This window comes from Pelobates fuscus, chromosome 4 (genome assembly GCF_036172605.1).
Source record: "Pelobates fuscus isolate aPelFus1 chromosome 4, aPelFus1.pri, whole genome shotgun sequence".
NCBI lineage: Eukaryota > Metazoa > Chordata > Amphibia > Anura > Pelobatidae > Pelobates > Pelobates fuscus.
This window is the reverse complement of record NC_086320.1, coordinates 62,756,688-62,828,776: the sequence shown is the minus strand read 5'-3', so window position 1 is coordinate 62,828,776 and position 72,089 is coordinate 62,756,688. Positions and strand designations below refer to the sequence as shown.

General features: G+C 41.6%; 1 protein-coding gene across 1 annotated transcript; it reads left to right on the top strand.

Annotated features, from left to right (window-relative positions):
- The first annotated feature begins 23,119 nt into the window (after positions 1 to 23,119).
- DPY19L4 (dpy-19 like 4) lies at positions 23,120 to 71,163 on the top strand. Its single transcript, XM_063450318.1, has 21 exons — positions 23,120 to 23,184; positions 24,007 to 24,218; positions 27,548 to 27,664; positions 29,398 to 29,522; positions 33,329 to 33,419; positions 34,913 to 35,034; positions 35,686 to 35,831; positions 36,595 to 36,718; positions 37,397 to 37,531; positions 38,127 to 38,258; positions 38,346 to 38,444; positions 38,828 to 38,901; positions 39,279 to 39,437; positions 40,475 to 40,594; positions 43,384 to 43,504; positions 47,192 to 47,248; positions 47,855 to 47,937; positions 50,306 to 50,438; positions 68,088 to 68,246; positions 69,974 to 70,312; positions 70,349 to 71,163. Exons 2-20 carry the CDS (start codon positions 24,206 to 24,208, stop codon positions 70,136 to 70,138), a joined length of 2,175 nt encoding a protein of 724 aa, XP_063306388.1. The 5' UTR covers positions 23,120 to 23,184; positions 24,007 to 24,205; the 3' UTR covers positions 70,139 to 70,312; positions 70,349 to 71,163.
- Positions 71,164 to 72,089: the final 926 nt, after the last annotated feature.

The window sequence follows — 72,089 nt, the reverse complement described above, 5'->3', positions numbered from 1 at the left end:
TGGATCTCTCTCGTACTGCTCTCTTTTCGGACACTCGCTTCTCCAATGCCCTTGTTCTCTGCAATACGCGCACTGATTCCTACTCAGGGGCTCCCTATTCCACCTACTATCGCCTCTATCTGGGCCCCGTCTATCTACGCCTGCGATCGCTACCGCTAGCATATCCGCCTTTTTACGCATCTTGCGCTCTTCCTCTTTCTTACTTTCTGATTCCCTATTCATGTATACTTTATTTGCTACCTCCATTAGTTGGGTGATAGACATTCCTGCAAACCCTTCTAACTTCTGTAGCTTGCGCTTAATATCTCCGTAAGCTTGGCTGACAAAGGCAGAGTTTACCATTCGGGAATTATCAGTGTCTTCCGGATTAAAGGGGGTATACAGGCGGTATGCCTCCAATAATCGGTCATAAAAGACACTGGGCGCTTCATCACATTTCTGAATCACCTCAACTGTCTTCGACATATTAATGGCTTTCTTCCCTCCGGCTTTCATGCCAGCAATTATAGCATCTCTATAGGCTTTTAGGTGACGCATATCTGCGCCATTAACGTTCCATTCGGGATCGGTATTTGGATAATGAGTTGCGGCCCATGCTGCTGGATTGGCTTGATTTAAAGTACGGGCTTCTTCCTCTAGCGCTTTAATGGCCGCTTGGTTAATCCTAGTCCTCTCCTCATTGTTAAATAATGTCATTAATAATTGCTGGCAATCTGCCCAGGTTGGATTATGCGTCTGGACTATCGAGGTGAACAGGTCGGTCATGGCTTGTGGTTTCTCAGTATATGAGGAATTGTGGGTCTTCCAATTCAAGAGATCGGTAGTTGTGAACGGGACATATACGAAGACTGGGTCAGCATACACCATTTGACCTGTGGCATCAAGATAGGCTGACCCAGGATTCAAACGAAGAGGCATCTGATAATGTTTGGGTCGTTGGGTACCGGTCAATTGTCGGGTTAGTATAGGGCTACGTGGAGGGGCGTCGGTTATGGGTTCCGGTCGGGGGGTAGTAAGACATGAGGATGTAGAAGCTTGATTTTGGGGAAGGTCGGTGAATAGAATATTCTGAGCCGGGCTAGAAGAAGCCTGACCGGAAACTAGAAATGGCGCCAAATCAGAATAGATGGACTTAACGGGGGCTGGTGTCGGAAGGGGAGGTTGACTACGGCGGGGGGTGGATTCTGAACTAGAGGAGGATGGGGACAACGGGCGAGTGGGTGTGGAACTTCCTGTACTTGTATCACTTCCCTCTACAGGGAAGTAAGGGGGCGGCATAGGGATCTCGGACTCAGGGGGCGTGTCCAAAATGGGCTTAACCGTGGTCCTAGTGGACAAACAAGTCCTGGCCACCATGAGGCGACATTGCTCCTCGTAGCATATCCGGATCCATCTTGGTGAGTCGTTTACGGCCTGCCTCCAACAATCAATGTATGGAAACTGTCCGTAAAGTTCAGGCCTACCTGATACAGCCACGTGTACACGCTGTACCAGATTTGGATCTAAACTGCCACGTGGCGGCCATGCCGCGACCAAAGTGGGCCACTCCCTAGTGCACAAAGTGACCAAACGTACAGAAGACATTTTAACCCCAAAATCACATTTTGTAAATCCCTTTTTAAAATTCTTCACCATACAACCTAAGGGATCCAAAATCGTCGACTCCGACGCGCCCATACTTATCAATGGAGCGTCATTGACAACGAATACTATACACACGCTCTATTCAACAGTCACACCCGTTCCTTCGGCAACAGCACCACGTGGTACAGTTACCAAGTGAAACGTACACAATAACACAATGAACACTCAGGGAATTCCCGTGCACACACAGCTGTTACACCAGTCACTAAGTAATCAATATTATGCCCTTTGGCGAAACTATACAGTCACCCACGCTATAATTCTCTATATATGAATTACCCGTCTATAACACACCCCAGTAACATCGTCTTTTACAAATAGTAGTTACAGTACGGTTAGCATAGGTCAAAGTACAATTTAAGGTCACAATACAATTATTAGTGGTTATGGTGTTAGACATGCATTAGACGACAATGATTAGTACTTATATAAAGTATCAGTAAATATACAGGGTTATGGTACTGTGCACTATAATACAGCAACACACTATTAACACTCTCGCTAGACGGCTGAGCTCACGCTATCTAACTGTCAGGGTACCTGTGGTCTCTACCTCCGAAAGAGGTAGAGACTTAGCTGTTCCTCCATCCAGACGGTCTGATGGCTCCCTTCCCCGCGGTCTATCCGGTCATGCTAGGCCGGCCGCGAGGGAGTGACTGCCTTTTACAGCATCTAGGCAGGAAGTAGTCATCAGGACACTCCCCCGGAACGACCTGTCAGTCAATTGCTGCAGGACCAATCAGGACACCTCAGAGGCGTGGTTACTGCTCTGAACAGGGTATTTAACAGAGCTTCTTTCATTAGCTCATTGCCCTGTCGTGGTTCTAGCTTGTTCTAGTCACTCAGTGCTTGTGTATTCTATTATCCCTTTTGGTTTTGACCCGGCTTGTTTACCTTACTCTGCTTATCTCTGTTACCCTTGATTCGGCTTGTCTCTCGCTTACCTGTCTTCTGTTACCCTCGACCTCGGCTTGTCTTTGACCATTCTATACTGTACTACTTACGTTAGTCCGGCCATTCTAAGGTCCGGTATACGTATCTGGCTACTGTTTGTACTCTGCGTGTTGGATCCCTGTCCCGATCCTGACATTACGACAGGGCCAATGGATCCTGCAAGTACAAACAGTAAGCTGGCTGCTCCTGATCCTAGGTTTGAAGCCATGGATCACAGAATGGATCAGATGGCGCTTGCGCTACAGGCTCTATTAGCTTGTGCCAATAACCCACCAGAGGAGATACGTAATACTCCTGTTTCTCCTGTCGGTTCAGGTCTAGAGGTAGCCACAGTGGGTGCTTCTTCTCACATTACCCCCCCAGTACGCTATGGTGGGGCTCCTGAGAAGTGTCGTGGTTTTTTAAACCAAATTAGTATCCACTTTGAATTGCAACCTCGCTCTTATCCTACAGATAGGGCAAAAGTAGGATTTATTATCACCCTACTCATTGAGAAAGCTCTGAGATGGGCCAACCCACTATGGGAGAACGATAACCCATTAGTTTATAACTATAACGCATTTGTAGCTGCTTTTAGAAGAACATTTGACCCTCCAGGTAGAAAGGTTAATGCAGCCAGATTACTGTTGCGCCTGAGACAGGAGAACCGAACACTGGTGGATTATGCACTAGAGTTCAGGTCTCTGGCGGCAGAAATCAAGTGGAATGAGCAGGCGTATATGGATGTATTTTTGAATGGCCTATCTGATGTAATCCTTGATGAGGTTGCTACCAGAGAACTCCCTGAGAATTTAGAGGATTTAATTTCGTTCATCTCTCGTATAGATGAACGTCTAAGAGAGAGACAGAACACTCGAGAGAGGAACCAGAGACCTTCTTTTAGGTTAGCTCCCGCTTTTCCAAGTCCTGACTCCACGATATCTTTGCTGACTGAACCTATGCAGATAGGGTATACCGGCCTCTCTGAGGAGGAAAGACAGCACAGGAGAAGAGAGGGTTTGTGTATGTATTGTGGAGCCAAGGGTCATTTACTCTCGAACTGTTCTAACCGCCCGGGAAACGCTCGCACCTAAGTCTCTCTAGAGGACAGGCCTTGGGTGTTTCTATTTTGTCCTCTACTCCTAATTATAAAGATCACAGGCTTCTGCTACCAGTTTCCTTAACTTGGGGGAAGGAAGTAGTAAGGGCTATGGCATTGATAGATTCCGGTGCTGCTGAGAATTTTATCGACCAAGCCTTTGCTAGTAAGAACAATTTCCCATCCCAGCTAACGGAGACACCTTTGGCCGTTGAGGCCATAGATGGTAGACCACTACTAGACCCTGTTATCTTTCGTGAGACCATACCCATTGATTTAAATGTTGGTATCCTACACGTGGAGAATTTATCTCTTATGCTCATTTCGTCTCCTTCCGTTCCCATAGTTCTGGGGTACCCATGGTTGAAAAAACATAACCCTATTATCGATTGGGAGTTAGGAGAGATACTCTCGTGGGGCCAGGGCTGCCAGGATCGGTGTTTGTGCAAGGTTTCTCCATTAGCTAATATTAACATACCGGAGAATCCTACTCAGTCCACAGAAAGACAAATACCAGACCTTTACCTAGACTTAAGGGCAGTGTTTGACAAGAAGAATGCAGATTCTTTGCCTCCACACAGGTCATTTGACTGTAAGATTAAGCTTCTACCCGGCACTATGCCTCCGAGGGGCCATGTATATCCTTTGTCTGTTCAGGAAAACTCGGTTCTAGAGGAGTATATTCAGGAGAATTTAGAAAAGGGATTCATCAGGAGGTCTTCTTCTCCGGCCGGGGCTGGGTTCTTTTTCATTAAGAAGAAGGATGGCACGCTGAGACCTTGTATCGATTACCGAGGCTTGAATAAAATAACTGTCAGAAATGCCTATCCTATCCCACTGATTACCGAGTTATTTGATCGTCTTAAGGGCTCCAAAATCTTCACCAAGTTAGATCTCAGAGGGGCTTACAATTTGGTGAGAATCCAGCAAGGTCACGAGTGGATGACGGCATTCAATACCCGGTATGGCCATTACGAATACACTGTTATGCCATTTGGACTATGCAATGCTCCTGCAGTATTTCAAGATTTGATTAATGAGGTACTTAGGGAGTTTCAGCATGATTGTGTTATTGTTTACCTGGACGACATACTAATACACTCTAAGGAGATTGAGACTCACCATAGACAGGTCAGAAAGGTATTACACAAGCTGCTGCAACATGGTCTATATTGCAAATTGGAGAAGTGCAGTTTTGATCAGTCTCAGGTAGACTTTCTTGGATACGTGATTTATGGGGAAGGTTTTAAAATGGATCCTGTAAAACTCCAATCTATTTTAGACTGGCCCTTGCCCAAAGGACTCAAGGCTATCCAAAGGTTTATTGGTTTTTCCAACTACTATAGGCGCTTCATTAAAGGATACTCCTCTATCATTGCGCCTATTACCAATATGACCAAACAAGGGGCTGATACTAAGTTCTGGTCTAAGGAAGCTCTTGGTGCTTTCAAGACTCTCAAGGAACTTTTTGCCTCGGCTCCCATTCTAGTCCATCCTGATACGACTCTGCCTTTCTTGCTTGAGGTCGATGCCTCTGAGACAGCAGTTGGGGCTGTTCTGTCTCAAAGGTTAGGGGTGGATAAACCGTTACACCCTTGTGGTTTCTTCTCTAAGAAATTTTCTGGGCCTGAGAGCAGATATGACATCGGGGAAAGGGAACTGTTAGCAGTCATTAAAACCTTAAAGGAGTGGAGACATTTGTTGGAGGGGACCCTACACCCTATTACGATTTTGACGATCCACAAAAACTTGTCCTATATTGGGGAGGCTAAGCGCTTATCCTCTAGACAAGCTCGTTGGTCCTTATTCCTGACTCACTTCAATTATGTACTGACTTACAGACCTGGTTCTAAAAACTCTAAAGCCGATGCATTATCTCGCCAATATGAACCTTCTACTGTACCTGAACCAGTTCTTTCTTCTATAGTTCCGAAATGCAATATCATTGCTAATACGAATCTCAGGATTCATTCTCCATTACTGGCCGAGATCATTAAGTTGCAACATCTAGCACCTAAACAGACTCCTGCGGGCCGTCATTTCGTTCCTCCTGCTCTTCAACTGGAACTTTTACAGTGTTTACATAATAGCAAGATGGCGGGACATCCTGGTATTCGCAAAACTTACGCGTTGATCTCTAAGGACTTCTGGTGGCCTGCTTTACGGAGGGATATTGAGGAGTTCATCGCTGCATGTGAAGTTTGTACTAAAACCAAACAACCCCATACGCTTCCATGTGGATTCCTGCACCCCTTGGAGGTTCCAGAAAAACCATGGTCCTGTTTGGCCATGGACTTTATTGTCGATCTACCTATCTCTAAAAGACAGACTGTTATCCTCACCGTGGTTGACAGGTTTACTAAGATGGCACACTTCATTCCCCTGCCTAAACTCCCGTCTTCTCCCGAATTGGCAGAGATATTCGCTAAGGAGATTTTTCGCCTACATGGGATACCCTCTCAAATTGTATCGGACAGAGGCTCCCAATTTGTTTCCCGCTTTTGGAGGTCCTTCTGCTCTCAACTTGGTATTAAATTAAACTTTTCTTCTGCCTATCATCCTCAGTCTAACGGAGCTGCTGAACGTACCAACCAGAAAATTGAACAATATTTACGATGCTTTGTTTCTGAACACCAGGATGATTGGGTCGGTTTGATTCCTTGGGCGGAGTTTGCACACAACAATCTCGTTTGCGATTCTACTCATTCAAGCCCCTTCTTCATGAATTATGGTTTTCATCCGTCTATTCTTCCTTCGGATTCTCCTTCCCAGGGGGTGCCGTCGGTTGATGTTCATGTTGCCAATTTGAGGAAGTTGTGGGATCAAACTCGACAAATCCTTGTGCACAACTCTATGTTGGTCAAGAAACACGCTGATAAACGTAGAAGGGCGGCTCCGGTCTTTGTTCCAGGTGATAGGGTACGGCTGAGCACGAGGAACATCCGTTTAAAAGTGCCCTCCATGAAGTTCGCTCCTCGTTATATTGGACCCTACAGGGTGCTGACCCGTATCAATCCAGTTGCGTATCGTTTAGCTCTTCCTAATACCTTACGCATCCCGAACTCGTTTCACGTTTCATTGCTGAAACCACTCATATGTAACAGATTTTCCTCCACAATAGCCCCTCCTCGCTCCGTTCAGGTGGAGGGTCAGGAGGAGTATGAGGTTAACTCTATTATTGATTCTCGAATCTCCCGGGGGAGAGTACAATATCTGGTTGATTGGAAGGGATATGGTCCTGAGGAGAGGAGTTGGGTACCTCAAGAGGATGTTCATGCTCCCCGTCTCCGCAGGGCGTATCACTCTCGCTTCCCATCTCGTCCCGGTTCATTCCGCCCGGTGGGCGTATCTGAGAGGGGGGGTACTGTCAGGGTACCTGTGGTCTCTACCTCCGAAAGAGGTAGAGACTTAGCTGTTCCTCCATCCAGACGGTCTGATGGCTCCCTTCCCCGCGGTCTATCCGGTCATGCTAGGCCGGCCGCGAGGGAGTGACTGCCTTTTACAGCATCTAGGCAGGAAGTAGTCATCAGGACACTCCCCCGGAACGACCTGTCAGTCAATTGCTGCAGGACCAATCAGGACGCCTCGGAGGCGTGGTTACTGCTCTGAACAGGGTATTTAACAGAGCTTCTTTCATTAGCTCATTGCCCTGTCGTGGTTCTAGCTTGTTCTAGTCACTCAGTGCTTGTGTATTCTATTATCCCTTTTGGTTTTGACCCGGCTTGTTTACCTTACTCTGCTTATCTCTGTTACCCTTGATTCGGCTTGTCTCTCGCTTACCTGTCTTCTGTTACCCTCGACCTCGGCTTGTCTTTTACCATTCTATACTGTACTACTTACGTTAGTCCGGCCATTCTAAGGTCCGGTATACGTATCTGGCTACTGTTTGTACTCTGCGTGTTGGATCCCTGTCCCGATCCTGACACTAACAAGATATACACTTTACTAACAATCTTTAACACATATACAATCCCAACTAAACTATTGGCCAGTACCTTGATGGACTACCTAAAACTATCTACATCCGTTTTGGTTAGCCACACTGCCCAAGCACCACATATAGCGAACTAGAGGGCGGAATTTACAACAGAACCCTTTTAGTCTTTCTACTCTATCAATAGTCTAGTGGGTTCCAAATTTACACGCCTTCCCACTTAGCCAAGATAGGTTGAGATCTAGCAGACCGAATTTACACAGACGCCGCTTAGTCTCCCGGTCCCTCCGACCTAGCGAACAAATTGTACACCCTAGAACGCTAGTCTAGACAAGACACCGGTGTCCGGCTTGGGCTATTTACACAGAACCCCGCCTGACTCCAAACCAAATCAAACGGTCTTACTAAAGAGCGTTCGATTGAGCGGTGCGCCTTCGCTCCTTCCCTCCGACAGAGGGGGCAGATTCCATACACAGATCGGTATACCCCTAGTGGGTCCGCCGTCTAAAACAGCGGTCGTCTTACCTCCTCGTTCCTGAACCTGAGTTCACACTCATCGACGGGGACACCCCTACACTTACTACGTAGAGGCCGATGATCTCCTGGACAACAGACCAGTGGCGCCGAGACGAAGGGAGGTCCACGCAGAAGTTCAGGGGTGCAGCCGTAGAGAACGTGGGCAAAGATAGACCGTCTCACGCCTCTGCTTCTCAGCTACCGTTGAACGATGAGCTTCCCGGCCAATGCACCAAATGATACCGGAGAAACTGACGGAAGCCAAGCACAGAGAGATGGACACAGGTTTCTTCAGGAAGGAAGAGATTCTTTATTGGATCACCGATCGGGACTCAGAGGGACTAATGTCACCAAAATACAGCAAGTTCTGAGCCCCGGACAATAGTGCAGGCTCCTTATATAGGCACATAACTCCTCCCATATTAAGCTCCACCCGCACATTCTCTTAACCAATCAATACAAATAAGAATTAACTTCCTGCTTGACCGCATGGCCTGTCCAGCACAATGGAGGAGGGGAATACTACATCCTGTATTCTCGCACATGCTCCGTACACTACTGATCGTATCTTGCCACGTGCAACTAACTGATCGATACGTCAGCATATGCACGTTCACATGCCACGTGGTAATCTCGGCCTACTAAATTTATTTTTACCGAGATTCCACCACAGTTCCAGTTCGGGAGTTGGAGTGCTATTTTGTATCCAGTTCGGGAGTTTGGTGTTCTGCAGTAGCTGTGCCTGTCTCTCAGAAAGGGGCATATCGCCTAAATGGATTTTAACCCCTTGTCTGCTGAAACGGTCCGTTACAGCTAGTAAAAGTGGTGGGTGGAATAAGGCAACAGTGGTAAGAGAAAAAGTGAGCTAGGCTATGGAGGATAGAGAACTGAGAAAGCATTTTGCCCAGGCATTTGATACAGTTTAACATAAGACTTTTTAAGCAAACTCAGTAATAGGTTATCAACTGCTGAACTGGTTTTAATCATACTTATTGGCAAGACACAATGTGTATCCATTGCTTGTAATGCCTCACACTTTCTCAGCTACATGTGTAGTACAATTCTCGTCTCCCTTCTTGTCCACTGCATGCAAAACATCAGATGCTCACATGTACATGCCTCACAACCGTCCAGATTTTGGTGGACAGTCCTAATTTCCAGGTCCTGTCCTGCTGTCCCACTTTAGTTCCCTGGTCTCCCAGTTTCATTCATAGCGCAAGCGCATCATTAGACAAGCTTGTGCTATATTTGGGACACTAGGTTCCTACAGGGAGCACTGAAACGGTGCTCCCTGGATGGTCAGCCCTTAGTGGTCCAGCTGACCTGCCTAGGCCCACTAGGCTAACCTGCCAGTAATGTGAGTGGACACGCACCCTTTACAGGCGGATTCTTTATGAAATGTTTACAAAGACTAGACCTGTGCAATTCATTTCGGTCCGAATGTTAATTCGGGTGAATTTCGGCAATTCGGACGCTTCCTAATTTCTGAACCACCGAGGTCCCAAACCAAACCAAAGTGCTGAATTCCCAAATTCCCGGAAGTGCCGAACTGAACCTGTTGCCCATGTGTCTGTCAGTGTGTTTATGCGTGTCTGTCAGTGTATGTACGCATGTGTCAATGTGTGTAAGTCAGTGAATGTGTATGTCTGTCAGTGTGTGTCTGTCAGCTAGTGTATGTGTGTCTTGTCAGTGAGTGTGTATGTGTCTGTCGGTGAATGCGTGTCTGTCAGTTAGTGTATATGTTTGTCTGTGAATGTGAGTGTGCGTGTAATTGTGAATGAGTGAATGTTTATGTCTGTAAATGTGTATGTTTCAGTGAAAGTGTGTGTGACAATGACTGTGTATCTGTAAGTTAGTGTATGTCAGTGCATGCATCAGTGAGGGCGTGTGTCTGTCAGAAAGATAAATTTGGAGGGGGGGTGGCAGGTTTTGTCATGCCTAGAGTAGCACAAAACCAGAATACACCACTGCACATTTTGCGTCCTTACATAACATGACTTTTCTTTCATTTGGGCCTGCATTGCACATGTTTATACAGACAGCTATAAATTCCTGGCAGTGTGTAAAATTTGCGTACCGCCAGAGGAAATAAATGGATTAATTACTGAAGGAATCATGATAGATTAATTGATAGACTTGTGCGTTTGGTTTCAAACAAATTGAAATTCACATATATTATACCCGATGAGCAGATTGTCTGAATTCCTTAACTACAAAGGGCTATATCTCAAAAAAGGACATATAAGGTCGAACAGGTGCGTTGGCTTTGTGATTTGGTGTTCTATGCATGGCACCCAAAAAAATAGTAAATTGGTGGTTAGGGGATAGTCGCTAAACCAAATAAATAAATTGAATAAAGAAATAAACCAGGGATCAGCTAGACCAATAGCTTCAAGTACTCCAAAGTAACTGAACACTCAAAATTGCAAATATTGATCCAATTTGGACTGAATTTGAATGATAATATTCATTGATTCAGATTGGAGTTTGCTTCACTGATATGCACATTTTATGTGCACTTCTGGGTAGGTTAAGTAGGTTTTCCCCAAATTGTTTGCACGGATGATATTCGGACCACCCGAACAGCCACATGTTTTTTGGAGCATGTAAGTTCTGCATACTACAGGCCAGCTATTTTCCTGTACCTTCCAACAGCATATGGAACTATTGTCAAGGGAAAACAAGTCTTAATTGATAAGTGTATATTGCAATATTGATTGCCAAAAATAATAATAATGAAGACAAAAATATTTGAACAGGGTACATAAAATTATTTGTTCTCTAAACAGTGAGCTGTAGAAAGCTGCAGAGACTCTAGGTCAATTTAGGTCAAAGTTTTAGAATTGGAAAAAAGTGAATTATATACAAACAAATCCCTCCCCCCCCCCTGTACTCCATGGGTTAAAAAAAAACTTGTAACACTTACCTGATTGCAACGACTATGTTCCTCTGGGTCGGCGCTCTGCCTCCTCCAACATCACCCGACAGGCGGAGGGCTAGTGTGCATGCGCAGAAAGCGCATTAGGCCCTCCCCATAGGATAGCATTGCTGCAATGCTTTGCTATAGGAATTTAACTAATGCTGGATGCCCTCATGCAGAGTGCGAGGACATCCAGCGTCAGTAAGGTGACCTAGAGTCACCTAGCAGGCAGGAAGTGCCTTTTGTGGCTCTCTTAGTCCTGCAAAGTAATTATTGCAATTTCTTAGAAAATGGAATGATTAACATTGCAGGGTTAAGGGGACAGGAACATTCAGTGAGTTGAAGTGGAATGGCGGCCTATAGTGTCCATTTAAGCTAACAGAGTCAGTGGTTTATTCACTAAGCTCTAACCAGAGGCGGCTCTAGACTTTATGAGGCCTTAGGCCAGGGATAGGCAACCTTCGGCTCTCCAGATGTTGTGGACTACATCCCCGATTATGCTCTTACACACATAATGCTGGCAAAGGGGGGGTGATTTTGAGAGGGGGGGGGGACTAAATACTTTTTTTTTTTTATTCCCTGGTGGTCCAATGTTGGCTCCCTGGTGATCCAGTGGCCATTATATCCGGTCTGCAGCATTATATACCTTAGAAGATCCGTCAGATCGTTGTCGTGGTAAACCGCGGCAACGCTCTGATTGGCCAGTTCTTGCGAGACACATGGTCTGCAGCTCTGCTCACTGCGTTGTCTGCGATTGCTGGCCGGGCAGACAGGAGGGGCCTCGCACCCTTCAGCATACTGAGCAAGCCGCCGGGCCCTCTCCTGGTGTCGGGTCCTCACTCACTGACCGAGGACCCAACACAGTCTGCCCTAAGGTGGTTTAGGCGGCCGCGAGGCCCCAGCCAGCGAGAGGCCTTAGGCGGCCACCTAAACAGAGAGCCACCTCTGGCTCTAACTGTGGTGGAATCTCGGTAAAAATAAATTTAGTAGGCCGAGATTACCACGTGGCATGTGTACGTGCATATGCTGACGTATCGATCAGTTGGTTGCACGAGGCAAGATACGATCAGTAGTGTACGGAGCATGTGCAAGAATACAGGATGTAGTATTCCCCCTCCTCCATTGTGCTGGACAAGCCATGCGGTCAAACAGGAAGTTAATTCTTATTTGTGTTGATTGGTCAAGAGAATGTGCGGGTGGAGCTTAATATGGGAGGAGTTATGTGCCTATATAAGGAGCCTGCACTATTGTCCGGGGCTCAGAACTTGTGGTATTTTGGTGACGCTAGTCCCTCTGAGTCCCGATCGGTGATCCAATAAAGAATCTCTTCCTTCCTGAAGAAACCTGTGTCCATCTCTCTGTGCTTGGCTTCCGTCAGTTTCTCCGGTATCATTTGGTGCATTGGCCGGGAAGCTCATCGTTCAACGGTAGCTGAGAGGCAGAGGCGTGAGACGGTCTATCTTTGCCCACGTTCTCTACGGCTGCACCCCTGAACTTCTGCGTGGACCTCCCTTCGTCTCGGCGCCACTGGTCTGTTGTCCAGGAGATCATCGGCCTCTACGTGAGAAGTGCTGGGGTGTCCCCGTCGATGAGTGTGAACTCAGGTTCAGGAACGAGGAGGTAAGACAACTGCTGTTTTAGACGGCAGGACCCACTAGGGGTATACCGATTGTGCGGTAGGCCCAAAGGGGTTTTGAATCTGTGTATCTGCCCCCTCTGTCGGAGGGAAGGAGCGAAGGCGCACCGCTCGATCGAACGCTCTTTAGTCAGACCGTTTGATTTTGTTAGTCAGGCGGGGCTCTGGTGTAAATAGCCCTAGCCGGACACCGGTGTCTTGTCTAGACTAGCGTTCTAGGGTGTATATTTTGTTCGCTAGGTCGGAGGGACCGGGAGACTAAGCGGCGTCTGTGTAAATTCGGTTCGCTAGCTCTCATCCTATCTGGGCTAAGTGGGAAGGCGTGTAAATTTGGAACCCACTAGACTTTTGATAGTGCTACTAAGAGGCGTCTGTGTAAATTATGTCCTCTAGCTCGCTATATATGTGGTGCTTGGGCAGTGTGGCTAACCAAAACGTATGTAGATTGTTTTTAGGTAGTCCATTCAAGGTACTGGCCAATAGTTTAGTTGGGAATTGTAAATGTGTTAAAGATTGTTTAGTAAAGTGTATATCTTGTTAGATAGCGCGAGCTCAGCCGTCTAGCGAGAGTGTTAATAGTGTGTTGCTGTATTATAGTGCACGGTACCATAACCCTGTATATTTACTGACACTGTATATAAGTACTAATCATTGTCGTCCATTGCATGTTTAACACCATAACCACTAATAATTGTATTGTGACCTTAACTTGTGCTTTGACCTATGCTAACCGTACTGTAACCGCTATTTGTAAAAGACGATGTTACTGGGGTGTGTTATAGACGGGTAATTCGTATATAGAGAATTATAGCGTGGGTGACTGTATAGTTACGCCAAAGGGCATAATATTGATTATATAGTGACTGGTGTAACAGCTGTGTGTGTACGGGAATTCCCTGAGTGTTTATTGTTATTGTGTACGTTTCACTTGGTAACCATACCACGTGGTGCTGTTGCCAGAGGAAACGGGTGTGACTGTTGAATAGTACGCGTGTATAGTATTCGTTGTCGACGACGTTCCATTGCTAAGTATGGGTGCGTCGCAGTCAACGATTCCGGATCCCTTAGGTTGTATGGTGAAGAATTTTAAAAAGGGATTCAAAACTTGTGATTTTGGGGTTAAAATGTCTCCTGTACGTTTGGTCACTTTGTGTACTAGGGAGTGGCCTACTTTGGTTGCGGCATGGCCGCCACGTGGCAGTTTGGATCCAACTCTGGTACAGCGCGTACACGTGGCTGTATCAGGTAGGCCTGAACTTTACGGCCAGTTTCCTTATATTGATTGTTGGAGACAGGCCGTAAATGACTCGCCAAAATGGCTCCAGACATGCCACGAGGAGCAGTGTCGCCTCATGGTAGCTAGGACTTGTTCGTCCACTAGGACTGGTGTTAGGCCCATTTTGGACACGCCCCCTGAGTCCGAGATCCCTTTGCCGCCCCCTTACTTTCCGTTAAGAGGAAGTGACGCAAATGCAGGAAGTCCTGCAGCCCTCCCCTCATTACCCCCATCCACTTCCGCTTCCTCCTCCAGTACAGGATCCACCCCCCCTCGTACTAAATCTCCCCTTCCGGAATCAGAACCAACCCCCATTAAAAACGAATATCCTGATTTGGCGCCACTTCAGACTTCCGGTCAAGCTTCATCTAGCTCGGCTCGAAGTGTTTTATTTACAACCTTTTCCCAAAACCAAGCTCCCATATCCCCATACCCTATTTCTCCCCGACTGGAACCTATGACTGACGCCCCTCCACGTAGCCCCATACAGACCCGACAGTTGACCGGTGCCCAACAATTAAAACACTATCAGATGCCTCTTCGTCTGAATCCTGGGCCAGCCTATATCGATGCCGCAGGCCAAATGGCACATGCTGACCCAGTCTTTGTATATGTCCCATTCACGACAACCGATCTCTTAAATTGGAAGACCCACAATTCCTCGTATACTGAGAAACCACAAGCTATGACTGATCTGTTCACCTCAATAGTACAGACACATAACCCGACATGGGCTGATTGCCAGCAGTTATTAATGACTTTATTCAACAATGAGGAAAGGACAAGAATTAATCAAGCGGCCATTAAAGCACTAGAGGATAAAGCCCGTACTTTAAACCAAGCCAATCCATCAGCATGGGCCGCAACACATTATCCCAACACCGATCCCGATTGGAATGTAAATGGTGCTGATATGGTTCAACTCAGAGCCTATAGAGACGCTATAATTGCTGGCATGAAAGCCGGAGGAAAGAAAGCCATTAACATGTCGAAGACAGTTGAGGTGATTCAGAAAAGCGATGAAGCGCCCAGTGTCTTTTATGACCGATTATTGGAGGCATACCGCTTGTATACCCCCTTTAATCCGGAAGACGCAGACAATTCCCGAATGGTGAACTCCGCCTTTGTCAGCCAAGCTTACGGAGATATTAAGCGCAAGCTACAAAAGTTAGAAGGGTTTGCAGGTATGTCAATCACCCAACTAATGGAGGTAGCGAATAAGGTTTATATGAATAGGGAAACAGAAAGTAAGAAAGAGGAAGAGCGCAAGATGCGTAGAAAGGCAGACATGCTAGCGGTAGCGATCGCAGGCGTAGATAGACGGGGCCCAGATAGAGGCGATAGTAGATGGAATGAGGAACCTCTAAGTAGAAATCAGTGCGCATACTGTAGGGAAGAAGGGCATTGGAGAAATGAGTGTCCTCGAAGAGAACAGTGTGAGAAAGACAGACCTAGGATAGGTTATGGAAACTTTAGAGGCAGAGCGAGAGGTAGAGGAGGCCCCGGAGGGAGTAATGGTAATAGAGGGAGTAATGGGAACAGAGGAAGTGTTAGGGAAGACAGGTATATTCCAGCAGCGCAAAGGTCCCGCGATAGAGAAGGTAGGGACTTTGTAGGATTGGCTGACACAGTCATGGAGGACTATTGATACCGACCGGGCTCCATCCCCCTTGGTCGAGCGGAGCCTATGGTCGATGTATCAATAGGGGGAAAAAGGAGTGCGTTCATGATCGACACTGGTGCTGAACATTCAGTGGTGACTAATCTAGTTGCTCCTCCATCTGGAAGGACTATTACTGTGATAGGAGCAACTGGAAGAAGTGCTGAAAAACCGGTTCTTAAAAGTCGACTCTGTACATTGGGAGGCCACGTAATAAAACATCAATTCCTTTATATGCCTGAATGTCCAGTCCAATTGCTGGGACGTGATATGCTATCTAAGTTACAAGCGCAGATTACGTTCCTACCAAATGGAACAACATCTTTAAAGTTTAATGGACCTTCAGGTATCATGACATTATCCGTACCAAAGGAAGAAGAGTGGCGACTTTATACAGCGTTGACTAGCCAAAACCCTAGGAGTGATGAGACATTATTTAACATACCAGGAGTTTGGGCAGAGAACAACCCACCAGGACTGGCCCGCAATATTCCACCTATAAAAATTGAACTAAAACTTGGGGTTTATCCAGTGAGCCTAAGACAATAATACATCCCGCAGAAGGCTAAGAAGAACATCCAATCCTATCTGGATAAGTTCATACGGTATGGTATCCTAAAATTCTGTACTTCCCCCTGGAACACCCCATTGCTGCCTGTTCAAAAGCCCGGTACAGATGAGTATCGACCTGTGCAGGACTTGAGAGCAGTCAATGATGCGGTTGTTAGTATACATCCAGTTGTACCCAATCCATATAACCTGCTTGCTTTAATTCCGGGCGGGGCTACTTACTTCACAGTCTTAGACCTCAAAGATGCCTTCTTTTGCCTCCGAATTGCCGCAGAAAGTCAATGTATTTTCGCTTTCCAATGGGAGAACGCTGTAACGGGCTCAAAACGCCAAATGACTTGGACAAGACTGCCCCAAGGGTTTAAAAATTCACCTACCCTATTTGGTTCAGCCCTAAGTCAAGATCTACTGGATTTCGAGTCCATCCCTGGAGAGTGTGTATTGTTACAATATGTAGATGACTTGTTGATAGCAGCAGTTACAAAAGAAATCTGTCAGCAAGCAACGCACGATCTACTACACATTCTCTGGAAGGCGGGATACAAGGTGTCTAGAAAGAAGGCTCAGTTGTGTTTGCCAACTGTCAAATATCTGGGATTCCATATCTCTGAAGGTCAAAGAATTATGGGGCCAGAGAGAAAAGAAGCTGTCTGCCAAATACCAATACCCAAGAATAGAAGACAAGTGCGAGAATTCTTGGGGGCAGCAGGCTTCTGTAGGATATGGATTCCCAGCTATGCGATACTGGCAAAACCTCTGTATGCAGCTATCAAAGGTACAGAGCACGACCCCTTCTTATGGACCCAAGAACAGCAAACGGCATTTGAAGATGTGAAGAAGGCTTTGATGAGTGCCCCAGCATTAGGTCTACCTGATCACACACGACCATTCTACTTATATGTACACGAGCAAAGAAGAATGGCTGTGGGAGTATTGACACAGTACTTGGGATCATGGCAAAGACCTGTTGCCTACATGTCTAAGCAATTGGATGCAGTGGCCAGCGGACTTCCACCTTGTCTAAGAGCCGTAGCTGCAGCCGCCCTGCTAGTAGCTGAAGCCGATAAACTCACTCTGGGTCAAGAACTTTATGTACGAGTCCCACATGCAGTACAGACGTTGTTGGATTACAAAGGAAATCATTGGTTTAGTAACAGCCGTATGACCAAGTATCAAGCAATGTTGTGTGAAAACCCCAGAGTGCATTTAGAGACTGTAAACACCTTAAATCCAGCTACCCTTTTGCCACAACCTACTGAAAGTCAACATGATTGTTTGGAAGTAATGGATGAAGTATTCTCAAGTAGACCAGATCTTCGTGATTTTCCCATCCAGAACCCCGATGTTCAATATTATACCGACGGCAGTAGTTATGTGAAAGAAGGGATCCGCTATGCAGGATATGCAGTAACAACAATAGACAAGGTGATAGAAGCTCGGCCACTGGCGAAAGGAACATCAGCACAAAAGGCAGAATTGATAGCACTGACACGAGCGTTACAATTGGCTGAAGGTTTAAGAGTAAACATCTACACGGACTCCAAATATGCGTTTTTAACCACTCATGCCCACGGAGCTTTGTATAAAGAAAGAGGACTACTGAATTCAGAAGGAAAAGAAATCAAATACGCAGCTGAAATCCTACAACTATTGGAAGCAGTGTGGGAGCCGAAAGAGGTCGGTATCATACATTGTCGAGCGCATCTGAGAGGAGATGGTGATGTAACCAAGGGAAATCGGATGGCAGATAGTGCAGCTAAGCGTGCTGCTGAATCAGGAAGACAGGAGTATGTGAGGCATATAGCTGCTCTTATACCAACTCCACTGTCCCAATGGACTTCAGTTTATACAGCTCAAGAAGAGGAGTGGTTAAAGACTGAACCAGGAAAGTATTTGGAGAACAAGTGGTATCAGCTAGAAGATGGAAGAATAGTCATACCAGCATCACTAGCGGTAGAAATTGTCCAAAATTATCATAACGGGACACATTCTGGGAGAGACAGTACTGAAGAATCTCTCAGAAAACATTTCTACATACCAAGATTGTCCAACTTGACTCAGGCCATTGTACGAAGATGTGTAACGTGTGCTAAAAATAATGCAAGACAAGGACCAGTAAAGCCACCAGGAGTCCAGTTTATGGGGGGACTCCCCATGTCCGATCTACAAATAGACTTTACAGTGATGCCTAAATCGGGTGGACATCGTTACCTGCTGGTAATTGTGTGCACCAATTCAGGCTGGGTAGAAGCATGTCCTACTCGTACAGAGAAAGCAGGAGAAGTTGTGAGATTCCTGCTACGAGAAATAATACCCCGATATGGACTACCCTGTTCTATAGGATCGGACAATGGTCCAGCTTTTGTTCATCAGTGCCTACAACAACTGACTCATATGCTTGGTATAAAGTGGAGGCTTCATACTGCATATAGACCCCAGAGTTCTGGTAAGGTAGAGAGAATGAATAGAACTATTAAGAACCAGTTGGCTAAAATGTGTCAGGAAACCCAACTTAAGTGGAACGTTCTCTTACCCATAGCTCTATTGCGAATCCGCAGTACCCCTACCAGAAGGATGGGCCTCTCTCCTTTTGAAATCATGTATGGGCGACCACCTCCCGTACTTGGTAACTTAAGGGGGGATTTGAGTCAGTTGGGAGAAGGAATTACCCGGCAGCAGGTTGTAGAGTTGGGTAAGACTATGGAGGAGGTACAGAAATGGGTACAAGATAGATTACCTGTGAATATTTATCCCCCTGTTCATAGTTATAATCCAGGAGATCAAGTGTGGATTAAAGAGTGGAATAATGTACCGTTAGGGCCCAAGTGGAGAGGTCCTTATGTTGTTCTTTTGTCTACCCCTACAGCGATAAAAGTAGCCGAAGTGACTCCGTGGATACATCACTCCAGGGTTAAACCAGCAGCAGTCGATTCTTGGCAAGTTACAGCAGATCCAGAGAATCCCTGCAAGATCCGGTTAAAACGCACTACTCAGTCGGAGTAACGAGGAACTATTGTGGATTACAAATTTTATTATTTTTGGGATTTGGTGCGTGAGTGAGAAGGCCATAATAAAGCCTGTCCGCCCACCGACGTATAGTTTATAAGCCAGGGAAAGTCTCGAAGGGACTCCTGTGAAGACGAGCAGAACTCCATTCCCTGCAGCCCTTACATCCTGGAAGCTGAGGTGCCTTCGCACGGACGAAGACTGAGGATGACGGCGAAAGATGTGTTTTTGATAGTGTTTATTTATGTGTGTTTTTATATTCAGGAAGGTAGAGGTACCGACACTCCTAGCTGTGAGGTATGCATTAAGACTACGAGAACAGGTAACCATATTTCCCAAACCCTAATTTGGCATTCACAATACGAGTGTAAAGGAGATGTATCGAGATGTAGATACTTAAATATAGACTATAGTGTGTGCCATTTAGGAGTAGGAGAACCTAAGTGCTTCAGTCCGGAGTATCAACCTCGTACAATTTGGTTGACTCTCAGGAATGGAGATCCTCAGGGGACCCTAATTAATAAGACGGTGTTAGAATCCGTACATTCTTCGGGTGTTCTGCTATTTGATGCGTGTAAAGCGATATCGAGTGGTAGAAAGCCGTGGAATGTATGTGGGGATCTTAGATGGGAGAGGACGTATGGGTCTAATGATAAATATATTTGTCCCAGTAGTAAAAATAAATATGTGAGTCCTAGATGCCCAAATAAAGACTATAACTTTTGCCCATATTGGTCTTGGGTGGGGTGGGCGACTTGGGGACAGACAGTAGACAAAGACATGATAGTGACTAAGTTGCCGACTAGCCCATATTGTAAGTCTATGGAATGTAATCCCATCCATATACTTATAAATAACCCCGATAAGTTCTTAGACAAATATGGCAATTTATTTGGGTTTCAGATATACGGGACGGGTTTAGATCCTGGGACAGTATTATTTATAGGGATAGAGACTGATACGGTATCCTCCCAAACTCATCAAGTATACCATTCCTTTTATGAAGAGATGAGTATAGATAATAAGATCCCCCATAATGCTAAAAACCTGTTCATTGACTTAGCTGAAAGTATTGCCGGTAGTCTTAATGTTACCAACTGCTATGTGTGTGGAGGTACTAACATGGGAGACCAATGGCCTTGGGAAGCAAAGGAGGTAATGTCCGGTTCTGAGGCAGTTGACCAACTAATATCTACACAAGCCGATTATCATATGAGTGTTAGAGGTAAATCTGAGTGGAGATTAAAGACCTCCATCATAGGTTATGTTTGCATAGCAAGGAAAGGAATACTGTATAATACTTCTGTAGGAGAATTAACTTGTCTAGGGCAAAAAGCTTATGATGATGATACAAAGAATACAACTTGGTGGTCGGCTTCAAATGTCTCAGAACCATCTAACCCGTTTGCTAGATACGCCAATTTAAAGGATGTGTGGTTTGATTTATCCATCATATCTACCTGGAGAGCCCCAGCAAATTTGTACTGGATCTGTGGTAAGAAAGCCTATTCGGAGTTGCCACAGGACTGGGAAGGGGCATGTGTGTTGGGTATGCTCAAACCATCCTTCTTCTTGTTACCGATTGAAACAGGTGAGACTTTAGGTGTTAAAGTGTATGATGTGAATCATAGGAAGAAAAGGGGACCCATAGAGATAGGCACCTGGGAAGATAATGAATGGCCTCCCCAGCGTATCATAGATTATTATGGGCCAGCCACGTGGGCTGAGGATGGTACCTTTGGTTATAGAACCCCTATTTATATGCTCAACCGAATTATAAGATTACAGGCGGTGGTTGAGATTATCACTAACGAAACATCACAAGCGCTCAATCTTCTAGCGAAGCATAACACCAGGATGAGGACGGCAGTCTACCAAAATAGATTAGCCTTGGATTACCTTTTGGCAGTAGAGGGAGGTGTATGTGGGAAGTTTAACCTGAGCAATTGCTGTCTTCAAATAGATGACGAAGGGCAGGCAATAGCTGAGCTTATTAGCCATATGGTTAAACTAGCGCATGTGCCTACTCAGGTATGGAAAGGGTATAATCCAAGTAGTTGGTTTGGTAGCTGGTATGAGTGGTTTGGAGGGCTTAAGGCAGTGGTAGGTGGAGTCCTACTGATTTTAATGTTGTGTCTACTCCTGCCGTGTCTTATACCCTTAGTAGTTAGGTCTGTGCAAAGCCTGATAGAAAATATAGCAGAGAGGAAGGCTGCTGCACAGATAATGGCGATTTATAAGTATAAGGCTTTAGATCAGGGAGAACCAATGCAGGAAGATGAGTGTTGAAGATTCACATCATAAGATAAGTCTGGTCTGGTTCAAGGTAACTTGCGGTGTATGCAAACCAAGGTTAAGTGATGCCTCAAGTAATTGTGAAATATCAAGAGGCATCAAAGGGGGGAATGTGGTGGAATCTCGGTAAAAATAAATTTAGTAGGCCGAGATTACCACGTGGCATGTGTACGTGCATATGCTGACGTATCGATCAGTTGGTTGCACGAGGCAAGATACGATCAGTAGTGTACGGAGCATGTGCAAGAATACAGGATGTAGTATTCCCCCTCCTCCATTGTGCTGGACAAGCCATGCGGTCAAACAGGAAGTTAATTCTTATTTGTGTTGATTGGTCAAGAGAATGTGCGGGTGGAGCTTAATATGGGAGGAGTTATGTGCCTATATAAGGAGCCTGCACTATTGTCCGGGGCTCAGAACTTGTGGTATTTTGGTGACGCTAGTCCCTCTGAGTCCCGATCGGTGATCCAATAAAGAATCTCTTCCTTCCTGAAGAAACCTGTGTCCATCTCTCTGTGCTTGGCTTCCGTCAGTTTCTCCGGTATCATAACAGAGTAGCGAAACTGACAACATAGCTTAGAGAAGTTTTGCATTTTGGCTATTTTAACCTAAAATTTTAAATTCACTTTGAATTCTCAATTTAGTAAATAAACCCTGTAAATTTTAGTCTATCGAAAAACGAATTTTCAAAATTTAGGCAAATTCCAAATCCACTATATGCACGGTTTGACTATTTTAGCCTGAGGTTTGCAATTCAGTTTTCAATTTATAACAATTCCCTGATAAAAGACTAAATCATTCAGTGTATGCAATGCTACATTGTTTATTGGTAAACTCTGTCCACCTACATTGCTCCTGTAATCTGGGCCTTCATTGAAGAGCCCTGCTGGCTGTCAGTAATCGATTTTTCAGGTCTGCAGGATCCTTTTTTTTTTTTATTAATCCCAAATCTTGCTAGATTTCTAGACTTTTCTGGTAGTTTTACATCTTCTACCGTGTTAGTCCCATTTTACTGCTATGTTGATGTATCTCTCCCATGCACATTTGTGGACTCCGGGTAACTTCAGACAGTGGCATTACTACTGAGATAGTAAGTAACTTAAGTGAATTCTATATATGTACCCAGGATTACATATTGTTTGCGTGAGAATGATACAAGAAATTTAAGTTTGTGTTGGTCTACGTCTAACTTTTTATTTATTTTTTTTGTGCGGCCCACATAAACTTAAGCCTTGTATATTTGGCCCGAGTTAAGCCTTTGAGTTTGACATGCTTGATTTAAGGGCTGTTTTTGAAGTTGCATTTTTTTCCCCTCCAGTATTTGTCATTAAAATCTGCAGAATAAAACAATACCTGCCTTAAACGTTCTTTAAAAAATATATATATAATTTAAATACAGTGAATTAAAACTAATCCCATCCTGCAGTATACAATGTATACTATTTATTTTCTATATAAATAAATGGCCAGGTGAAATTTGACAAGGAATGGCTGCTGTATAAAGCCAGAAATGGATTATTAGCCTAAGTGTAAGTACATTCCACATTCCACATTTGTGAGAAGGAAAAGAGAGTTCTCTGAATAGGCATTCGATTGAGACTGGCTGCAGATTCACTTCCTGCTTCGGATTCTGTGAATGGCTGTGAATAGGCTGAGCTGTGCCTGATCATTATTACTAAGGGATGACCCGTGTGTGTAAGGAGGCTTCTTTATTTTATCACAAATATAAACATATGGTAGGGATTCACTTCTTTTAGATCGTTTCCTTGTAGACTTTTCTGATTTATATTTTAAACTTGGTTTAATTTGAACTCTGCTTCTGATAGTGCCAGCCTGATTGCTAATCTCTGCATTGTAGTCAGGGTAGTTTTTATTATTTAAATGTTTTCTATCAACATAAAATCTCTGTAAATGCTTTATGCTGTGTTTTGTTTTGACAAATGTGTATATTATGATCTGAGTCAGAATGCTCTTTAATTGGGTTAGAATTCTCTTATACTTTCCCTTTTCACCACCTCCAGTTTCTGTTCTCTTTTAACTCTTTATTATCATATATTTGATGTCTCTGTCATAATGACGTCATAGCCACTGTACAGCTCTACAGACTATGTTGGCGCTCTATAAATTATAATAATGGCATACACTTTTAACATCTTGGTTTCTTTTAAGTCAGAATTTTGACATCATTTTTCTGTTGTCGATTTGAATATAAGTATTTCTTTGGGCATGGGAATTTATATAGAAGCTTATTTTGTATGCTAGACGTTATATCATTTTCCAGAGAAGCTGCCGGATCACTGGGATGTTTAGTAACTCTGGGGCGTGCATGTAGGCGCTTGCTTAATTCCTAGATAAGTTTTTTGACGAGTGTTTTAATTATTTATTGCAGTTTACATAATACAATTAACATTGTGCTTCATTTTGTCACAGTCATTAATCTGCTTTTTGTGTATGTTCTTACGCCTATTTTATTATTTATATAACATGGACATGTTTTTGATCCACCTGTGTTTTTAGGACTGAGACCCGGGGACAGACAATTGCCTTGCAGTGGGGGAAGAGGGCTCCTCCATGTTGTGACTACAGTCGTGTATGGACTTCGGAAAGCAACTGTGCTGCAAGAACACGTTTTGCCTCTTACTTCCCGGAATGACTGACTTGTAGCCTTGTGTCAGGATAAGAACTGTTTAAAGGACTTTGCCGAAAAAATAAATAAATGGAGGTGGAAGGTGAGCACAGGATTCTGGGTAATCATTCCTTATCGAATTGCATTTTTAATTTAGACCATCCCCTGTTATTCTTCAGCAGCTTGCGTATTAAATATTTTATACCCACAATGAAAACATGCATGGATTTATTTCTGCATTTTATTTCCTCTGGTGGTAAATCGAATAACCGCTTGCAAAAGCTGGAGATCTCTTGTCTGCAGCCTTTGCAACCCTCTTCTTTTTACCTTTTTTAGTCTGTGCTAGGGAATACTCCAGTTAGGGGCTTTTCGACAAAAAGCCTGTATGCTGGGGGAGCGATCAACATATGCACGCAATCATGGCTTTCCTATGGTTGTAATAACGCTCATTAAAAAGGGCATAAGACTGGCATGCGCTAGCTAACAAATACAGACGAAAATCTCCCAGCCGGTCTGATAGCCAGGGAAGTGTTTCTGCCCCAAATATAAAATAGCAGACTTACACTTTTATAATCTATCACAAATCATTACTTTTTTCAGACACATAAAGCACTTCAGCAAGGTGACGGCCTTTTGTATGTGGAGTGTTCATTTAAAGGGATTTATAAAAGGGGGAAGCATCATATTAAAATATTTTCTTCAATAGGTTGACACAGTTGTAAGGCTGAAGACTGGAAGGTGTGAGTGAAAGTTATATGCATCGCAGATTTTAATAGATACAGTCATGGGAAAAAGAAAGTACACCCTCTTTGAATTATATGGGTTTTCATATCTGGACGTAATAACAATCATCTGTTCCTTAGCAGGTCTTAAAATTAGGTAAATACAACTTTAAATGAACAGACACACATGAAATATTACACCATGTCATGATTTATTTAACAGAAATAAAACCTGCTAAGGAACGGATGAGTGTTGTTTAGTCCTGATAAGTAAAAACCATCAAATTTAACGAGGGTGTACTTTCTTTTTCCCATGACCCTGACTTGAATTGCCTACCAGTGGAGGTGGTAGAGGGAAACACAGTTAAAAATGTTTATAATATTCAAACCAGAGTACTATTAATGAAATAGCTGCAGGCTTTTCCATGCCGTGAAATGAATCCACAGAATAAATACATTATGGGGTTAACGGACAATCAAATTTGTTTAATTCATTATTGGTATTGGCCAACTTCTCAATTAGTGGCAATTTGAACCCAACCGCAGGAAGACATGTTCCTTTCGGGTCCAGTATTGGAATTAACCACCACCTCAAAGTATGGTTTAAACAGACAGACCTGGCTATTGGAAGGTGTTCACAGGGATCCTCTGAGAACGAACACAACTTAAATGCATTTGATAGGATTTGGCCTCATTAGTATGCAAATCTTCGAATTGTTCTAGTTTTTGAGCAAAAAATAAATGTTTTGCAGAATGCTGCACCGTAAGCCTGCCTCCTTAGCCACACCCCTTAATTTCAGAAAAATACTTCCTTGTTAAATGCAGGCACACAGCACAACCACTGACAGCACTTTTGTATAGCAAAAACTATAAAGATTTAAGCATGCAAAAAACCCTGCATATTTAATTAAATTAAAGTTGTTTTGGTGCTCAGTGTCCCTTGAAGGTTCCTAATCTTAAATCTGTGCAAAAAATACCGTAAGTCTATTGCCATCGCACATGTTCTCTAAACCTGGAAGAATGGCCCAGTCAAATGCTTCTCCATAGGAAGCATTTAATTGGACTTCAGAGAGTGAAGGAGTGACATCAGACAAGGCAGCAAGGGTAACTTTGCGCAGTGCTGGGTTCCAGGTACGTTTTTAATGCTTATGTTTAAAAAAAAAAAAAAAAAAAAAATATCAAAAACAAAATATCAACTCTTAATAACTGGTTGGACCATGTGAATAATACCCAATAGGCATAATATATAAATAATTTAGGTAAAAGTGTTTGATTAAACATGATTTTAAAGTGAAAGCTATGCTGAATTACATGATAATCGTTGAACATTAATTGGTACACATAAAGTGCCATATTGGACCGTGATTAAAGTGTGGCAAAACATTTTGTTTTCCTAAGTGCTACAAAGTGCAGTGGATGACTCTCGTTGCAAGATTTGAGACACTTTAAAGGGACACTGTAGACACCCAGGCCACTTCAGCTTATTGAGGTGGTCTGTGTGCAAACTCCCATCACTCTTAACTCTGAGCATGTAATTTTTGTAGTTTTATAAACTGCAATAATTACTTGCTAGGGTTAACTCCTCTAGTGGCTGCGCGTTAGGTCTCCCCCGCTAGCTGATAGCTGATGTCGGCAGGGGCGAGGGACATCAGTGCTGGACCCAGGTAAGCGACAGAAGGGGTTATTAACCCCTTCTGCACCACAGGGGGAGGGGGACTGTTTTCCTGGCACTAGAGTTTCCCTTTAAGGGTCAGGAGATCTAAATGCAGTTAAACAGAGTTTTTGAAAAGGTTTAATTTGGGAGGGGGGGGGGAGGGGTGAGAGGAGGGAAGACACCAGTGAACCGAAGAAAACACTGCCCACATTTATATCTGCTGGGAAGATGATACTAACCTTACTTATATCCATCCATCTTTAGGGCCTGGGAAGTGAACACTCAAAAACTTGATGGTATCTGGGTGGAGAGCACATTTCACTAGTTTGCATTACAATCAGCATTACCTAATATCTGATATCTGCCCATTTCCCTTCTATTACATCTACAATGCTACGTGGAGTGAACCCTTGTTTGGGTCTACTCTTTTTGTTGGATATTATAGTTTCTATTGTTTAACCATTTTCTTTTTCATCTTTTGTATTAACTTTATTTCACGGTCTTTGTAAAGTGTGTTTAAAAATGTTTCAAATAAAGAGAGAAGTCTAAAAAAAAAAAAAAAAAAAACCTTTTTAATGCTTGTCAAAGCACTAGGACAAATACAGTTTATAACCAGCATAAAGCCTGGCCTCCTAATGAAAGGGAAATGATATGGTCTGATGAGTCCTAATTTAACCTATTTTTACATCAAAATAATGTCTTCAACGCTCAGTATTATACATAGTGTGGATCTATCTTGTTACCGGCCAGCATACGGTGCAGGTAATTATGTCTGATAATAGCTCTCCATAACGGCCAGTGAATAGGAGAGCCAGGTTCATCATGTCACACAAACCTTGCTTCTTCACATGGTCCCTCATTATATGATTACATTATTAAACAGATTGTTATGATTTAGGAGAAATTAACTTACCAATAAAGGTTACTATGTTTTTTGTTTTTTTTTGGTTTTTGTTTTTTGTATGGTGCATGGTAGTGTTGTATGTTTTGTTTTGTTTTTTTGTCTTTGTATATCCACTTAACTGTGTATTTAAAGTTTTTGCACGTCTCTTTCAGCTACTGAAGTGGACGAATTGAGGCAAAGAAAGAAAACTACCATTGACGAAAAGAAAAATGAGACTGCAACAAAAGAAAAACCCCAAAATAACAAAAAGCTTGCAAAGTCTTCCAAGTGTAAGTTATCTCAAACTGACACACACCAATGACAATCGCTATTGCCAAGGCCTTTAATCTTGTGGGTTTTGAACATGCATTTTGTAATAGTGGTACAGACAAAAAAAATATGTATAAGTTACACTCCCAAAAATATAGTTTTATATATTAGAAGGCTACTTAAAATCACTTATTTTGACAAATAAATGTGCGGATTTAGTCACAATATTTGGCCATAAAGCAGGTCCCTTTGCAGAATAATCAATCATCCGATGTAAAGGGCATTGTACCAAGGCTGCCACCCTAAATGGGTTCTTCAGTATATTTTGCATTCATTATTTTATGGCTGAGGGCTTGACACACCTATTTCTGGCTTGGAAAGGTTCACTATGTTACAAATAATGCCATAGATTTTGACTCCCGACTAATTGCTTCCTTAATTTGTAACCTAAGGAAACAAAGTAACCCTGTTTGTCATGCTGTGCGAGGCAATAGGGACCATCTCGTATAGCAGGTGATGTGGATAATGACACGATACTGGTTTACTAGCTATGTACAGACCGTTCATTGTGCTGTACAATTGGATGTAGAAGTGTCCACAGAGCTGGGAAGACCAGGGAAAAAGGAAAAACTAGGGGGGAAATAGTGGTGTTTTTTTTAGTTTTTTCCTTTTTTCTTTTCTTTTTTTTCTTTGGAGTGTGGAATATGTTCTTTTACAATGATAAATAATCTGTTTGACATGGCATTTAAGCTATACAACTTCATGAGACCTCTAAGATCTTATGTAAAGTCTGAAATCATTGCACGTTCTCTCACCTAAAGAGAAACAAATTCTGGAAATACAATTCAAATGCTGAAAATTCAATCGGTGTTGTGGGACATAGGATCTGGAGTCAGGCAAGTGAATAAAGGGCTATTTAACGCTGTATATTGCCTGGGGGGCAGTGGAACACGGCTCTGTATTCATAACATTAACCCCTTAAGGACCAAACTTCTGGAATATAAGGGAATCATGACATGTCACACATGTCATGTGTCCTTAAGGGGTTAAAGGTGTTCATTTAAAGTTGCCACATTTTTTTTATATCTTTATAACCTTTATTGATATTCTCCGCATCACAGCGTAATGTTTACCTGTAGTCTGAGTCTGACAACCAAATAGTTTTTTAATCTCCTCCTCTCAGTAAAAAGGTGAGACCAACATCCAGCGTTTGGATACATTTCCACAGTTCAGTTTCTGCTGATAACAAAGCAGCGATTTGCAAATATTGTGGCAAGATATTCTTCTCTCCGAATGCTACAAGGATGACAAAACACATCCCTGCAAATACTTTTATAGAATTAAATAATGAGGGCCATAGCAATAAAAGTGCAAGTAACACCTCCCCCCCCCCCCCCCCATTCCATTTAAAGGGCCCCTCCTATGTCAAACCTCACTGTGAAGCTTAAATATTGAGGTGGTCCTCACACCCCAAAAATTTCAGTCAAAGATCCCTTTTTCCATTAATAAAAAAAAAAAGAGGGGGTGTGACAAACGCTCCTTACCCTGGACAATTGTCACGAACTCCTGGAGGAGTCTGTTAGCTAGCCCCCTGAAAACAGACAGCTATAAGCTTTTACTGGCGTGAATACACTGTATAAGATGCTGAAAGGGGATTGCTGTTTTTTAAACTAAACACATCTTTTCCGTCACCCATTACGTTTATTTTCTGGTTGTCTGTCCCTGCCTTAATATCATTCGATTTTCTGTCCAGGTGGTGCTCTCCAGAAGTTTGTTGAGGTGTTCGTTGGCTGCATGGCGGCGGTCCTCAGTGGTATGATTTACGCCATCTACCTATCTTCATATCATGAGCGAAAATTCTGGTTTTCAAGTCGGAGGGTAAGCATAATATTTGTAATCCTGTTTTTAGTTTATTAAAAGTAATCTCTCTTGAGAAAAAGATGCTTCATGACGTAATCTGAATTTAAAAAATAAAATTCTTTCTTTATATTGTTTAAAGGGTTTTTTCCTCTCTACAAATTACTTACTGACTTTTATAACTTGTGCATCCATCCCTTTTGTTTAAAAACTACTTCTCGTTCTTGTTTCATGACAGTTTTTTTTAATAGCTTTTTCAAGTCCTATGGTTATAATTGTACTTAGAATACATCTTTTTAGAGAATGCTGTTTAGACCTAGGCTTTTATTGTTAACAGCTTGTAAGTCTGTTAAGATTTTATTTGATTATATTAGCAGTTGTCGAAGGGATACTGTACACACCTTTAACTGTTTGTGCTATTTACATAGTTTATGGTGAAAATTCCCCTAAATTACTGCAGCTATACGCCCACTGCGATTCCCTGACCTCTCCACTTGTATGCATCCCATGAAATGTCAGTGTTACTTGTTCAGACTCTCTTGTAACTTTTGCTAGCTTGCCAAATAGTTTAGTTCAGAGATAAGGGTACTTGTGATAGCTAATCTACATACCCCAAAAAGCTTTGCTCAATTTCAGCAGAATTTACTTTGAAAACTTACCACTTCCTGTATTCTAGATACCCTGTATATTTGCCAAGATAATTAACTTTGAGTATATTTAGTTTTAATCATTGTATTTTTTTTTTTTTATTTTTTTTTTTCTGGATGTAGTATCTTCATAATATTTTATGGGGTGGGTTGATATCATCATGCATTGTCTCTTTAGATAATATACATCTACAGTTTGCAAAGAAATGAGCAATAGAAATGTTTTGGGTGTTTTTTTACACTTCCTTTTAAAACTGACATTTTCAGTATTTGAGGTTGCACTGGGTGCTTACTGCTGCCGTAGCAGAGCTTTTAGTTCGCCATGGCACGGTGGTTTTAGCGGTGTCACAGACGGGTTATGTTATCAGTAAATGGGTTATTGGGTCCTGGGCTGCATGTAGCAATAAGGAGGGCAGAGGATAAATAGTTAATCTGTCGGTATTGACCGGTCCTGTCAGACCAAACATCGCACCAAGATGGTGACCCTCCACAGATCACCCCCTCCCCCCCCCCCAATTCCCTGAAAACGTACTACAACACTTCCCACTAAATAAGCCGCTTAACCAGCGATACATAGCGGTATGATGGCTCAATTCCGACCGCACTACTCATAGGCATGACTATGCCAACACGTTCCTTTCTATACAGGGCTCTCTTAACCAGATGTTACCCCACTTTAAGCCAACATATAAGTCGCCTAGCGTCCCACAAAACCATCACACAGTGCTACTAAACTAACATATTCCATGCCACTTTAGAAAGTGCACAGTTTAACCACAATGTACCTACGACCACGCAATGTAGGCAATGTCTGCAGTCTGATAAACAACGAGTCTCTTGCTTTATGTCTCTAGCTCTGATCTGGCTCTATGTGCAACTATCAGATCTAACATTTTAATATTGGCCAACTAGGCTTAACAGAGAGTATCAGTAATGTTTCAGTGATGGCCTAATGCAATATCAGACCTAGCCTGTTTAAAAGGTAGATTTATTATAGAAGAGGAAACTGCTTAAATGTCAGACCTGATCTAGTTTGTATGTCCTGTGAAAAGACTGCACACGCTGCAGCCGCGATATTGACATAACCAATCAAACCTACCTACTAAGCCCATACTACACCTACTACATTATAGGTGACCTAGCAATGTTAAGCATACAATATCTGTATTTGAGCCTATGTTTTGTTTTATTTTATCTCATCTGAACCTACTCTACAAATACTATTATTTACCTTAAACGTTGACCTAGCGTTGTAGTATAGGGGTCCAGTGAGCTATATTTAGCGTTCCAGTGAATATGTACGGTATTACGTAACCAGTTACAGCCTTGATTTAAACTGAGCCCATACCACAACTACTACACCGTAGATCACCTAGCATTGTTAAGCATACAATATCTTTATTCGCGCTTAGGTTTTTAACTTGCTAACCTTATATGTGTTCGCGCTACTAGCAATGTATGTATAAAGCATGTAATATAACGCATAGTTTGAAAACAGAGTGATGCCTGAATAGCCTCTAAATCCCTTACAATTAGCCGGACGCATCACTGTTGGCGAGTAGTTAACCTGTACTGTTACCTTAAAATATAAAAAGAGGCTGACCCAGGCGGGAGTTTAAGAACAGAATATGACTTGTATACCATACGTTTATATGCTCTAACCCCCTGATTTGCATTCTGTACTGTCTTAATATATGCCTCAATAAAAACAAAGATTGACAAAAAAAAAAATAGTTAATCTGTCTTCGTAAACAGAACCTTGAAGGTCTAATTAGAGAAGTAAAAGAACTGTGTGTTTACATTTAAAGTAGCGTTCTGATCTGTGCACATTTAATGATCGCCGTGATGGAGTGAGGGTTCTTTGGGTGCTGCAGCATTCTGTTTTTATGTCAAAATTCTCTGGAGCAGTTTAACAAAAAAAAGGAATCTCCTGGCACCAAAGCTTGGCCTCTCTGTTATTACTTGGATAATGCAATATGTGTTCAATGCCGGCCAGCCTTGGTTCACACTGATAGGCTGGGAGTGCTGGACTAAGAATGCTTTGTATGGAACATGCAGACGTAAAACATACACATATAAATCAATGTTATCTGGACAGTATGTTTTATTATTATTTTTTGTTTCTCATGCTGTTTAACCCCTTAAGGACGCATGACATGTCTGACATGTCATGATTCCCTTTTATTCCAGAAGTTTGGTCCTTAAGGGGTTAAAGGGTGCAAGAAGCAGTATTGCAAAGCTGATGGTGCGTACAGCACCATACATTCAGCCAGCCACTCGGGACTATCAGCCAGGCAGACGTCACTCAAAGTTCCATTTAAATATCCAAAGAGAGTGACTGCACTCCATTAACCAGGGTTGCTTTCATCCAGAGATATAAAGCCCCGCGGTGCTCCAGATCGTGGCGATGGCCCCAGCTCTCAATGTACCCTAAATATGCAGGAAAAGGTAGGCATTCAGCGCTTCAAATTACAGCACCCTTTACTGGAACATTACTCATCGGCAACGTTTCAGTCACCTGTTGTAAACTTTCTCAAGGTCTGGTTCACAGTAGGTGACTGAAACATTGGCAGTGTGTAATCTTCCATTGAAGGTTGTTGTAATTTGAAATGCGGAATGCTTAGACATTATTCTGCATATGAGGCACTCAAAGTTCCAAGCTGCCTATATCAATTAATATAGTCTGATCTCTTCAGAACCTAGGGGTGTGTGTGTGTCAGCCATGTATGACTGCTGTCTTTACAGCACAGTTCCACTCCTCCTGGGGAATAAACTACTAAACAAAACCTTGGGTTTATGAGATAAAACCAGATGAGAGGAGCCTAATTGGTGGAGCCTCTTACTGTTGAGAGAGTGATGTGCTGAAGGAGGGAGCTCTGCAAGTATTGGATGGGGTTAATGGGATAAGAGTCTCTTCCTATCAATCCAATAGACTTTAACCTATCGTTCCTGTAAGTTTTCTTGTAATTGTCCTATTTAGAGTTAAATTCCCCCTCTTATAATATTGTAAAGCGCTACTGAATCTGTTGGCGCTATATAAATGGTAATAATAATGCATGCTAGTTAAGAATGATTAGATCAGTGGTCCAAAGTGATTATTGTCTGACCCTTGGCACACATTCCCTGACTAAAAGGCAGAGGAAATATGTATCGCACTGCATTCTTTGTTTTCTTTTTCAGGATATGGAACGAGAAATCACCTTTCAGGGGGAGGGTGCTGTTTATTATTCTTTTTATAAAGACATGCTGCGGGCGCCATCCTTCGAAAGAGGTACGTAAATCTCCTTTACCTTTCTATTCACCAACATTCTGTTAAAGGACCACTCTAGTGCCAGGAAAGCATACTCGTTTTCCTGGCACTAGAGTGCCCTGAGGGTGCCCCCACCCTCAGGGACCCCCTCCCGCCCGGCTCTGGAAAGGGGAAAGGGGTTAAATCTTACCTTTTTCCAGCGCTGGGCGGAGAGATCTCCTCCTGCTCTCCTCCTCCGATCCTCCTCTTCTCCTCCCCGTCGGCTGAATGCGCACGCGCGGCAAGAGCTGCGCGCGCATTCAGCCGGTCACATAGGAAAGCATTCATAATGCTTTCCTATGGACGCTGGCGTGCTCTCACTGTGAAAATCACAGTGAGAAGCACGCAAGCGCCTCTAGTGGCTGTCAATGAGACAGCCACTAGAGGACATAGGGGGAAGGCTTAACCCATTCATAAACATAGCAGTTTCTCTGAAACTGCTATGTTTATGAAAAAATGGGTTAACCCTAGAAGGACCTGGCACCCAGACCACCTCATTAAGCTGAAGTGGTCCGGGTGCCTAGAGTGGTCCTTTAATGTTGGGAAGGTTTGTGGGAGAGGAAGGGACATTCACCAGGAGGGATTTATGTACATTAACAAAATACTTTATGAATGTGGAATTCCATTTTCTAATAGAATCGTCACCACACACTAGGAGAGACCCGAAGCTCAACATACTGGGGAAGCCTGGGTTAGACTGTCAAGATAACAGAAGTGCAACCATGAACCACCGCTAAACACTTCCCTTATCTGGAAGAGCACACATGCCGACTCACAACTGACACACTAACCCACTGAATACCTCATAGTATGTAGGAATCTGGCTAGCCCAACGAATGTAAGGGAGACAGGGGGACCTTAGCCGTTCTACACGAAGCACGGTCAGTCACGAAACAGGCTTGACACCTCCACACCAATAGGCTGTGGTGCACACTCGCCCATGTTGTAAATATTGCTGGCTAGATGTGACTGACATAACTGGAAAAAACAGACAGATACCTTGCCCCCATACTGGATATTCTATGCCTAGGGAAATACTGATATGCTCCTATGTCAATATAATGATGTGTATCTTGTTCCTCAGCATTGATTGATATTTGTGAATACCTACTTCCTTATTCATATCACTGTATTTTCTTTGTGTTTGAAAAATCAAAATAAAGATTTTCAAAAAAAAAAAAAAAAATCGTCACTTTTTTTATAAACGGTCATGTTATTATGGGATTCTCCTCACCCATAAAGCACTGCAGCAAGGTCCTTTAATGGTGTAACTTCAATAGATGTGACGGCTCCTTTTAAATACTAAACATTAGACCTCTGGTGGAAAATAAACTGTGTGACAGTACAAATGTAGAACAGTCAGATTTTTAACATTTGAACATTATCTGCATATATCCTGTCCAAGTAGCACTGATCTAGTACTTTGGTATAAACCGTTATAGTTCAAGGATGAAGGTGCCACATCTTTCTTACAGGTGTATTTGAGTTGGCCTACAACAACAGAACCGTTCCACTGAAGACCATAAATGCTGTACAGCAAATGACTCTGTACCCAGAGCTGATCGCCAGTGCCCTGTATCAGATGTCTGGCAGCCAGGTAAAAGTCCCTTTAAAACACCTTCAACAGAAGATCTCATCTCTTAAACATCTTAAATTTCCAGGATTCCTTCAGTGTTCAATTATCTTTTTTCCAATGATTATAGAAGTTTCATTCTGAGATGTAACCATTATTATTGGCTTGTATGTATTGCCCGTCTTTGTTTGAGGGTGTATTTGCTGGTTGTTTCCTTACTGGACGGCAGTGTTTTCAAGTGGGGTTTGAGGCCAGTATTGTATTTCTTTCTTTAGAAGAGCAATCTCTACCCTCCTCGTCACCATCACCACCTAAAAGGAACTTGGATTTAATATTTCTTACTTAAATCAAAAAGTCTCTGCGAATGTCAAAAATATGCCATGGCTTAAATACCGTATATTAATATGACCACCTAGTATAGTATAAGGACGGTAAAAATATCTCAGAAAAGGTTCAGACAAAATCAGTGCATTTCATGATTACTCACATTCTATCAGATCTGGTTTAGCAGAACTTGCAAACAAGGATGGCCCCCCCCAACCCACCAAAAGTAATGTAGAACTGGTCAAAGACAATAAAGATCCAAGTTATGTAGTTTTCTGAGCTCATGTACAGAATGTTTTTTTTGTTTGTTTGTTTGTTTTTAAACATATTTTTTGTTTTAATTGCCCCTAGGGTGTTGTTGATCCAGTGTATTTCTATATTGGGATCCTGTTTGGCTTGCAAGGAATATATGTGAGTGCGTTGTTTGTGACGAGCTGGATAATGAGCAGGAGTTGGCTTGCAGGCATGCTGACCGTGGGATGGTTTATCATTAACAGGTATGAGGAGCAATTAACTTCCAAACCTTGCTTAAACATTGCTGTGATCTCCATCTATGGACTACAGCTATCCTAATGCATAACCTGTGCGTTGTGGTCACATAGTGAGAATTCTATAGAGGTTGAAAAAGGAGCTTCAGTGACAGGAATAAGGAACGTTGGGGCCAGTCATTCAGTTATTAACATATGCAGTGTTATTAACTCATTAACTACGGGCAATTTTACAAATTTTAAAACTGGACAGTCCTGGCAAATAATGTACCACAATAGGGTTAGTAAGTAGTAATCAGTCTGTGGTAAATGGCAGAGCTATCAGCAAAGCCCCTAATTGCAATCACGTGTTAAACAGTCCATTAACGGTGTTGTATAATACCAGCTTAAGGGAGAATGTGTTTTTTGACAAATTGGCAGGTCCTATTCTAGCACCTAATGCTTGATCTTATGAGATTAATCCACTTACTTGGGAAATTCTTCCTACTGGGACTCTCTGCAGGTCAAGGCTAACTAGGGCCCTGGAATGAGGCACTTGTGACCGGGAGGGGTGCAAAACCAAGGAGTTGGCCTGGACTCCCAAATATATAAATGAAACCAAGAGGTCTGCACTCCAGAGCACTCGCTCATTCACTGAACAGTAATTTCAGATCTCACAGAATGTAATAGTTAATTCATGTATATATGAATATATTTATGTATGCCGAGAGAAAATCTGACTTAAAGTAACTAATTGATGTTTTTGTAATTTTCCCTCTCCCCCTTGTTCCAGGACAGATACCACCCGTATGGAGCACTCAATTCCCCTTCGTGAAAACTGGGCACTGCCATATTTCGCTTGTCAAGTTGCTGCTCTCACAGGCTATTTAAAGAACAACATTAACTCTTCTGTGGAGGTAAAAGTAAAATGTGTCTATTTGGGAGGGGGTAACTTTAAAGCATTGGTGGCCAAAGGTAGATCCTCGCTTTTCTAGAACTACAAATTCCACGATGCTTCGTCAGCCTTAAGTTTCAGAAGGTTGAGTTTTGTAATCTCTGAGCACTTGATTTTGGCTACTCATACTTTAAAATATTGCTTTTTTAATTATTTTTTTCATATTTTTAGGAGCACACCAAGAACCTCCATTAATACCTGGCTGCAGACATCATCCTATGTTGTTGTTTTTGTTCATTATTCTTTTTGCTTGATGTCAGATTCATAATATTGCAAAAATAAGTTAAAACGGTCACGTACAATTGCACATTTTTTGGTAATGTGAGACGAGTTCCTTGCACTGTGAAATCTTCGCTGCTGATAGAAACCATCACGACTACTTAACCTTTTACTAATAGGCCACCAGGGACCACATTTTAGGTGCCTTAATTATTATTATTTTTTTAATCCCTTCCCCCTGCTTTGCACTGCAACATTTAGAATGAGATTTCTCAAGACAAAAACAGGTGGAAGTCACTATGGATATGAATAGAATGTCTATGGAAAGCTAGAATAGTACAGGTTTTTCTTAAATAAAGCTCACCTTCACTTGTTTTATTTTTTATTTTGTCTGTAAATGTGCTATGTTATATCTTTCCAGAGGCTCTGCTATTTGCTGATGAGCGCGTCTACATATACTTTCATTATGATGTGGGAATATAGCCATTACCTGCTCTTCATACAGGCTTTGACCCTTAACCTTCTAGATGGCTTCTCTCTGATCCAGAAAGAAAAGGTATGGCATGTTAAAGGACCACTATAGTGCCGGGAAAACAAACTCATTTTCCTTGCACTATAGTGTTAATAGGTCCTCCCCACCCTCATGGTCCCCCTCCCGCCGGGCTCTACGGGTAGGAAGGGGTTAAACACTTTTCTCCAGCGCTGGGGACTCTCCTCCTCCTTCCGACGTCATCGGCTGAATGCGCATGCGCGGCAAGAGCCGCTCGCGCATTTAGTAAGTCCATAGGAAAGCATTTTCCTATGGACGCTGGTGTCTTCTCACTGTGAAAATCACAGTGAGAAGCGTGGAAGCGCCTCTAGCGGCTGTCAATGAGACAGCCACTATAGGCTGGATTAACCCCAATGTAAACATGGCAGTTTCTCTGAAACTGCTATGTTTACCCTAATGTAAACACAGCAGTTCTCTGAAACTGCTATGTTTACAGCAGGCAGGGTTAAACCTAGATGGACCTGGCACCCAGACCACTTCATTAAGCTGATAGTGGTCTGGGTGCCTATAGTGGTCCTTTAACTCCGGATTATAGTGGATTGTTGACAGAACATCTGTGTTTAAAATGTTTACTAATAGACCGTATCGAATTGTTTTTCAGGTCCATGAAATAAACAAAATGTATGTGTTCGCTGTGTTTTTGGGATACCTGCTTCAGTTTGAGAATACAGACCTATTGACCTCCCCATTGCTGAGCCTTGTAGTCGGTTCAATGGCAGCCAAGAGCTTACAGGTAACAGATTATATCTATGCATCCGCTTTATTGGCAGCTTTTGGTTGTGACTTCAGCTGTGTTACGATTTCTCTTTTTTTTAAGCAGATCACTGTAAAAAGGGGCACGTTCCGGGCAAAAGTGATGAAAGTAATGTATTTTTACTTGGCGGTTACCCTTGCTGTATCACTGCATTTTTTAATAAGGGTGAGTAAATCTAAAAAAGTGTATCTTGTGAAATACTACTTAGTAATCAAATATATCCGCTTTGCACAAGGGAGTGAGCTGCAAATAGATCTATTGCATTGCTTATTTCTCTCTATATAAGAGACCGTATCGGTGGAAAAACTGTCTCTACATAAAATGTTGTCTTGCTTGAACCTCTGCTGATTGCTGACTGGGGTAATTACTGGCCCTCAATGCCAGAATTCTCAGAATTGGAGATTTTTGGGGGGTGAAACTGAATTTCAGGTTATTTATTTTATGTTTTCTAATAAATCAGGAAGAGTGTTTCATAGGAAAAAAAAAAAAAAACACCTCAGTGATATTTACATTGCTATTAAATCACATTATTTTCTCCCCCCCCATAGACTGTAATTCCTCACAAAGAAAACCGTCAGCTACTGAAATTCCTAGAAGTAAAATTTGGACTGAACATGACCAAGTGAGTTACTATTATTATTAATACTTCTAGTCGTTTTCAAACCCAAGCCCTGGAGACCTCCTAACTGACCTGGTTCTCGAGGTTATATGTAACATGTAGCGCATGTAAAATTGTGGGACTAAGGGTTTGCAAACGAGACTTATGTGGATTTCCCTGCGTATGTGTATTGTAGTGCTTATTTCATTATATAATTTCTGATTTCATATTCATACACTGTAGTCTGTTTGCTACATACATAATGTGGTGATCGTGACCCCTGATTTAGAGATGCATTTTGCATAGTTTGTATAAGGCCGTCTGGGAATTTTCATCCTCTAACTACAAACCTGGGTAGAATCCATTTGCTTAATCCTTGTATTGGTATCTTTGAAATTTAGGAACTTCACAGTGAATTGGCTTCTCTGTCAAGGATCCTTCCAGCCTGCATCTCAGGACTATATATTGCGCCTTACACAGTCCTCGCTGCTGCCTTTCTATGTCCTGGTGTTAATAGTCTGTGTCTTGTCAATATTGCAATGTGCTCTAAGAAAGTTTAGGTAAGTGCTCTGCTCAGAAATCTGGCTTGCCGTGATTCCAGGAAGCAAAAAAATACTATATATTTCTTAGTAAAGCTAAGGAAAGAATTCTCCCCACCTTGCCGTCCTCTTTCTCAATCCTATGTAGATCATGCCTTTCCTACCCTTCAGACTTTCTCCCTGGCTACTGAACAAGAGGTGGCTGTGCTTCTCCTTTACACTCGCCCCACCACTTGCCCGATCGAACCTGTCCCATCTCACCTTATCAGATCTCTCTCCCCTTCAATCTGGCTTCTGTCCTCTCCACTCTACTGAGACTACTCTTATCAAAGTTAGTAATGACCTAATCGCAACTAGATCCAAAGGCCCCTACTCCATACTAATTCTTCTTGACCTCTCTGCTCCCTTTGACACCGTTGATCATGCTCTTCTTCTTCAAATCACTCGGTCTCTGTGACTCTGTCCTCTTGTTGTTTTCCTCTTATCTCTCCCAATGCTCATTCAGCATCTCCTTTTCTAATGATACCTCCTCCTCTCGACCTGTCTCGGTTAGAGTCCCCCAAGGCTCTGTCCTTGGTCCCCTTCTATTTTCTCTGTATACTGCCTCTCTTGACAAACTTATTACCTCATTTGGATTCCATTACCACATGTACGCTGATGACACCCAGATATCTCTCCTCCCTGCACCTCTCCCCTGCCGACATGCAACGTGTCACTGTTTGCCTTTCTTCCATCTCTGACTGGATGTCCTCCTGCTTTCTGAAACCCAATCTCTGTAAAACTGAGCTCCTTTTTCTTTCTTCTTCACTGAAAAGGCAGTGTTTACATGAAAAAGCCTGAAGGAACGGAGTATGCTCACCAGAACAAATACATTAAGCTGCAGTTGTTCTGGTGACTATAGTGTCCCTATAAACAAAAACAGAATAAATAAAAAAGCACAAAAACTCAAAACAATCACCAGCTGCTATGCCACCCTCCTTTTAAGTGAATCTTTCACCCTGGGAATCCAAAAAGTTAAAATATCTTTCTTTTCTTATCTTCTACTCATCTCCTTGCAGTGGGGTCCCAGTAAGCACTAACCTGAAGCTGGCGGATGGTCGGATTGGAGACAGGCCTGAAGTTATCTACCATGTGGTCCAGACACTCCTGCTTGGCTCACTTGCCATGCACTTTGAAGGGTAACTTGATTCTATCCTATTGTACCAGCCTTTTTTAATGGAAATGAGAAAAACATATTATATTTTTTCGCCAAATGAAAATTTCTTTTATACTAGTATACTAGTTTTTTTTTTTTTTTTTTTTTTTTGGATAGGGAGGTAAATATTGGAATAAAATAAAGGATTGATTGAATCCTGGATCAATAAAGCTTCAACTTGAGATATGCAAAAAAAAAAGAAACTAGGCAGCAGAAACCTAAAGCAAGGATTCCCAAACCTTATAATAGTAAACAATAAACCAAAACAGAAATAAAGGTGACCGCGCCATATATAAATGGTTAATTGAGTAATGTGGGTTAGGTAGTACAACCCCGAAGTGCAATATACAAAATATTAAAGTACATACATATGTACGCAGGGGTTCTTTAGTCCGCCACGGGAGTCTCCGGAGGAAAAAAACGGATAATAGTGCAATATTGCCATTAAAAATATATAAAGTGCATTGGAGAACTAACTCACGCATTAAGGAGCTACCAAGAGCTCTATCAGGATTGTACTGTCCACGCTGATGACAGCTGAGCTCTTGGTAGCTCCTTAAAGCGTGAGTTAGTTCTCCTATACACTTTATGTGTATTTCTTTTGATTGGCAATCTCCTGTGGCTGGCTAAAAGAACCCCTGCATACATGTGTACTTTTTTAATCTTTTGTATATTGCACTTGGGGTTGTAATACCTAATCCACATTAATCCCTTCACTTTTTATATACGGCGCAGTAACCTTTTTATCCAACTTGATATGTATCTTCAATTGACTTTGTGGTTTCCCCTAGCTTTTTGGGGGAATTTATAATATGTCCACTAGTTGGTTACTTCCCATGCAAAACAAATTCTGAGTGTAAAAATAGGTTAATTGGAAAAAAGCTAATTGATGGTTACACCTGAAAAAGCTTAATAACTTTCATACAATCCCATTAAATTGACTTATACAGCAGTTGTCAGAAGACATTAACCCTTTTGTCTGGCATGTAGAAATTATAACAGGGACAATTGTGAAATGGTTGGTTATTACGTGGCCTGGTAAATGTGCTTAATTATGGCATTTTTCAATATACTTTTCTGTATAGCACTAGAATGCTGGTAACTATAAGCTTATCTGCCAGATTGTCAGATCCTGGTCACCGTTGGCAGATTGTCACCTGCCGACCTCAGTAGGCAGATGTAATATATGTAAGGCAATATCACAATATGTCACCTTTTTCCAGACGTAGAGGGCACTTCAATTTTAGTTATAAAAATGTATGCAACTAAAATGTACTTTAGAAGTCTGTGTCAATAAGATACATAGCTCTTCTTCTAAACACACTTATTGTTTCAAGATGCATTACTGTGAGTCTTGTAGCTTATTATAGTTCTGGTGCTCTGTTATACCCTGACATATCAACAATATAGAGTTTATAGAAAATAAGGACTTCAAGGGATGCTATAGGCACCAAAACAACTTAATGAAGGAGTTTTGGTGTACAGATCATGCCCCTACAGTCTCACTGCTCAATTGTCTGCCATTTAAGAGTTAAATCACTTTGTATATGCAGCCCTTGTCACACCTCTATGCTTGTAAAGTGCACAGCCTTTATAAACCCTTCCTGTAAAAAGAGATCTAATGTTTAAACTCCCTTTAAACATCACAATCTGTTTAATTTAGACTTTATTTCCTGCTTTCTTAATAGCTTTCTAGACCCTGCAGGAGCCACCTGTGTGTGATTCAAGTTCACGTTGCAAACCTAATTGAAAATATACATATTTTTTTTTGTTTATTCCAGTTGTGTGAGAGTCACAACCAGGGGAGGTGTGGCTAGAACTGCATAAACCGAAACACAAGTAATTTAAATCCTAAATGGCAGAGGATCAGTGATACAGCAGGAGCATGAGCTATATACCAAAACGGCTTTGTTAAGCTAAAGTTGTTTTGACGCCTATAGTTTCTCTCTTATTATACAAAAGAAAGACAGAGGATTTGGGACCAAAATTAGGGACCGTCACTCCAAAAAAGAGACACTTGACAAGTATGCTCCTGTAAGGGGCTCAGCCACAGGTTGCATTAATGCTATGCGTGTGTGTGTGTGTATGTGCGCGCGCGCCTCGTGTTTGTGTGTTGCATCTTGTGTTTTGTGTGTCTGAGTATGTATATTTAAAAAATTCATGGTGACTTCAAAGTGAATTTCATATTTAAGGTCAAAATAGCCTGGACGGAACAATTCTCTAAGTCTGCTCAGCTTTCAATTTGGCTACTCTGGCCTGAAATTTGAAATTGAAATTCGTAAATAACCCTGTTTATGTGTTTGAGAGCCTGCATCTGTGTGAGAGCAGCCTGCGACAATGTGTTGAAAGCTAATAATGAGATCCAAACCAGCAGAGTATGACATTTTAACATGTTGCAACAATTGGTCAAATTGCTGATTTTATGTTGACTTTACACTAATAATATTGTTTGGTGTTGTTCAGCTTTCTGGAAATCTAACAAAAAGCATTACAGGAACTATTTAAAGGGAAACTCAAACCAAAAATATGTTTTTAGAAAGCATTCATTTTGATCAGAATAACCCTTCCTATATTGGAGTTGGATGGGTTAAACTCTGTATGTGCAGGGATTATCATGAAATACAGTCGGTAAAGTGGTCATGGTGTTTAAAATAAACCTGAATTTTTTTTTTTAGAAACTTCTGTTCAACAAATTGTGCAGTGTCTAAGATGGAAAAGAATTGAATGCAACTATTTGTTTTAACACGTGTTGTGGCTTTTATTGGTTGCTAGCATGAAGTACCTGTGGACTCCCTACGTGTGCATGTTTGCTGCATTTGGAGTATGTTCGGCTGAAGTTTGGACAACTGTTTTCAATTGGATCAGACTAAAAGCTGTGCACCCAGTTCTCTTGGTAAGAATATTTTTTTTATAGTGGAGGTTATTATTATTAATTTACTTTAAAACTATTGTTTGTATGCAAAAAATATAATGCTATTGATCTAATGGCTAATGTGTTAATAATAATACGAGTTTGATAAAGTTGCTTAAACCTTATGTTGATCAGTTTCAAATTTCTTCAGCTGTTTCTGATATTAATAAACTTTGCTTCTTTTGAGCACATGTGTGTAGTGCCTAGTGGAATGCTCAGAGCTAACCCAGAAATTACACACTCTAAATGGCTGCACATCACATGTCCTCTTTATTTTTCCATCTGTAAATCTGCTGAGGGATTGAAAAAAATTTAATGCAGTTCCAAGCTAGGCACCACTGTATTGAAAACGGGCAGAATTCCAAGTGATAAGTAATTGCAGCTACATTCTATTGCTTGGTTAGATCAGTGCTTCTCAGTGCTAGTGCTCTGAAGCCGGTGTGCCAAAAAGGTAGATCCCCAGATGTTTTAAAACTACAGCTTCCATGATGCTTTGTAATTTTAAATCATTTTAAAGCATCATGGGATTTGTAGTTCTATAACATCAGGGGGATCTACCTTTTGGGCACTCCTGCTTTAAAGGTCCCATCAATGCAAATATATCTCGGCCTCATTGATATCAGGGTGACTTTTATGTAATATAGTCTTACCTGGCACGTATATGTATATTTTCTTCTATTCCTGGACAGTCTTGGTTTTTGTTTGTTTTTCTGTTTAACCCCTTAACCCCTTCCCGCCGTTACGACGTTCTATGCCGTCACGCATTTAGGGGGCTTTAACCCCTTAAAGGACCAAACTTCTGGAATAAAAGGGAATCATGACGTGTCAGACACGTCATGTGTCCTTAAGGGGTTAAAGCCGTTGCGACGGCATAGAACGCCGTAACGGCTTTAAGCCCTGGAGCGCTCGGGATACTTACCTTCCCGGCGCTCCGCTTCGGGAGGACTGCCTCACAGCCCAGGCAGCCCCCCCACGGCAAAAGAAGCCCCCGGGGGCCATGTGATCGCTCTCGAAGAGCGATCACATGGCCCCCTATAGCTGGCTGTGGATCTGCCAGCAGGGGGACTGTCTGATATATCAGACAGTCCCCCTGGTGGTAGGAAGTGTAAAAAAAAAAAAAAAAAATTAAACCTGTTGTAAAATAAATATTTATATATATATATATATATATATATAATATATATATAATATATATATATATTTAACGTCATACATAGTGTATTTTAATACTAATATAAGTACATATATTAGTATTAAAATACACTTAGAATGACGTTATATATATAATATATAATAGATATATACACATATATTATATATATATAAATACGTATAATTACAATAATAAATTAAATATTAAAATTAATAAATAAAATATTGAAACAAAATTTAATATAAATTATATATCCATATGTAATTTCATTCTAACTGTATTTTGTTATTAATATATATATATATATATATATATATATATATATATATATTGGTAACAAATACACTTAGTGACATTCTATATATATATATATATATATATATCTATATATATATATCTATATCTATATATATCTATATATCTATATCTATATCTATATATATATATCTATATATATATATCTATATATATCTATATATATATATCTATATATAGAGATATATATATATCTATATATAAAATGCAAATAACCGTAAATATATATATATAGATAAATACATATAATTACATAAAAGATTACATTAGTATAATCGTAGAATTTAAATACCTATAAATACATATATATTAAAATTCTACGTGTATATTTAAGTAATCTTTTAACATAATTAGGTAATTTGATTGACATACCTGACAACACAGGGAGAAAGTGCAGAGAATTTAATTTGCATGCACTATATTTGACCCTGTAACTCTCCAAGACAACATAAAACCTGTACATGGGGGGTACTGTTTTACTCGGGAGACTTCGCTGAACTCACATATTAGTGTTTCAAATTGGTAAATTGTATTACAACGATGATATTTTAAGTAAAAGTGACGTTTTTTGCATTTTTTACAAACGAACGGCACTTTTATGGACTATATTATTGTTGTAATATGTTTTACTGTTTTAAAACACTAATATTTGTGTTTAGTGAAATCTCCCGAGAATAACAGTACCCCCCATGTACAGGTTTCATGGTGTTTTGGAAAGTTAGAGAGTCACATATAAGGCTTGCATTTAATTTTTTTGACATTGAAATTTGCCAGATTGGTTATGTTGCCTTTGAGAGCGTATGGTAGCCCAGGAATGAGAATTACCCCCATGATAGCATACCATTTGCAAAAGTAGACAACCCAAGGTATTGCAAGTGGGGTATGTCCAGTCTTTCTTAGTAGCCACTTAGTCACAAACACTGGCCAAATATTCGTTTTTTGCTTTTTTAACACAAAAACAAATATGAACGCTAACTTTGGCCAGTGTTTGTGACTAAGTGGCTACTAAAAAAGACTGGACATACCCCACTTGCAATACCTTTGGTTGTCTCCTTTTTCAAATGGTATGCCATTATGGGGGTAATTCTCAATCCTGGGCTACCACACCGTCTCAAAGGTAACATTACCAATCTGGTAAATTTCTATTTGAAAATGGAACGTTCTATATTTGACCCTGTAACTTTCCAAAACACCATAAAACCTGTTTAATGGGGGATACTGTTGTACTCGTGAGACATCGCTGATTACAAATATGTGCATTTTTGTGCAGTAAAACCTAACAGTATTATGACATTCACAGCTAAAATGTCAGACGGAAATACAAATTTAAAAATAAATCTTATTTTCTCACATTTTTTTTTATTTTATTCATAATGAATTATGTTCCATATATGTATAGTTAATGATAAATTAAAGCCCTGTTTCTCCTGAACAAAATGATATATAATAAGTGTGGGTGCATATAATATGAAAGAGGGGAACTACGGGTGAACAGACATATAGCGCAAATTCCAGTTTTTGTTTACGTTTTGTTTTGATCAGAACGTGCACTATTGACTCCGTCCTGAAGGGGTTAATGAAGACGTTTTGGTGTATAGATCATGTCCCAGCAGTATCACTGCTCAATCAAGTGCCATTTAGTAGTTAAATCACTTTGCTTATGCAGTCCTAGTCATACCCACTTGCATGTAATATGCACAGCCTTCCTAAACACTTCCTGTAAAGTATGTTCTAATGTTTTTACTTATTTTATTGCACAGAATTGTAATTTGTGATTTATCTCCTGCACTGTTAATAGTTTGCTAGACCTAGCAAGACCCCCCTGTGTGTGATTAAAGTTCAGTTTACAGCGCAAGAGATAAAAACTTCTAAAGTAAGATAACATCTCATTGAAAAATAACCTTTCTTATCCCCATACAGGCTGTGTGAGTCACAACCAGGGGAGGTGTGGCTAGGGCTGCATAATCAGAAACAAAGTGATTTAGCCCCTAAATGGCAAAATATATTTATTTTCCAGATTTTGTTTTATCCATACACAATTGTTAATCAAATTGGGGGGGAAAAAAGTGATGGTTCACTTTGCAACACAACTCTGCTTCATCATTTTCACTGATTAAACAGAACCTGATCCACTTCTTGTATAGAGTTTTGAGTTTCATTTAAAAGCTATATTAATGCATCTTTGTGTTTTTTATTTGTAGGCTCTCATTTTAAGCACTGCAGTACCCTTGGTGATTGGTTTCAGCTTATGGAGAGAGGTGAGATGATGATGATGATGATGATGATGATACTCAACTTTTCCAAGTGACATTTTGACATAAATTGAGGGAGATCTGTATCAGTCCATGTCATTTTTTTAAAATTTTTTATTTTATTTATTTTTTTACCTATGTAAACATAGATGACTGCTATATTTACTTTGTAGTCCGTTCGAGGCCTTTCGTAGTTAGCAAGAGTTTCTTTCTACCAACACAGTCCTGCGGATGGTTATATATGCCATCACTCAAAACTCTATTCTCTATCCACGGGTCCTAATAAATGGGGCATATGGCCAACAAAGCCACATTTCAAAGCTATGTCTTATCTTTGCACATTATGTGTTTAGTGGTGTTTATTTTATTTCCCTGTCACCTAGGGAGGAGAACAAATAGTTCATCTCTGGCCCATCCCAACTGGCTATGCCACACAGGTTGGAAGATGTAAACGACCAAACATAGCCCGATACATTCAGATATGCTATTTTAGCTAACTAAGTAATTAAGAAATAAGCGAAGATCGGTCAAGCACACCTACTGGCAGAGTTCATATTTATTCAATAAATCCATTTTCTATACTACGTTTACAAACTGCCTTTATTTTCGCAGTTTATACCCAGGATAGTTGATGAGCTGTCGGAGATGGACGAGCACTATGATTCAGACACTGTCGAGCTTATGAACTGGATAAAGTAAGTGTGATGAGTGTGGACTGCTGGTGCACAAGGCAAATACATAATGTAATCTCATGCATGGAGAGATTACAATGCTCCCCTGATTGGCTGGAGCAGGTACTGACCTGTCTGTGTGGGGATGGAAGCACTAAAATGCTAGTTTGGTATTGCATGTAGACTGGAGCAGACTAACACAAACACAGTCTGATACAGTAACAATGTGATCGGGTAGGAATGCAACCACTCACATAAATGGTACATAGAGAGAAAGTTCAAAGGGAATTTATAGTAAAGGAAAATCCAATAGTAATATTGAAAATATAAATTAAAACAATTACGTTAGACTGAGTACTGCTTCAGATGTAAAAATGCTAATTGATTGAAAATGTGCAGAGAACAAAGAATTAATCATAAATTGTACCCTTTTATTTGTATAGTCTGTGCAGTGATTTTGTTTTTTCCAGCTTAACACAGACCATTAATAAATAGAGCTGACCCAAAGTGTATGTGTGCAAGAATGTAATAACGAACCAATTTAGAGGCTGCATGCATAGTTGAACAAGTTGAACAGGCCGTGAGAATCTGGAATAATGTTAAAATCAGAAGGATTGTGTGGTGGGGTTAATGATTGTACTATTGATCTCAAGGTAGAGTAAAAAAGGAAGTCTAGCAGTTTGAAGGAAGAAAGAGCAGTTTTGTGTTAGGAAGACGTAACTTTAGGAAAAGGGCAGTCATCCAGCAAGGAACTGAAAAAGGAGAAACAAGTGAAATGATCCAGGAAGGAGAGACGTGTACCTTCATTTTATCTGCATACAGGTGGTAATGGAATCTAGAGGAACTAATAAAGTTGCCAGTAAGAAAGGCAATTAAAGAGAAACTAGAAGTGGATTCACTGAACCATTGTTTATTCCAAATAAAACCCGTAAAAGAGAGGGGGTTTTGCTGGAACCTGAGACACTGTGGTAGCAAGATGAGAAGCATGAAAAAGCAGTGTCAAAGCAGCCAGGGTTGAGAACAGTGTGCCGAAAAAATGTTTAGTCTACAGATTAGGTGTCGTAGAGATTGACATGGCCAATTCATTTAGAGGCCACTTTTTAGACAAATGTACCCCCTTATTTTTTTCCTCTTCTTTTTTCTTCACTCCACCTCTTTCTCTTCTCTATCTTTCTGTAACTCTCTCTTCTTGGAGGCGGGCGACCCTGCGCAGCTGTGAACTCTGTGTATAGCCCCACTGAGCAATTTTGTATTCTTGAATCTGATAGTGAACCATGGAGCCCGTCGTCCGTGTGGAGGTTCACTGGCCCCTAGTTATTACTCTCTACTTTGTGCTAGTGCTTTGTTTATGTACCTTTTTGTATAACATTGTATTAAACTCTTCTAAATAAAGATGTGCACACAAGAAACGGAAAGCGGCACAGAGCTATTTAAATTTAAATTCTGTGCATCTTCTTGTTCCTTCCGTACTGGAATCAGAATCAGACAGTATTTGATTTCTATTTAATTTGCAAATCTATACAGTTATTTATTACTCAAGCCATCCAGCTTGAACAATTTATGTAAGAAATTATTTGCAGATAGAATGTGTAGCCAGCTACAATATAAACTGCTATATAATCTAATTTTTATATATATATATATATAATGAAATCCCACAGTGGAGACTCCAACTCTAGGTCAGCCAATCAAAACAATAAAAAAAACAGAAAAACTCCCCCCAAAAAAATAAAAGTAAAAAAAGACACTTGAGGGCGCCATGACACCAGTGGTATATATAGAGGGTAATCTAATTACCAATCTTGCAGATCTTATAGAGGGTAATGATGTATGATGCAGAACATTACTACCCTATATAAGCGCTGCAAGATTGGTAATCGGATTACCCTCTATATATACCACTGGTGTCTGGCGCCCTCAAGTGTCCTCTTATTTTTCTTTTTTTTTTTTCCTTTTTAGGAGGTTCCTATTTTGACACTCTTTGGTTTTTGCTCTTAATGTAAAAGTCGTGTGGGAGAGGGCGTTGGAGTGGCAGCATTCACCAGATTCTTCACACTCGTCCTTAATGGTGTAAATAAAGTGGTATTGATTTAGCCAAAAGACTGACTGGCAATGTTTGACAAAGACCTCGGCAAGCTGGACACATTGCTAGGTCACTAGTAACTGAGGATATATTTTCCTTATTTCAAATTACACTTCACATAATTTAAATATATATATTTTCTTATGCTTGAATTTACTTCTTTAACATTTCTGCCCCCCTATATAAGCTGCATTTAATTGCACATATTTACCACAGATTACTTGGTTACATTTTGTAATTGCATACCAGCATTGCCTAACTATGGAAACATGTCTATACGTTGTTTGTAAACGCTGCTTTACCTTACAGAGACCAAGCTCCCCTCTCAGCGGTTTTTGCTGCAAGCCCGCAACTAATGGGTGCAATCAAACTGTGCACTGGTTGGATGGTGACCAGTCTGCCAGTTTATAACGATGAAGACCTCTTGCGGAGAAATGAAAATGTAAGTTAATTGATTTCCACGTTGCACCATTGTATACATCTTGATCTGTACTAAATTCGTGCTGACTTCATCACATAACAATCTATAGACCTGGTGCAACAGCAGTGTGGCCCTGAATGTGCCAGAGGGGTAAGCAATTCTAATTAAAACGGCTTGGTCTTAAATTAATGTCAAAGCTTTGTGGCAACAATAACCTGCTTTCAATGGCTTTTTAAATGTCTGAAACTGAAAATTAATTTCACAACTTTGTAAAATATCGAAGTGCTTTTATTGCAACTTCAACTCTTACAGTCTCTCTAAACTAAGCACAAAACACTTATTTTGCAAACCTTAATATTTAGTATTTAGAAATACATATTTTATAGTATGATTTTTCTCCTCGTTTAAAGCCACGTATCTCATTAATGATCAGAGTTAAGAAAATCCTATGAAATCATTACATGTCTTTTTAAAGAAATAATAGATTTATGTATTTTTTTTATTTATTTTATATAGGCCCTACCTGGGGTGCAAAGGGAGGGATGTGAAAAAGCTGACTAAGGATAATGGGAGTTACAATTATTGCAGGCTCATGCAGAGCATGGGGACAGACAGCAGTCATTGGCCGCGTTCACTAAGGAAGATGAGCGTTGTAACAGATCTTCCCCTGTTTGTGCGGACAGATCTGTCTGTGTGAGCTGGCAAAGCTTGCAAGGCTGACTAGAGTCTGTCTCCGACTGTCAGACAGTCCTTACACTCCCCGTGCAAGTGACTGGGAATACCTACAGACACCTTGTGATGTGTCAGCAAGAGGTGCAGCCATTAATGAAAAATAACCGTATTTGTGTCCAACATCATGGCAGAAAGGAGAATATATGTATAAGCAAGGGAACATAAAATAGAAAACTGTCCTATTCAGTTTTTTCAGTAAAGCATTTCATTGAGGAGGAACCATTGTGAGGAGAATATCAATGAATAAAATTAAAGGGACCCTAGTCACCCAAACTGCTTGCGTCATCTCAATGAAATGGTCTGGGTGCAGTTTCCCTGTCCCCTTAACGTTGCAATGTAAACCATTGCCGTTTAGGAGATGTTAACATTTCAGGGTTAAATGGACACTATAAGCACCCAGACCACTTCAGCTCTGAATTCATAGTCCCAGGCCCCTTAACCCTGCAATTAAACTGTAATTTTTACCTTTGCAGGGTTAACTCCACCTCTAGGTGCTGTCCCTGTCCGCAAGGAAGGTGAAGCTATAGTGCCAGGAAAACCAATAAATTTTTTTTTTTCTTCTTAAGTGCACCTCTAGTGGTTGTAAGTATGACAGCCACTAGAGGTGCTTCCGCTGCACTGACTGAGTAAAACCTGGTCACGTGACGCGGAAGCCACGTAGGAAAGCATTTATTCAATGCTGTCCAATGGGAAACTTTAAATACATGCACTGAACTTGCTGTGAATATGCTTTAGGTCTCTAATGCTCTTCTATAAGGAGCATTGAATTGAACCACCGGCAGAGGAGGAAATTACTGGCATAGAGCTAAGCAGCTCCTAAGGAGCCTTGGCACTGGAAAAAGGGAAAAAAGTAGTTTTTAATCCTTCCTATGCCGAACAGGAGAGGTGAGGGGAGACATAATACCACTAGGGACACTATAGCTTTATGAATACAGATTTGTATTTCTAACGCTAGAGTTTTCCTTTAACTGTGGCAGCACTGATTGTCGGAATTAACGTTTAAACCAGGAAGATTAGTAGCTGCATAATTTTAGACGAGATTATCAGGTCTGAACGTTTAAGCCCTACTCCTTCTGCTTTTTTTGATGAGTGTTGCCTTGCCCCATGCGCAGTCTTCACATTAGAGGAAAAGTTTTCCAGTGACAAATAACTTGTAATTTTTCTAACTGAATAGTATTAAAAGACTGACCGCTGAATATAAAAACCCGAAAGGTGGTGTATATTATATTGAGAACATCTGATCAGTAGATTACAAGAAGATTCTGAAACCCATTACAGCAACATTGCAAGCACCATAACCACTACAGATTGCAGTAATGGTTATGGAGCCAGGCCTCTCATTGTAACGAGGTTGGTTCGGCTGGCTGACACTCCCTGCCTCCACGATTAGCACTCCCAAACTAGTCCTTGCAATGTGTTTGGGGATCACATTGGTAACTGTTAACAAAGCATCTGTTTTGTAGATGGAGACACGTTCAGTTTCATCAGGCATTTGTCATGTCTCACCCTACCCCCTTTTCATGTACAGATATCTAATTTTTACCGTCTATCTGCTAACTTATTTGGTTCCTGTTTTTCACCCACATGGATACTGAATATAGAGAAGAACTACTCAATGTTACTCCTTCTCTTATCCCTCCTTTTAGTGGAATGTAACATTTGGCTATATTGATTTATTTTATATACGTAGTTTTAGTCATGGGACCACTATCCGTTTTTTATACAACTAAAGAAATATCAGTTTGTTCTGTAAAGGATAACATTGATGGATTTATTATTTTATAGTAATATTAAAAGGTTGATACTGAGCGGGCTAAATGAAGATACTGCGCCCCCTCTTCCTCCCCCTCCCCCGCCTCCATCTAATCATTTACAGCTGCCACTTTTTACTAGTCTAGTATCTTGGATGTTTGTTATTTTCTCTAGCAAGTTTGCTCAAATAAATGGCACTTAAATGTGTGATGTGCATAAACAGTGTATTAATTTTATATTTTTTATAGATGGGTTTACTAAACAATTCTGGCTTCCATGCGTCTGATTTTATTCTTATTCTGCATTGTGTTAAATAGTCTATAGATCAGTGAACATGTTTGTATTGTTTTCCTCTGCAAGAGCCATTCAATAGCTGTGCCACCCTGTTCACTGACCTTCATAAAGTGACATTGCCATTGATCGCTGTTCATTTTGTGTCCCGGAGTCTCGTGTGCTCCACTACAAAACATTCCACTTCATTTAATCATTTACAGCCAGTGTGTGAAGTCATTTCACATGCACAAAAAAGCAATACCATTCCTCTTAATTTGAGCCATGTGCCCCAGTAATACTAAAGTGGGAAACACGAGAGCCACTGAAAGGTGTGTTCATTAATATTTGCTCATTTATATGAATGTAGGGTAAATAAATCCACGTATGGAGACTATAATAAAGTAAATCCACATCTCTAGACTATGTGACAAAAGTACTCCTTTCCCTTGGTACCTTGTCCTGGGATTGGGGTGTTACACACAGTCTTTTCAGGCTTTAGAGACACGTCACACGCTGGATGAGGTAAATTAACTTGCTCTTTTATTGAGGTTCCAAAATAAATGCACAGTAAGGTATAAAGGTAACAAAAATATATAAAACAAAAGCCTTGCTCTTCTGAGCACTAACTAAACAAAATAATCAGCTAACTGGGTTGGATGGCTTGTCCATTTCCCAACATAAACATAAGCATAAACAACCTTACTGTTTCAGGGTTTTCAGCTCTCTGTTTCCACTCCAAGAAACCAAACACAATCTCCCTCCTTCCTTGGCAGGGGAGTACTTAATAGCACTGGTAATTGGCAATCCTTTTCAGGTGAGTTAAATTAAGATTCAAACTCTGGAACTGGACTTCTCACCTGTAGGTTACAAGCAACTTCCAAAATGTGGAGTGGAGCACTGGCCCACCCTACTCTCCAAGTACTCCACCCCAGGGCCCAAATATACACATATTTAAAGTGCAACATTCATTATAACATAACACATTTCCCTGGGGCTAATTACACAAACTAGGAACCTTGCAAAATCTGGGGAGGTATATAGATTCCCTCCAGCACAATTCCTTGCTTTCGGTCACACATCCTCCCCCCCCCCAGCTCAGACCTATTGGGTCGAGCGACCATGGACATTAGAGAGTGCATCCGCGAAAGACCATCTGCATTTCCCTGTTTACTCCCAGCCCTATGCTCTATGGAGAAATTATAGGGTTGCAAGCTAAGGAACCAGCGGGTTACTCTACTATTTTTCTCCCTGTTTTGGCTCATCCAAGTAAGGGGTGCATGGTCTGTCACTAGTCTGAATTTTCGCCCCAAGAGATAGTATTTAAGTGTGTCTACTGCCCACTTTATAGCCAGACACTCCTTCTCAACAATGGAATAGTTTCTTTCTTGGGGATTAAGTTTCCTGCTTAAATATAATATGGGGTGCTCCTCACCCTGAATTTCCAACAATGGAATAGTTTCGGTCACAACTATAATAAAGTATAGTGGTTAGTCAGGGCTGGATTACCAATAGGCAGAGTAGGCAGCTACTTACAGGATTGTGTCACTTGTTGTACTTCCACTGACTGCAAATAAGATTTAACCCCTTAAGGACACATGACGTGTGTGACACGTCATGATTCCCTTTTATTCCAGAAGTTTGGTCCTTAAGGGGTTAAAGGGACACTATAGTCACCAAAACAACTTTAGCCTAATGAAGCCGTTTTGGTGTATAGATCATGTGTCTAAAGTTTCACTGCTCAATTCGCTGCCGTTTAGGAGTTAAATCATTTTTGTTTCTGTTTATGCAGTTGTCTCAACCCCTTAAGTCCGGAGGACGTATATTTACGTCCTTTTAAAAGCGGCTCTAAACGCCGCAGGACGTAAATGTACGCCCTCCGTTTTTTTTTTTTACTTACCCGGTCGCCGGCGGTCCCACGCCGGCGATCGCGGTTGGGGGGACTCCCAGGGAGTCCCCCCGCGGCAGATCTTCCTCCTCCGGTCCCTCCCGGTCATGTGAGAGTGAGGTCCTTGCGAGGACCTCACAATCACATGGCCGGGATAGCTGGCTCAGGCATTGCCAGCAGGGGGACTAACTGTAATGACAGTTAGTCCCCCTGCTGGCTGAAATCAAATTAAAATAAGTGTAAAAAAAAAAAATATATATATATATATACCGGTACTTGGATTATATATATATATATATATATATATATATATATATATATATATATATATACACACACACACTCTGTCTAGGTGTATTTTAATATTAATATATATATATATATATATATATATATATATATATATATATATATATATATATATATATATATATATATTATCAAATTACACGTAGACTGATACTGATTAAATATATATATATATAATTATTGTTATATATATATATTTATAAATAATATTAAAAAAAATATGTAAATACGTAAAAAAAGTAAAATAAAAAATAATTAAAAATAAAATATAAAAAAAAAATATATAGATGTGTTTTATTCTAACTGTATTGTGATATTAATATATATTTATATCAAAATACACGTAGAACGAAATAATATATATATATATCTATATACATAAATATATACGTATATATCACTATATATATATACCTATATATAAATAAAAATATTAAATATATATATATTTATACGTATATATACACATATGTGTATGTATATATATATATACAAATATTAATTCTACACATATATTTATGTAATAATTTTACATAATTAGGTATCCTAATTTAATTACAATTAGCGGGACCTGCCTGACAACCCATGTCGAAAGTAAAGGGAATTTAATTTGCTATCACTATATTTAACCCTATAACTTTCCAAGACACCATAAAACCTGTACATGGGGGGTACTGTTTTACTCGGGAGACTTCGCTGAACACAAATAAAATGTATTAAAACGATGATATCGCCAGTAAAAGTGAAGTTTTTTGCATTTTTTTTTTTTTTTTTGAATTTGACAATTTTTATTTTTTCTGCTGTGGGAGAAAAGCAGACGGGGGTGGGGTACAGAAGGGAAGAAGGGGAAAAAATTGTCTGAGACAGCATTGAACAATTTTATACAACATTATATAGTAAGTATCGGTGTTCTACATTCTGGCTTCATACACTTTTAGCCTTGCAGGCCGTAACATCTATGCTGAACCATTCAGCGTTTGTGGTTTTAGTCTAGTGTATTTAACTCTTCAATGGCACTTGGTGAGTGGTGCCTATGTAGGTGCGGTGACACTAGACATGGTGGATACTGTCGTGAGCATGGTCTAGGTTATATTTTGTTCATTGGCACGCTGTGGGGTGTGGTGGTAGGGGGGGGGGCGGGTCAGGGAGGGCCGGGGGGGGGGGGGGGGAGGGGGGTTCGCTGAGGGTGTGTCTGTCACTGCAGTGGTAGTATCTGTAGATGTCTGTGCGTATGTTCTTATGTGGCCTCGTTGTCTAGGGTGTGATGGGTATGATGCCTCCACTCGAGGGGGCGTCTAGCTAGTGGTGGTTTGTATCTCACGTTTGTCTGTTGGGTTCGGAGATTTTGTTTGTGTTTATCCCATAGATCCCATGCTTCGCGCCAGTAGGGTTTTCCTTGTTGTGTTCTTCTTGCCAGTAATTCATAGGTTTTGGTGAGTTCTAGTGCTTCTATGCATTGATTGATTGTGGGGGGGGGGGAGTCTGTTTCCATCTTCTGCTGATGACAGTGAGGGCTGCGATCATTATATGGTACACTAAGTACCGTGTGTGCATGTTTGGTATGCCTGGGAGTAATAGGAGTAGGAGCGTTTCTGGCGTGTTGAGAGGCGCACTTTTGTGCATTGCGTTATTAGTGTTATGACTTGGAGCCAGAAGTATTGAAGTGGTGGGCATTGCCACCAGATGTGCAACATAGTGCCCCTGTCTGCCGCGCATCTCCAGCACAAGTCCGAGGTGCCTGGGAAGCCGTGTTTGAGTCTTGTGGGTACTGAGTACCATCGGTATAATATTTTTCGTGATAGCTCTACATGTGTCGTAGAGAGCGTCATTTGTTTGTTTGCGCAATAAATTAATTGCCATTGTTCCATAGTCAGCTGATACCCTATGTCCTGCTCCCATGCTTTCTTGAAGGAGGGTGGTGTGGTCAGTGTTTGCGCATGTTCTGAGGCGTATATTGTAGAAATGAGTTTCGTTGCAGGTTTTGTCTTCATGCATATTCTGACCAGTGCTGTCCAATATGTGTTTGGAGCGTGTGTCTTTTGTGGTGGTGGTTGGGCAAGTATCCATGAACTCAGTTGTCTGTAGGAGAAAGTTGCTGTGCCAGAAAGCTGAAATTCTGTCTGGAGGTCTGGTAGTGGTTTCAGTTTATTGCCTTGCATTACTTGGGATATAGTGTACACACCATGTCTTTTCCAAAGCTTATGATTAAAGTCTGGTATCAGTATTTGAAACGCGTCGATCGGGAGCGCTGGGGAGAGCGTTGCTGTTGCCCCCATTTTCTTCCGATATGTATCCCAGATCGAGAGGGTCAGTGCGGTCGTAGGTAGTAGTTGAGAGGCTTTTGGTCTGTGGGTTTTTGGTAACCATGCCAGGAGTGGGAGCGAAAGTCCCTGTGCGTAGTTTTTCTCTATTTCGGCCCAGGAAGTAAGTTCTTGTCGGTGTGAAACTGTCACTAGAGGGGTTATCTGGGCTGCTCTATAGTAGCCCATGATGTCAGGGAGTCCCATTCCCCCCTGGGCTGGCTGTCTATATAGGGTGGACTTTGCGACTCTTGGTTTTTTATAGTCCCAGACGTAGTTATTTAAGACGTTTTGCAAGTCTAGCAGATATTGTTTCGGAAGTTTGATTGGCAGGGTGCGAAATAAATATTGGATTTTCGGTAGGAGAACCATTTTCACCGCTGCTATTCGGCCTGTCCACGATACATATTTGCCTTTCCAGCTTTGTAGGGTGTTGTGAATTTCTGCTTGGAGTTTTACATAGTTTGCTTTGTACAGCGCGTTCGCTTTGGGGGTAAAGTTGACCCCTAGAAATTTGATGTGGTCTGTTCTCCAGTCATAGGTAAAGTTCGTTTTCAGGGTCGTCATGTCAGTGTGTGGGATGTTCATTCCTAACGCTAGTGTCTTCGTGAGATTTAACTTATAGTAGGAACATTTGCTGTATCGTGAGAGGACATCGTGAAAGTGTGGCAATGATACCTGCGGTTGTTCAAGGGTTAAAAGGATGTCGTCTGCGAACAGGGACATTTTGTATTCCCGTCCGTTTATCTTGATGCCGTGTATGGCCGGGTGTTGGCGTATAAGGTGAGTAAGGGGTTCAAGTGCTAGGATGTAGAGCAGTGGGGAGAGTGGGCAGCCCTGTCTGGAACCGTTGGAGATGGCGAATGGTTTTGATATGAATCACCCGTTTACTACCCGTGCAGTTGGTGACGAGTACAGGGCTTTTACTAATGATAGGAACTGGTCAGGGAATTTGAATTTCTTTAGGACTGCTAGTAAGAAGGGCCAGTGAAGCCTATCAAAGGCCTTCTCAGCGTCCAGTGATAACAAGACCCCGGGTTTTTTTTTGTTTTGTATCTCATATAGTAGGTTTAGGGTTTTTCTCGTGCCGTCCGCTCCCTGCCTTCCCCCCACAAACCCTACCTGATCGGGTCCTATTATTGTGGGGATTATGTGTGTTAACCTGGTGGTGAAGATTTTTGCCAGTATCTTTACATCTGTGTTCAATAGGGAGATGGGTCTCAGATTTTGGCACTTGTTTGGAGGTTTCCCTGGTTTGGGGAGAGTGGCAACATGTGCCATGAGCATCTCCTTTGGCAGTGTCCCTGTCTGTAATGCGTGGTGGAAAACTCTTTGAAGGTAGGGGGCTATGGTGGGGGCAAAGCGTTTGTAGTATAGGTTAGTCAGTCCGTCTGGACCAGGTGACTTCCCCTTCGAGAGTTGTTTAATGGTGTCTATTATTTCATCTGTCGTTATTGGTCGTTTGAGGGCTTCTTGTTGTTCAGTCGTAAGCATGGGCAGTTGAATCGAGGACAGGAAGTCATCGATCTCTTGAGTCTTAGGTTGGTGAAGTGTCGGGTCCGTGTTGAGATTATAAAGAGAATGAAGTAGTCTGCCATGGTGTCATTGATGTCTTGTGGGTTGTGAAGTTTGTTTCCCGTGCCGGCTATAAGAAACTGAATTTTTGAGTTTGCCTGTTTCTGTCTGAGTATATTAGCTAAGTATTTGCCTGCTCTGTTGCCTTGGGTGTAGGAGTTTTGAAAGAGTCGTTTGAGTAAGAGTAATCTTCTTTTGTGTGGTGTGTTTAGGCCTTTGGTATTGTGCGAGTAGATGAGCATGGTGTTGAGAGCGTATGTAGTATACTATGTTGGTATTGGCAGCGTTTGTCAGTATTTGGCGGGTCTAGTCTGCAGGTGTTATTCGCCAAACAGGGGGGTGAGGAAGGGGTGGGGGGGTATGTGCTAGGGGTAGGCAGGAGTCTGTAGGTGTATTTACAGGCGACCTGTAGGTCTGGCACTTCCGTTGTGCCGTGGGGGATTGGAATTGGTTTTCCAAGTAGGTGGCTAATTGGGCTCCAATAGGGAGAACTGGTTGTAGCTGAAACCGTTATCAAACATTAGAACATGAACAGTTTTAACAATTGTAAACATAGATTCTTACTTTTTCAATAGTAGGAGGCATGCAGGTAACATCTAAACATACATAAATTATTGTGTTGGTGAGTTAGATATTTCCGTTGTAGCATCTTACTTGTACACTACGTGAAGCAGGTATATGTGCCTCGTTTCCTGTTATGAATGATTAGCACCTTGTCCCCTAATTTGCATTTTGGTTTATACCTCACTCGGTCCACTCTTGGCGGGCCGGGGATCCGCATCTCATGTTGGGTTGTATTGTATTGCATTACGTTGTACCTTCGAGATAGTGTATCGCACCGGGGCCCAGGGAACAGCGTCAGATACATCTTTGCTAGTTGTTTGTGGTGGGAGCCTATTTGCATGTTGTGATATCTGGTTTTGCCTGTTTCCCGTATGTGTCCCCGTACCTCCGTTTGTATCGGGTTTGGGGCGTGCTCCCCACCCCCAGTTGCTGCTCCGTTTCTTTATGTGCGTGAATAATTAACATGCTTAGTTCCGGCCACAATTTTATTTGTGGTATCACACCAGTAGCCATTCTGAGGCGGGTCCGTTTTTAGAACCCTCGCCTAACCTAGTGTCAGACATCTATTACCTTGCAGTTTGCCCTGCGCTCCTCCCGACCCCGTCTACGATGGCAGGTTGTGCGGTTGTGTCCTGTGGTATAGTGTCCGTGCTCCCAAGTGATGTCGTGTGGTCCCCCTCTCCTGTGTGAGTTTAATACCCGTATTGGTGGTGGTGGTATGCCTCCCAGACAGGCCAGACAAAGGCTGTTGGTGTGTGGACTCATGTGTAGGGAGCCCAAAATGCAAATGCTGTACTCTGCTGCCCTGGGCAGGGGTTAACCAGACAGGTGGTGTGGGCCAGGCGTCCTTAGCGGCTGCCTCACCGATTTTTGTCAGGGCAGCGCATTGTGGTTTTCGTCTAGCGGGTGTGTGAAGGGAGGGTCACCTATTTGAGCAACGGGACGGTCCTTATGAAGCATTGGAAGCTTTGTGCATGAGTCGCAAACCGCTAAGCTGTGTTTGCAGGGGGTTAGGTTTTTGAGCTGGCGTAGTGTGCCAGTATGTGTAATTACATTGCGGTGTTATCAGGGGGGTTTGTAGTAATGCTAGCCGGTGAGTATTTAGGCAGCAGCAACTGAGGGGGAGGCCTCTGATGGTGTATGTGGGGAAATATAGGCAGGCGGCTCATGCGTGCGGTGTATGAGGTGCTGGGTTTGTAATTATAGGTCAGGTTAATACATACATGCGATGGGTACATATTATGTGGTAATGACAGTTATACAACAACACTATGCAGTTTAGCAATACTTGCAGTGGTCGTTCCTCGGTTATTTAGTTAGTCCGTAAGATCATGGAGGAATCAGTTAGTCCATGTTTGTGATGCGGCTTGCTCTGGGGGATTTAGGTCGTGCCTCCGAGGCGAGGTTGCGAGTGAGGCCCCATTCAGCAAGCATTTTCTTTCCTTCTTCCGGAGTTGAGATCTGCACTGTCTTCTCGTTTTTGGTTAGTATGATCTTTGCCGGGAAGCCCCACCGGTATCTTATTCCGTTGGTGCGTAGTTCCGTGGTGGTTTGGAGGAAATCCCGCCTGCGTCTGAGGGTGGCCGCTGATATGTCTGCCATGATGCGGACTGAAGGGTAATCTTCATGGGGTTCAGCCTTGTTGCGATGGGTCCGAAGGATGAGATCTTTAATATGAAAGAAGTGAACCCTTAGGAGGACATCGCGGGGTGCGGAATCTGGTATATGGGATGGCTTAGCCACACGGTGGACTCTGTCCACGAGGAGCAAATCGGTCGGTATGTCTGGGGCATAGGCGCGGAGCAGGCCTTGTACGTAAATTGTCAGGTTGTCCGGAAGGACGGTTTCTGGTACTCCCCGCAATCGTAGATTATTTCGCCGAGCTCTGTCTTCTTGGTCCGCTACTCGGGCTTCCACGTGCGCCATTTGATCTTGTAAGGTCTTTAGTTGTAGGGACAGATCCCCCTGTGTCGACGACAATTCTTTGTGGCATTGCTCTATTGAGCTGGTCCTTGCAGAGAGATCTTTCACCTCTTTCATAATCTGGTCCGCAGTTGTTTGCCACGTGTGTATTAATTTTGCTGTCATGTCCTCCATGGATTTTTCAAAGTAGCCCCTGGTGAGATATTTTGTAGGCTGGGGCGTCTCATGTTCTGCGTGCGGCATCGCGGTGTCTGAATCATCCGCGCCATCTTGGGCAGCTGCCCGCGCGGTGTCGTATGAAGGCTGAGATTTCTGCCTGAAAAAGCTCAGTTTTTCTGCCTTGGTGGCAGATTTCTTTGCTTTAGAGTTAGCCATCGTGTAGGTAAGTTGGTAATCGGTTTCAGCGGTGTATGGGTCGGATTTTAGGGAGCCCATGTGCCGGAGCGAGCTTACTGAGCGGCCATCTCGTTCGGCGGTTAGCCACGCCCCGTTTTTTGCATTTTTCACGCACAAACAGCACTTACACAGACGATATTATTGCTGCAATACTTTTTACTGTTTTGAAACACAAATATTTGTGTTCAGCGAAGTCTCCCGAGTACAACAGTACCCCTCATGTACAGGTTTTATGGTGTTTTCAAAAATTACAGCGTCAAATATAAGGCTTGTGTTTCATTTTTTTCACATTAAAATTCGCCAGATTGCTTACGTTGTCTTTATGACCCTATGGTAGCCCAAGAATGAAAATTATTGCAATAGTAGACAACCCAAGGTATTGCAAATGGGGTATGTCCAGTCTTTTTTAGTAGCCACTTAGTCACAAACACTGGCCAAAATTGGCTTTTTTTTGCATTTTCACACACAAACAAATACTAACGCTAACTTTGGCCAGTGTTTGTGACCAAATGGCTACAAAAAAAGACTGGACATACCCCATTTGCAATACCTTGGGTCGTCTACTATTGCAAATGGTATGCCATTATGTGTGTAAATTTATTTCCTGGGCTACTATAAAGTCTCAAAGGCAACGTAACCAATCTGGCGAATTTCAATTTCAAATGTAACACGCTATATTTGACCCTGTAACTTCCCAAAACACCATAAAACCTGTACATAGGGGGTACTGTTTTACACGTGAGACTTTGCTGAATACAAATGTGTATTTTATTGCAGTAAAAGCAAACAGTATTATGACATTGACAGTTAAAATGTCATGTAGAACTAAAAAAATAAAAATAAATCTTATTTTCTCCCATTTTTTTCACATTAAATTATGTTTCATAGCTAAATATTTGATATTAAATGAAAGCCCTGTTTCCCCTGAATAAAATGATATATAATAAGGGGGGTGCATTTAATATGAAAGAGGTGAATTACGGTTGGACAGACATATAGCGCAAATGCCAGGTTTTGTTTACATTTTGTTTCGTTCACAACTTGTACATTTGACTGCGGTGTTAAGGGGTTAATATTGCTACACTTGTATTATTGTAAACATATCTCTGCAGTTCTAAGCCACTCGAAGACCTGAGAGTATACTCCGTTATCATATGCATCATTATATATATATATATATATATATATATATATATATATAATTTTTTTTTTTTTTTTTTTATTATTATTTTTTTAATCATGCAACATTGTAATGGTGCATACAGTTACCCTTTTAATTTAAAATGATACTATAGACACTAAAACCAACTTTAGCTTAATGAAGCAGTCTTGGTGTATACTAAATTAAACAGACTGTGCAGTAAAGAAAGTTTAAACATTAGATCTATATTTACAGGAAGTGTTTAGGAAGGGATAAATAGGTCACATGCAGAGAGGTGTGACTAGGGCTAGTGATTTAATTCCTACATGGCATAGAATTGAGAAGTGAGACTTGCATGGGCATGGTATATACACCAAAACTACTTAATTAAGTTGTTTTGGTGACTACATTGTTCCTTAACTCCAAAAGTACTAAAATGCTCAAAAAAGTGTCACTCACTTTGAGAAGCACATACTGTAGTCATCACCATATAATCTGGATTGAAGGTGCCGCAGTAAATTAAAGTAGTTATTTAGTCAGTCCCTGCAGGCTTTTTAATGTAAACACTTCCTTATCAGAGAAAATTGCTGCCTAGGGACATCTCCAGTGGCAGTCACTAAAGGTGCCTCCTGGGTCAGTGCTGCACAGTTTGCAGCATTGATGTTCAGTGTCTCCACGCTCTGCATAGAGACGCTGAACTTTAACCATTGTACTGCATTGATTCAATACATCTCTATGAAGAGGTGGTGTTTGGCTCTGCCTCCTTGGATAGCATTGTGATTGGCTGAGTAAATCTCCTTTCTAACCTGTTCCTGACACTATAATGTCCCTTTTAAGCATTTTTTTTTTTTTTTTTTTTACATATGGGGAAAATGGAAAGGTAAACATCTGGAGTCGTTAATACCATTAGCGCTTTCTGTAAAATCCATGGTAGACCAATGTCAGACCGAACTCTTGGCAGTAATTAAATCCTGCAATCAGTTGCATGTAAGCTTGACTTGGCAGTATCTCTGGGTTACTCTGGAGGCACCACATTAATTGTTAAAACTATGGAGATGTAAATTATCTTGAACAAAGAAATGTTCCACAATCAATTTGGCTAACGAACAAGAATTGGATATAGCCAAAGAGAGGCAGAATACATATATCTTTTTTGGGAGGGAAACAGAATAAGCTTTTCGGTCAATTTTGTATTTTGCCAAACTCTACAATTGTTAATGTTTTACAGAGCTGGCCACTAGAGGGCCCATGCTCACCTACTGTGGTGATTTATAATTTTTTTTTTTTTTTTTAATTCTTTATTTTTGCGGTGCATTGCGTGAGCCAGACAATAGAACAGTACATTGCATGTTAGAGGTTCCGGTATATAGCATCAACATTTTATAACTATCGTTTGGCGTGTCTGCACCATTTCTATATTTTTAAACATGTTTAAAACTTGGATCTAGGTCCTGTCCTATGTAACATTTATTAATCGTAAGTGGGGTTCTCGTAGTCGGTCCTGGTTTCCTTGTTCCGTGTGCTACGTGGTTATGGAGTAGGTGGCACCTACACTTGGGTGTAAGTATATGTGTCGGGAGAGTGTCTCGTGGGCATAGAGGTGGGTGTGCACAGATAAGTGACTTCTGAAGTATGTGGATGTTCGATCACAACTTCATACCGTGTTTGTATTCTATGCCTCAGGTGAAAGAAACTCCTAACCAAGGGAGTTGCAGGGGGGGGGGGAGGGGGGGGGAGGGGGGGGGTTGTGGTAAGAGTGTATTAGTCTCTCTATTACATGTTAGTTGTACGACCCTGTCCTGGGTTTGTAGGCCTCATAGGTGTGGCCAGCATTATGTCATGCGGGATTGGGTCCTATTGAGCATGTAGTGTCAGACAGGTACGGTCCATGTCAGGATTAGGTTTGTCGTGGGTTAGTTATGAGAGAGTCTCCAAGTAGGGAAATTGCAGCAACAGAAACATTAAAATATAATCACCTCGGGTGTTATATAAGCTAGGTTAACAGATATTGAGGAGGAAAGAAAAACATATGTGATTAAAATAACATTGCAGTCTTTAGGCTTAAGGCAAAGATAGGTGTTGGGGAAGTGTCCCTTACGCGCCTCATTGTCAGCCAGTCCCCTGAGGCTGTCTTGGTTCCACGGGACGAATGGCGTGGTGTGCTCTGGGTCCCAATTGGTAGTAGAGGGTCTCGAGGATGTGTTGGTGGTCGGGAGGACCAGTCCCATGGTCTCTAAGAGTGTGGGTGCCTCCTCCATTGAGGCGAGTATGTGTTGCGTTCCGTTTTGATGTATCACCAGGGATCCATTTGCCCCCCATCTATAGGTTATGCCTGCTGCCCTTAGCCTGTTAGTGAGGGAGCTGAAGGTTTTGCGCCACATGAGAGTAGATTTCGTAAGATCCTGGAAGAATGTCAGGCTAGCGCCCTCAAATGTCAGAGGCGTTTTACCTTTTAATGCAGACATGACCTGTATCTTGTCGTGGACAGTTGGGCACCTGAGTATCACATCTCTGGGTGTGTTTGAGCGCACCTTTGAGGATGTAGGTAGGCGGTATATCTCCTCGGTGACCATCTTGTTGACTGTGGCATGGGGTAAAATAGTGGCCAGTAGGCGTCTTGTGTAGTGCGGCAATTCGTCTGGCAAGATGGCTGTCGGGATGCCCCTTATTTTTATATTTGTGCGCCGGTGGCGTTCCTCCATGGTCGTCTGTTGTGCCATTATGGCTCTTTGTTGTGCCCGAAGGTGTTGCACCGAATCTTGGAGCTCAGCTACGTGGGACTGTATGTCCGTGATGTGTTTTTCGGTTGCGTGCACCCTGTTTGTGGTGGCTGTGATGTCTTTTTTTGATGGGGGCCAATTCTGCCGCCAGGATTTTGTGGAAGTCCGACAATAAGATTTTCAGATCGTGCCTGGACGTTGGGGGTCATGTCTGCTGGAGGTTCGAGTTGGGGTTGGTGCTCTATTTGGGATTCCAGGGTTGTTACCGTCTCCGGTTGTTCCGTGTGATGGTAGTGAGTCGCCGAGCGCGGTATGTCCGCGGGAGTTGTTTTAGTCGGAGCAGGCCTTTGAAGCATGGCCCATATGTCCCGGCTTTGTTCTGCAGCTTGTGGTCGCTGTGAACGGCGGCCCATGGCTGGTGTCCGTGCAGATTGGTCTGATCTCTGGGAGGAGGCTTCGTCCCACGCTTGTCGCGCTTCGTAGCCGCTGAGTATTTTCTCCAGGTCTGGGAGTGTCAGCGTGGGGTAGGTCCTGATTTTCCGCCTCCGCTTTGGCTGGGTGGAAGTCGCGAAGAAGGGCATCTATCGCCTCGGGAGGAGGTAGGGAGTCCAGCTGGAGGCTGGTGGAAGCTGGATTGGCTGAGGGTAGTGAGATTTTCTGCAGATTGTGCCAGTTGACAGTGGAGCCTGTCGGAATGACGTCCGTTTAGCTCAATGGTCAAGCTCCGCCCCCCCCCCCCTGGTGATTTTATAATTTTAATATGTATGTTAATCATTTTAACTTTGTGTTTCAGTTTTAAATTGAGCTGAGGTTTCTTTTTCCCTCCACTTAAAGGGATTCTCCAGTGCCAGAAAAACATATTAGTTTTCCTGGCACTGCAGGACCCTGGAGTGCCCCTCTCCCTCCCACCCCCCATCCCAAGTTGCTGAAGGGGTTTAAACCCCTTTAGTGACTTACCGGAATCCAGCACTGATGTCCCTCAGCGCTGGTCAGGCTCCGCCTACTCTCCTCCCCCGCCAGCGTCAGCCGGCGGGGAAGACCTAATGCGCAAGCGCGGCAATGCCCGCGCACGCACATTAGACCTCCCCATAGGAAAGCATTATTGAATGCTTTCCTATGGGGATTTTGGCGACTCTGGAGGTCCTCACATAGCATGAGGATGTCCAGCGTCACTTAAAACACTTTTTGTGTTCTAAGAACACGGAAGTCCCTCTAGTGGCTATCTGAAAGGCAGCCACTAGAGGAGGACTTAACCCTGCAAGGTAAATATTGCAGTTTATAAAAACTGCAATAATTGCACTTGCAGGGTTACGGGTAGTGGGAGTTGGCACCCAGACCACTCCAATGGGCAGAAGTGGTCTGGGTGCCTGGAGTATCCCTTTAAAGGTACTGCTTAGGCACCAGTACCACTAAAGCTTAATGTTCTGTGGTACAGAGAAAAGGCTGTGTTTACACCTCTAGGGGCTGTAACTCAGAAAGACTTCCAAAGATTACAGCACTGATGTTTGTCGTCACCAAGCTCTGTAAGGAGACTCTGAACGCTACCCATAGAGATGCATTGAGTGAATGCATATGTGACTATATTCTGATTGGTGTGCACTAGCCTCCCAATGGTTCCCTAGGAGGAAGCATTGGATTGACTGAGATCATTAGCATTGATCGTCCCAGCTAGCGGGGGGACCGCAACAATACCAGCGTACTGCGGGAAATAAAATAAAACTGTTGGAATTGATTACTTAATCGGCTACCCAATAATCTAGTAATAATACTCTAGTATTCGGAATAAAAGTTTGTATTACATTTTTTTTTATTTATTTATTTATTTTTTTATATATAATAGAAACAATAAAATATATAAAGATCAATAATATAAATATCGATAAGACAATGTAATAGTTACATCCATAAATATGAACAAATAAATACAGCTTTTAAATAAAGAAAAATAAGGGAAAAGGGGAAGGGGTAATGAAATATATTACGATCCTAATGCTAGCCTTTTATAGCCTTTTGCTATACCTTTTAAGAACTCAATATTATAAATTGCCAAGAGAGTCACAGTTATTGAAGAGCTGTATTATGTTCTATATTTATCTACAGATCTATCAAATTTATAGCATGAGGTCCGCTGAAGACATCTACAAGATACTTACCTCTTACAAGGCCAGCTATGTCATAATTGAAGATTCAATCTGTAACGATATGGTTGGAATGAAAGGCTGCCGGGTGAAAGATTTACTGGATATCGCTAACGATCATGTAAGATCATTTAATTCTGAATTTTTTATTTTTTTTTAATTACTTATACATTCTGAGTGCAAGGAGAGTCCATCAAGGTGAGAGTCAAGGGTGAATTTCTACTAGACGTGGCTACATTATAACTTCCCAAAGAGCCAGAGAGAGGGGTGTGTGCGCGTTCATTCATTCGTTCAGTAATCCATAAATAAAGCTAAACAGACTTGTCACGCTCCAGCCCATGTTCATAGTTTAGCATTTACACTGATCAGCCACAACATTAAAACCACTGGCAGGTCAAGTGAATAACAGTCATTATATCATTACAATGGCACCTGTCAAGGTGTGAGATATATTAGGCAGCAAGTGAACAGTCCGTTTTTGAATTTCATGTATTGGAAGCAGGAAAAATCGGCAAGCAAACAGATCTGAGTGACTATGACAAGGACCAAATAGTGATGGCTAGACAACTGGGTCAGAGCATCTCCAAAACAGCCAGGTCTTATGAAGTATTTCCGGTATACAGTGGTTTGTACCTACCAAAAACGGTGCAAGGAAGGACAACTGGTGAAACTGTGTTAGGCTCATTGGTACATGTGGAAGTGAAGGCTTGCCCGTTTGATCCAATCACACAGAAGAGCTATCATAGCTTAAATTGCTAAAAAAAAAAAAAAAAAAAACTTTTAAAGAGACATTATAGGCACTAAATCAACTTTAGCTTAATGAAACAGTTTGGGTGTATAGATCATGCCCTAGCAATCTCACCGCTAAATTGGTCATGATAGAAAGGTGTCAGAATACACAATGAAGTGCATGTGGCTATGTAGCTGACTGATCAGAGTGCTAGAACTAGACCATGGATCATTGGATACCCATTTGTGACCAAGACCAAGTATTCCCCTTTATGGCAATGGTGTTTCCTAATGGCACTGGCCTCCTTTAGCAGTATAATGCATGCGGACACAATGCAAAAATTGTTCATGAATGGTTTGAGGAACATAACAAAGAGGTCCATGTGTTGCCTTGGCCTCCACATTCCCCAGATCTCAATCTGATTGAACAACAAATCTGATCCATGGATGTCCCACCTCGCAACTTGCAGGACTTATAGGATCTGCTGTAAATGTCTAAGGACATGTGCAAAGGTCTTGTGAAGTCCATGCCTCAATGCATCAGAGCTGCACGAGGAGGACCTACATGCACGATATTAGGCAGGGGCTTTTAAGTGTGTGCGCGTGTGTGTGTGTGTGTGTCTCAAACACAAAGATTAATTGATATTCGTATATAGTGCCAATATATTTCACAGTGCACAGTGCACCACTCTAACTTTGGACACACAGCAGCTCACCATTGGACAAGTAATTAGCCAAAAGCCCTAAGATGAGTTAAACTAAAAATATATGGCTCTTACAACTTTGTGAAGTAACACAAAATTCCATTATTTGTCTCCCTTTAAGATTATAAGTGGTAAATAAGTGTTTAATTAAGCCTCGTGTGAGTAAATGACATATTGAATTCATTTTTAAAGTAATTTGACCCATTCATGACATGACAGGCCATTCCATTTTGAGCATGATACCTCTAACTCCTTGTAATGAAGGGGTTAAGCTGCCCATCTGCTAGTCTGTAGTGTCTGTATTTAGGATTATTTTATGTTTGTAGCAGGATATGCACGGCTAGCATTATTAAGACCATTCTTGTCCATTACATGATCATAATGTGCCTTTTCAATGTGTTGTCTATTTGTACAGATGGTTAACTACGACGGGGACTTTTACGCTTCCTCAAAATATGGACGATTTTGCCATGAAATCAAATTGAATTATTCTCCATATGTGAACTATTTCACCAAAATGTTTTGGAACAGATCCTACTTTGTATATAAAATCAACACACTCATTTCTTTCCAGTACTGAAAATCACAAACTACACTTTCCTGTCCCTTCCTGATTCTCTCCCCATTGAACTATCCACGTGGCCGGTACAGCGTGAATTTTTTTTTTTTTTTTAATATCAATCCTTTTATGTGACTCATGAGAAAAAGTGTGCTGATTATTTCTTGCACAAATGCAACTTTTTTTTTTTTTTTTGTAGAAGACAGTTGTTTTATTTTCTGTACTGTGCAGTTAAGTGTGTGCTCTGTGGAACGGACACTGGTGCTTCAAGCAAAGACTACGAGCCCAAAAATTAACCCCATTCACTGCCAAGTCATTTGTAAAAGAAATGGCCATCAAAACCAGGGGGGGTTATATTGTGTGTTGTGAAAGAACTGTGCACATTTTATTTTGATCTCACAATGCCTAAATAGCACATCATGTAATGACAAACTGACAGTAGATGTTTGATACTTGTTTAACAGCCCGTGGGGGGAAAAATGAAATGAGGTGCAAATAATTGGAGTTTAGACAATCGTAACCGTTTTTAAATATTTAACACTTACATTGGGTGCCTTTAGTCTGACCTTCATTTGCAATATTTGTAAAGTGAAAGTTCCCACTCTCAGCTGATGAATTAATTGCAAAAACGAGCAGTATTGACATCATTAATGCGAAAGTTGGAATTTGCAGATAACGTATCTCAGTAGACAAGGCGATTATTTAAGGAGAGGCCAGGCATGAGGCACCAAATAAGTGTCAAACCGTTTAAACAATTTGACTATTTAGTATCTGCCGGCGCTAGGGAGTTACTGGTAGCATAACCACTATAGTGGGATGTAGTGGTTATGGTGCTTAGACTCACCCTTTAAATGGTGACACAGGTATTCAAGTGTTTGGACTGGAGTGTGGATCCATACCTATAGCAAGTTATGGGTATTGAGAAATGAATGTCACATAAAAAGTAAATCTATTGTAATGAATGACATGACTTGGGGTAGTATGAGATTTGTCTAAATATTTGAATATGTAAACCAAAAACCTAGGCATTTTTTTTATTTTTTCCATTTTATATATATATAATATTGTGCAGTTCCTCTTCACGTTCTTCTTTGACGTTATTATACACAGACCGGGTTATTCACTGATCTGTAAGTTGTATGAGTTCACTGCGGAATTGCAAACATTTTTAGACCTCAATGTCCATGCTAGAAATATGGCTGGCAATTTGCAATTTGGCTATTTTGACCCACAATTTGCAATTACTGATTCCTGATCATTAACAACTGAATGACTGAGTGACTAATGGTGTAAATATGCAGTTATAGTGATAAGTTATGTGTTTTTTTTTTTTTTGTTTTTTTTTATACCTACTGACCTTTTATTTGGTACATGTATGTCATTTATACAGTTTTTAGGAATTGTACATGTACACGATCTGCCCACAGTTTCAACAAACAGATCATGTTTTCAAACCCCATACTGCAATGTGGGTCACATTATGATTTAAAAATATATAGTGCACATTGTGCAATGTGCACCTCTAAAATGAGTGCAGTGTGGACCTCTAATCCTATGGCAGCACAAAGATATATATATCTACCAGCCTGACTGGGATTAGTGGGAATTAAACTCCTGGGCAGCAGCCTCCTCCATTAATTCAGCCTCTCTCCCGTTACTGATATGCCAGAACAAAGGCATTGAAGACTAAGAAAATGCAATTCTGTCTAGTTTCTCATCCAGAGAGCACCAAGGAAGATGGTCTGAATTAAGAGCAGGTGTGTAAATCCCACCAATCTTAAACCGAATAAATTTGCACATGTGTGCGCTGCCCAAAGATGAATGGACCGCTAGCCATAACCCAACTGGAAAAAAAAAAAAAATCATGTAATGTAAAAGATACAGAATGCTGAATTGTGCATTAGGAGAAAATATTACCATCTCAAGGTTCTAGAACCCTCTGGTCTTATGGTTTATTTCCAGAGCCCCTCTG

Excerpts from the sequence above, each read along its gene's own strand:
- DPY19L4 (XM_063450318.1), top strand. Across the intron at positions 39,438-40,474 it reads TGTGCTCTAAGAAAGTTTAG|TGGGGTCCCAGTAAGCACTA; the intron begins GTAAGTGCTCTG and ends ATCTCCTTGCAG. Across the intron at positions 43,505-47,191 it reads CTGTGCACCCAGTTCTCTTG|GCTCTCATTTTAAGCACTGC; the intron begins GTAAGAATATTT and ends TTTTATTTGTAG.